At 46.9% G+C, this 55,115-nt stretch overlaps 1 protein-coding gene across 1 annotated transcript; it reads left to right on the top strand.

Moving 5' to 3' along the window:
* The first annotated feature begins 17,813 nt into the window (after positions 1-17,813).
* On the top strand, positions 17,814-44,106 carry TAB1 (TGF-beta activated kinase 1 (MAP3K7) binding protein 1). The gene is made up of 11 exons (XM_063074674.1): positions 17,814-17,865; positions 30,513-30,649; positions 30,927-31,080; positions 32,235-32,321; positions 32,812-32,950; positions 33,854-33,967; positions 34,535-34,646; positions 36,813-36,957; positions 38,548-38,770; positions 40,031-40,187; positions 42,207-44,106. The coding sequence occupies exons 1-11, from the start codon at positions 17,833-17,835 to the stop codon at positions 42,412-42,414; spliced, it is 1,509 nt and encodes a 502-aa protein (XP_062930744.1). The 5' UTR covers positions 17,814-17,832; the 3' UTR covers positions 42,415-44,106.
* The last annotated feature ends 11,009 nt before the right edge of the window (positions 44,107-55,115 follow it).

The following is a 55,115-nucleotide window of genomic DNA, read 5'->3' as shown; positions in this document are numbered from 1 at the left end:
CTGGGAGGCTCGACCCTGAGGTTGCTGCCTGCCAAGAGGGAAACAGACCCCTGCTCTACAGGAGGATCCCAGGTCCAACCCGGGGCTACCACGTGCTGGTCAAGCCACCCAACTGCTTGACCCTGGGGCCCCCACATGTAGCAGCCCTTCACCTGACAACCCCTTCTCTTCCTGAGTCTTCAAGGAGGTTAAATGGAATTGTGACCCACCAGACAGCAGGACACGTGTGCACAATTATTACTGCTCCTCAGTAGTCACACTGCCCTCCATTTGCACTTTATTTCATCATTATTATTCAGATATTGCTCCACTCTTTACAGTTAGCAAAGTGCTTGTCATATACATTACCTGCCAAAGGACTTTAAAAACTGAAACCAGCTTCCAAAGGACCTGGATCTGCAGCCTGTGGGGTGATTCAGAAGAATGAATCTCAGGTTGAGAAGATAGCTCCTGAACAAGGATCGTGGGGAGGGGAAATTGGGAAGTTTGGAACCACAGCGGAGCATGTCAGCCTTTCAAGGTGAGTAATTGTCCACATTGTGATGTGGTTTTTAAAAAGTTGTAGTGGGACGGCCATTCATAGGACTTGAGGGAAGTCATTAAAAGCTGGAACGGGTTTTAACTGAATCAGGACAATTTGGGAAAATATAAAAAAAAAAAAAAAAAAAAAAGCTTTTTTTTTTCTATAAAGATGACCGGTAAGGGGATCTTAACCCTTGGCTTGGTGTTGTCAGCACCACGCTCTCCCAAGTGAGCCATGGGCCGGCCCCAAAAAACCCTTTCAAAGAAATACTAGTTTTCAGAATAAGGACTCCTACATAATTTGTAGGGCCCAGTGCAAAATGAAAATGCAGGGCCTCTTTTTCAAAAAACAGTAAAAAATAGTGCAGATAAAGGTGCTAAAATATAAAGCTTTTTCTTCCAAATATTTTATTATTTATAAGATGTAGTAGGGGTAATAATAATACGTGAGTAACGTAATAAACTTAAAATTACAAAAAATAATGTTTTTGTGTCATGATTTTATGTAATACAATAGATATTTTTAACATGACGAGTCTTCAAAAAGTTTATGGAAATATTCATATTATCTTTTAATTCCATTTTTCCATGAACTTTTGAAGTACCTTCTTATGATAGCTTGACTGATCATAAGATTTTTCTGGATCATTTTTCTGCAAATTTGTTTATTAAGTCATCAAAATTTATAATTTAGAATTCACTTTCAATTGAATGCTACAAGAGTCACTCTTGGCAAATGCAAGATCACAAGTAATTTTTATAATTTTTAATACCAAGAAGGATCTTTCTGCTGATATAACTGTTACTGTAGCTGTTGCATTAGGAGAAGTTTCTGACAAATTATTTCAAATATAAATTTTAGTACATTTACAGCTGATTCTTGTGGAACAACTTTTCTTTTCTTTTCTTTTTTTTTTTTAAAAAGATGACCGGTAAGGGGATCTTAACCCTTGACTTGGTGTTGTCAGCACCACGCTCAGCCAGTTAGCGAACCGGACATCTCTATATAGGATCCGAACCCGGGGCCTTGGTGTTATCAGCACCGTACTCTCCCGAGTGAGCCACGGGCTGGCCCGTGGAACAACTTTTCTAAAAAGATTTAATTCTTCAAGCAAATTGGTTTTATACATCTGAATTTAATTTTATATGTAAACTTGTATGGTGATGTTCAATGTATCCTCTGACATTTTCTGTAACTTGTGGAGGTTGTACAATAAACTGAAAGTGACTTTGAGATTTGTATATAATTTTAATAACCTGTTTATGTAATTTGATTGCTGTACCTTCAATTATATGGAAAAATTAATTTTTTTTTTTAAAAGATGACCAGTAAGGGGATCTTAGCCTTTGGTGTTGTCAGCACCACGCTCTGCCAAGTGAGCCAACCAGCCATCCCTATATAGGGATCTGAACCCCGTGGCCTTGGTATTATAAGCACCACACCCTCCCAAGTGAGCCATGGGCCGGCCCCAGGAAAAACTAATTTTAAAATTGCCTTCCTTGTTAACAATGGAGCTTCCCATTAAAATATAATTATTTCCTGTAGAATGTGACAATCTTTCAATTTTTTTTTTTTTTTAAAGAGATGACCAGTAAGGGGATCTTAATCCTTTACTTGGTGTTGCCAGCACCACGCTCTACCAAGTGAGCCAACCGGCCATCCCTACATAGGGATCTGAACCTGCGGCCTCAGTGTTATCAGCACCGCACTCTCCCAAGTGAGCCACGGGCCGGCCCTACAATCTTTCAATTTAATTTCTATGTCTAAACCTGTGGACGTTTGCTTTGCAATGTTACAGCAGTTTTCAAAGCCAGAATTCTAAAGTCTTTGAAGGATTCTAACAACTCCCTGATATGCTTTCTTGCAAGTTCATCAGTATGCCTTTATTTTGTAATAATTTACTGACAAAGTTTAGTGCCTGGGTGCTGGCGGTACCTGTCCCAGTACTTAGGCTGGAGAGTTGTATTTGTGCAGATGCTACAGGGATAGGCTTTTCACGTGGAGTCCCTTCTCTTGCCATGGCCTTGGGGGACTGCCACCGCCACCACTATTTCTTCTGCTGTTGCTGCCAATCTGGGCACAGATCCTGGCCCATGCAGTACCCTTGCAGCCCCACAGTGTCCCAGACTGCCCAACCATGTGGGTGCACACCGGGTGGCCAGGCCAACTGCTAGGTTTCTGTGCTGCCCCCACCTGCCATCCTTGCTGATCCACGCTTGTTCACTGCCACCTGCTGTATCTTCTCTGCTCATGCTTATTCTTTACTGTGCCACTGAGCTCCCCTTAAAAATACAAGTTCAAAGATAAAATTGTTAAGAATTTCAAGACAGTGCCGGCCTGTGGCTCACTCGGGAGAGTGCGGTGCTGTTAACACCGAGGCCACGGGTTCGGATCCTGTATAATGATGGCCGGTTGGCTCACTGGCTGAGCGTGGTGCTGACAACACCAAGCCAAGGGTTGAGATCCCCTTACTGGTCATCTTTAAAAAAAAAAAAAAAAAAAAAAAGAATTTCAAGACAGTGAAGGCAGAGTATTAAACCAAATACTGGGCCTATGCCAGGAGCAGGGCTCTTTGTGACTGTGCGGGTCCCACGCCCATGAGTCCAGTCCCCTCTCCATTTCCCCTTTATTCTATTATGAATCTTTTTTTCTTATCCTTTTAGTCTTCTTGTCAATTAGATAGCTACACCTGGATGTGGATCAGAGCTATGCTGAGCACTTTGTAAAGCATTATCTAGTTCACGTCCTTCAAAACCTGAGACGGGGCACTAAGAAGATCCCGTTCTACAGCTGAGGAGTTGGGCCAGAGAGAAGAGCAACAGCCAGGGCCACACCGGGCAGAGCCTGATTCGAACCATGTTGGGCTTGTGTTGAGCCTTAAAACCCAGGCTCTTAGCCCTCTGGCTGCCTTTTGTTAAAGTATTTTTATATATTTTTGGTAACTCATATATCCTTAAAGCCTGTTTCTTATGTGAAAATCTGCCCTGTTCTGCATGTTTCTGGATCAGCACAGGCATTTGCTTTGGTTCCCTAACTGTCCTCCTCTGTGCCCACCCAGCTCTGGTGTCTTCCCAAGCCCTGTCCCAATTATGTGTCCTAGAAAGGCTACTTCATGCATTTGAGAGAACTTGGACAAAACCAAAAGCCCTTTTCCTCAAGGCTTTTCAAAAGTCGGCAGGCTTTCTGAAACTGAAAGTCACATCGGTTGGACAGTGGCATGGTGACCCCCAAGCCCATCCTTGTACCTCTTCTCTATCCACACTCACTTCCTCAGTAGCCCAGCTGGACTCATGGCTTTCAGTATCCGCTGTACACTGACCACTGTCAAGTGGAACCCCAGTGCGGGCCACTGGGACATCCAACTGCCTTTACGCTGAACTATCTAGTCGATATCTCTCTTTTAACGTGCTCAAAATCAGACTCCTGATGTTCCTCCCCAAAATTGCTCGTCCTCAGCCTCCCCAGCTCAGTGAATGACAACTCCATCTTCCATGTGCTCAGGGCAAAATCCTTGAAGCAATCTCTGGCTCCCCTTTAATTTTTCACATCTGATCCATCGGCAGACCCAGTCAGCTCTTTCTCTTCTGACCACTTCTGTCCACTCCTGCTGTGGCCACCCTAGTCCACGCCACTGCTATTGTTCTCCTGGACCATGACAGGAGCCACCCAACTGATGCCCCTGCTTCCACCCGGCTCCCTCCATCAGCAGCCATGATAATAATTAACATAATAAATTGCTCATCCTGATACAGTGCTCAGTACATGCCAGATACTGTTCTAACCTCTTTCCTTATATTAACCTCATTGCATTCTCACGATAACCATACAAAGTAAGTACTATTATTATCCCCATTTTGCAGATAATGAAACTGAGGCACAGAGAAATTAAATAACTTGTCCAAGATCAACCAGCTAGAAAGTGGTGGAATTGGGATCCAAAGACCAAGGAAGTCTTAACGACTAAGCTTTTAAAATACAAATCAGCTCATGGCCCTCCTCTGCTCAAAACTCTCCAGAAAGTTTTCTCCTTTCTCAGCATAAAAGCCAAAGTCTTTACAATGGCCTACAAGGCCTCACAGGATCTGCCTCTGCTACTTCTCCCATCCCACATCCTGCCACCCTCTCTCTTGCTGCAGCCACATTTGCTTCCTTGCTGGTCCCAGCACGTCCCTGCCTCAGGGCCTTCGCACTTGCTGTTTCCTTTGCCTGGAATGCTCCCCCCACCCAGGTCTATGCTCCGAAGACACCTTTTCAATGGGAGCATCCCTCACCATGGCTTTTAAAAATGTAGCCCCTGCCCCACTTTATTTTCCTCCGTAGCATTTGTCACCACCTGACATATATTTACTTGTTTATTTCTTTATTGTCTATCTCTCCCCACTGAAAATGTCTCATGAAAGCAGGGATTTTGTCACTGCTCTATCCCAAATGCAAAAGTACCTGGCCAAAAAAAAAAAAAAAGAAAAGAAAAATTTTTTTAAATACAAAAAAGAAAAAAGTATCCAGAATATAGTATGTGCTTAATTGAGGATTATGGAATGAATGAATGAATCTTCCACCAAACCTCCTCCTTCCCTGTGTTCACCATCTCAGTAAAAGGCACCATCATCCCCCATCACCCCGCTGGGTATTATTCTAGATTTGTCCCTCTCTTCAAAAATTCAAGCATCCTCCAGATCTTATTGATTCAATTTCCTAAATATTTTTCAAACCATCCTCTTCTTACCACCTTTCTGCCACTGCCTGGGTTCTCGCCTTCCACAGCAGATACCTGGAATGCATACAATAACTTGCTGTGTTTTACACATTTTGAACTTTCCAGTGTTCTCCCCACCTCCACCCTCTCCATCCACCCCCCCAGGCCTCCCCTGGCCTAGGCCCAACCTGCTCCTCCTCTGGTGCTCTGGTCTTAGTGAACCCTCCCCCGTCCACTCTGCTCTTGAGCTGGGAGCCTGGGAGTTATCCTCAACCCCTCTTTCTTCCACTCCCAATCCACAGCCAGAGTTTTTCTATTTGACCTATTTGGATATTTTTGAAAGCTGTCCATTTCCTTTCATCCTGGTGGCCACCACCCTAGTCCAGGCCACCACCCCTCTTATCTGGGTTATCTCAACAGCCTCATACGGTCTCCCTGCCTCCTCTGGCCCAGGGTAGTCTTCCTAAAACACCAATGTGATCATGTGACCCTCCCACTTACACAAATTCCTACCCTTACAAGATAAAGTCAGTTCCTTCTGGCACACACACCCCCCACCCCCCGACTCATCCCGAGCCTCCCACCACACTCGACTTCTGCCATCACCTGAAACCCACCCCCTACTTTGATCCCTTGGTCTAATCCCTTGGCCTGGGATGCCCTTTCTACCTTCTCTGCATGCCCAATTCCTCTCCCTTCCTAGACCCAGCTTGAAGGTCACCTTCCCATGAAGTCTTTCCCGCTCCCCCAGCAGAATTAATTGTTCCCCACCCCACACCCCCATTGTGCTTCTGGCTCCACTCAGCTCCTCCCAGCCCGGATGAGCAAGGTCACCTTGGCTGAAAAGCAGTTTGGAATCCTAATGATGGGGCTTCCACCCAATGAGCTAACCGGTCATCCCTATATGGGATCCAAATCCGTGGCCTTGGTGTTATCAGCACCACACTCTCCTGAGTGAACCACAGGCTAGCCCATGATGGGGCTTTCAAAAGCACCTTCTGTGTATCTGGAGCTGTTGCCAGCATCCCAAGGTCAAATGGTAGAAGCATATGGCATGAGGAGGGGAAAGGAAAGCGATCCCACATATTTGGAGCAGATCCTGGGCTCCTGCACTAAAGGCTTTGAAGATGTTAATTCATCTAATCTTCATAACATCCCTGGGAGGAAGGGATTTTTTAAAAAAGGACATTGATGTGTAAGATCTACAAAACCAACAAAAGTAGCACTTCAAAGCCGCAGGGGAAAGAAGAAATTATTCAGTAAAAAAATTTAATAAGAAATTGGCTATGTATTTGGAAACAATCAAGTTGGATCCCTCACATTGCATTAAAATTCCAAATGGAGTAAGACTATCATTTAAGTGAATATTTACGTGAATTTAGGGTAGGGAAGGTCTTTCTCAGCATAACACAGGAGGCAGAGATCATAAAGGAAATGCTGAGAGATTTGGCTATGTAAAATATAAGTGCTTTGTACATTAAGATAAATAAAGTGAAAATGAAAATGAAAAACTGAGATTTTATTAGTCAATGCGTTAATAAGAAGCACAGTTATTAATATAGACTTTTTGTGTGTGTGTGTTTTATAACAGACCTTTTTTTTTTTTGGCCACTGGCTGGTTCAGGAATCAAACCCGTGGCCTTGATGTTATCAGCACCACCCTCTGACCAACTGAGCTAACCGGCCAGCCCTAGACTTTATTTTTTAGAGCAGTTCGGGTTTACATAAAAACTGAGCAGGAAATAGACAGTTCCCAGATATTGTCTGTCTCCCTCCTCCCACCTGTTATTAACATCTTGCGTTAGTGTGGGATATTTGTTACTGCTGAAGAACAAGTACTAATACCTTATTATTAACTAAAGTTCCTAGTTTACATTAGAGTTCAGTCTTTATGCCATACAGGTCTATGAGTTTTGACAAATGCGAAGTGTCATGGATCCTCCATTACAGTAGCACATAGAATCGTTTCACTGCCCTAAAAATCCTCTGCTTCACCTGTGCGTCTTTCTTCTCTTTTCCTGCACCCCTGGAAACCATTGCTTTTTCCAGGATGATCGGAATCAGATGGTATGTGGCTTCTTTCACTTAGTAATGTGCATTTAAGGTTCCTCCATGTCTTTTCAAGGCCTGATGTCTCCTTTCTTTGTATCTCTGATAACATCCCATTGTATGAACATAGCACAGTTCTTTGTTCACCTACTGAAGTGCATCTTGGTTGCTTCGGTTTGGGCAATTATGAATAAAGCCACTACTCACGTTCGTGTGCAGATTTTTGTGTGGACATAATTATCAACTGATTTGGGGCCGGCCCGTGGCTCACTCGGGAGAGTGTGGTGCTGATAACACCAAGGCCACGGGTTCGGATCCTATATAGGGATGGCCGGTTTGCTCACTGGGTGAGCGTGGTGCTGACAACACCAAGTTAAGGGTTAAGATCCCCTTACCAGTCATCTTTTAAAAACAAAACAAAACAAAACAAAAAACTGGGTGAGCGTGGTGCTGACATCTTTTTAAAAATAATAATAATAATAATAATTATCAACTGATTTGGGTAAATACTCAGGAGTGTGACTGCTAGATCTTATGGTCAGAGTATGCTGAGTTTAGTAAGAAACTGCCAAGCGTTCTTCCAGAGTGGCTGTACCATTGTGCATTCCCACCAGCATGAATGGGAATTCTGTTGCTCCACGTCCTCACCAGCATTTGGTGCCGTCAGTGTTTTGGATTTTCGCCATTCTAATAGGTGTGTAGTGGGATCTTGTTATATTAATCATTTGCATTTCTCTGATGACATACAATCTTTTCATCTGTTTATTTGCCATTACTGCTCCAGTTTTAACTATCAGCTCAGAGGATGCTTTCTGCAGGAAAGCTACTCTCCCTTATTGTATCAGAGAGCCTTTGCTGTGTAACAAACCACTCCAGAACTCAGTAGCTAATAATAACAATATGCCTCTGTGGGTCTTGTGAGGAGCAGCTGCTCTAGACTGTTTTGGGCTGGGTGGCAGGGCTGAAGCTGCAGTGGCTCAAGCTGTTCTGTCCTTCACAGTGGGCTGACAGGTCTACCAGACTGGCCCTGATCCACACGGCTCACTTTCTTGGGACCACTGTTACCCAAATTTAAAATGTATTTTGATAAATGTGTTTCAGTATAATTGGTTTCCTTTGTCATCTTAGTATATTATCGTATGCATTTTAAAACGTTATTTTGAGAGAGGGCTTCTCCAGGCAGCTAGAGGGGTTATTGCACAGGGAAGGTTAAGAAGTCCTGGTTTACAGCTGGCTGGTGGCTCAATTGGTTAGAGCACAGTGTTATAACACCAAGGTCAAGGGTTCAGATCCCCATAGGGGCCCGCCACCAAAAAAAAAAAAAAAAAAAGTCCTGGTCTATGGGGATACACAATGTAGCCTTGAGTGTAATTCTGAGAAACTGGAAACCAGTGAGACATCACACAAGGGGAACTGTAATTAAGCTAAGTTGTACCTTTACAATGGGATATCATGTGGGAAATAAACTTTACTGTAGAAGAATAATGAGATAAAAATGTACAAATTATTCAGTACAAATATTCAGTAGAAAAAACAGGTTGTAAAATAATATGTAAAGTGATATCCAATTTTTGCAAAAGGAAAGTAGAGAATATACCTATATATTACACATATAATATATACAAGTATAAAGATATTTACCAAAAAAATAAAAATAAAAATAAAAATAGAAAGATACTTACCAAATTGTTAACAGTAGTTATATCTAGGTGGTGGTGGCATTATAGGTGATTCAGTAATTTTTTCTCTGCTCTTACTTGTCTTTATGTTTTCTGCATTAAACGCTTATTCTTTGTATAAGACATAAAACCACATTAAAAATTATTTTTTTAGTTTTTAATTCTTGAGGTAGAATTTACATACAATAAAATTCACCACTTTGAAGTGTACTAATTGATGGGTTTCGACAAACATATACATTTGTGTAACCACCACCATAATCAATCCATAGAAGTTCCCAGCCCCACAAAAAATTCCCTTGAGTCCCTTTGCCTCCTCCTACTCCTCCTACTGATCTGCTTTTGGTCACCATAGTTTTACCTAAAGATTACTTATTAAAGAAAATAAACAATTGACCAGATGCTTAGAGAAGTTTCCTAAATTGCCCAAGGCTGTCCCCTCCTCTAGGAAGCCTTCCTGGATTTCTCCCTCTTCATCCTCTCTACTCCCTCACCCCCACCCTATCCAATATGTCTGTCCTATGGCTGAACCCAAAGTGTGCTTCAGTAATGATTGATTCACATTCTTTTTCTCTCCCTGTTTGCTCTTCAAGGGCAGGGACTCCACCTTGCTTATCTTTCAACCTCCAGCACCTTCTATAGCAGCAATAAAGCCATTAATGGAGTATTCACTGGATGCGGGGTGGGTGCTAAACCCTTTACCTGTACCTAGGGTGGGTGCTAAACCCTTTACCTGTACCTACCCTATCTTCCCAGCAATTGGTAAAATTGTTTCCATTTAACTGATGAGGCAAAGGAAGCTCACAGTGGTTAAGCAACTCATCTAAGGTCACACAGTAAGTAAATGGCCAACCTGAGACCCAAAGCAGGTCTCTCTGAGTCCAAAGTCTGTACACTCGTCTCTCTTGCTTCTGCCTTTCTTGCAATGTGATACCCTGAATTGCTGAAGTCACCACCAAAGAAAGCCTTCACCAGATGTGTTCTCTGGACTTTGTACTTCTCAGCCTCCAAAACTTGATTATTTTTAGCCCTGTGATGAAAGTGGGCACCAACCAGAAATACAAGTGTTCCAGGTGAAGGTCCATGTTTCAAGAGCACTGCATAGCATGACATTAGTGTTAATTCTCACTGATTTCAATGGGAAAGCCACCATTTGAAAGAACTTAAGGACAAAAAAAAGAGAGAGAGTTTCCACCAAGAAGGCCCTCACCAGAGGCACTCCCTGAACCATGTACTTCCCTGCCTTGAAAACTGTAAAAAATAAATTTCATTTCTTTAAAAAAAAAACAAAAAAACAAAGTCTGTACGCTCAACTGCGTTGTATATACTGCCTCTGTATAATGTTCTGGTGCATAGCCGATGCTCCATAAATGTTTGCTGAATAAATGACTCAATGAAGAGCTAGTAGTCACCAAGCTGAGATTCCAACTCTGGTCTTTTTTTCCATAGCTCTCTGGAAAGGGGTCTGCAAAGACACCTTTTGTCCTCTTGTCTGTCAGTGCTCGACCATCTTCCAGCAAACTTCCTTTCCTTTGGGCTCTGAAGACTATGTTGGGCATGGGGATGCAGGGTGGCTGAGGAGAGGTCTGGAATGCTTGGAATGATAGGCCTTGTCTCTAGTTAAGGAAGCAGCCTACCTGGCAGATGGGCAGCTTCGTGGCACCAGGCTGGCCTTAGAAAATGACCAGTTTCGGGCCGGCCCGTGGCTCACTCGGGAGAGTGCGGTGCTGATAACACCAAGGCCACGGGTTCGGATACCATATAGGGATGGACGGTTGCTCACTGGGTGAGCGTGGTGCTGACAACACCAAGTCAAGGGTTGAGATCCCCTTACCGGTCATCTTTAAAAAAAAAAGAAAAAGAAAAAGAAAATGACCAGTTTCCTTGTGGACTGCATGGAAGCCAGGGGCCTCCACAAACTGAGCCAAGGGCCAGATGCAGGAGGGTGCCCACACCCGCGCCCTGCCCTGGGGATGGCTGGCCAGAGGAGTCATGCTGCAGGGTTATCCAACAGATGGTTGAACCAGGGGAGATGAGCTAGAATGGATTTTCGCAAGTCAGACCATTAGCCGGGAGCACAGCCGACCAAGGCCAGGAGCTGGAACCAAGCCTGGGAAGTGATCCCATCCTGTTCAAGCTGTTGAGCCGAGGCAGGGAGCATATTACAGCAGGAATACCTGCTGGAATCTGCTTCCTCTCATCTTCACACCCAAGTGTGAAGTCAGCACAGGAAGTCAGGTCCACCTGGGGCTTGAGTGGCCAGGGTTTAAATCATGGCTGTGCCACATTCTTGCTGGACACTTCAACTCCCTGAGCCTCAATTTCCCTCTCTGGAATTCTGTAATAATAACGCTATTATTTTTGCATACATTCCCCACGTGTATTATAAACTCCCTAACAACGCTGTGATGTAGGTGTTATGGTTCCACTTTAGAGAGGAGGGGTTCAGAAAGCCAGGAGAGGGTGGAACCCAGGCCAGAGCGAGGGCTGGTGCAGAGCTTTTCCTGCAAAGCCTATAGCTGCTTCTCACCCCAAGACCTCAGACGTCTTTACACACTTAACTGCTACTAAAGATTGTCACACCTATATTGGTTTCCTGGGGCTGCCGTAACCAAGTACCACAGACTGGGGGGCTTAAACAACAGAAATTTATTTTTTCACAGCTCTAGAGACTGGAAGTCCGAGATCAAGGTGTCAGCAGGCTTGGTTCCTTCTGAGGGTGTGGGGGAGGAACTTTCCTGTACCTCTCTCCCAGCTTCTGGTAATTTGCCGGCAATCTTTGGCAATCCTTGGTTTGTAGGCACATCACCCTGATCTCTGCCTTCATCTTCACATGGTGGACTGTGAGCTCTCTGAGGGCAATGACTCTGTTTACATTTCTATATTTAATTCCAAAAATATACAAAAGAGAGAGAATGGCACCAAGAAACCCCATACACCCACCATCCAGATTCCACAAAGTTCAAGGTTTCGTTCCTTTGGTTCCATCTCTCACCTTTTCTTTTCTTTTTTCCCTTCACTAAAGTATATAACAAATCATTTCCCCCACTTATATTTCACCGTGTTTATCTAAGAAATTCAATAAGTAGTTTCAGGATTTTTTTTAGTGGCTGGTCAGAGTGGGGATCTGAACCCTTGATCATAGTTGGCTTTAACCAGCTTAGCTAACCAGCCAGCCCCTAGGTTTTTTTTTGTTTGTTTTTTTTGTCAATTGCTTTTTTAGTTTCTTAATATTTTTTTTTACATTCTAGTATGTTGTTGCAGAGCAGTATGGAGGGAGGGGGAAAGGGAAAAGGGAAAGGAAATGTGATGGAAGAAGGAGGAAGGAAGAGGGGTGGGATTGAGGCCTGTGGCACCCCCTCATTCCCACAGGGGAGACCGGAGGGCCTCCAGCAGTGGCTTGGTCATTCCAGGCTGGGTGCAGATGTCAGGGGGGTGTGGCAAAAGCCCTCGCCCCCCACCACCCCAGCTTGAGAACCTGGGGCCCTTCTTGCTGTGGCTCAGTGGTCATTGCTGGGCTGGTTGCACGTGTTGGGGGAGTGTGGCCAAGGTCCTCGGCCCCCCACCACCCTGGCTCAGGAGAACCCGGGATACTTCCTGTGGCAGTTTGGTGGTCTCTACTGGGGCCAAACCCTAGTTTTTAAATGCATGAATGACTGTTCATTGCAGAGCTGTTTATAAAGACCCGCAACTGGAAACAAATTTACTAACTAACCATCCAAAAATGGTGGTGTATCCAGTCAAAGATTCCTGATGCATCCACTAAAATGATCAGTACAAAGACCACTCAGCCACATGGCAAAATCTTACGATTTTGTGATCAAAAAAGAAAAAAGAAAAGAAAGGCAAAGAGCCCTATCCAACGTGTCTCTGCCCTCTCATTTGGCAACCAGGCCAAGACAACTGCCTGGGTTCCTGGCCAGAACTGAAAGGGTGAAAAGGCAGTGAGGAGGAGGAGGATGGTGGGGTGATGGGCAACTGTCTTATTCTCCCTTCTCAATATTCTTCAGTGTCCTTATTTCATCTTTTCAAGCTGATATCTGCAAACAAGAGTTGCTGCAGTGGCTGTTTGTGAGGCAAACAAAGGATTGATTGGAATCTGCTGGCTCTGTGGGGAGCTGCTGGAGGCATAGAAAGCCTCATTGCAGATCTTATGAAAAGGTCTCAGTTCTCAGAAGGTGGCCCAACATGCTGCATGGCTATTCATTCTGGCTGGTGTCTGGGGGTTAGAAAGGTCACGGTGCACTTATCTGATGTTCCGGGCCAGGTGTACATTTCACGGTGCATCAGAGACCTTCGTCCACACCAAGTGGCTCAGCCATCTGGGCACCCCTGATAGGGTCCAGAGGCTGCTTAAACAGTTGTCAAGGCCAGTAGTTATGGCATCTTTGTTCCTCTGGCAGAAGCATGTCTTAAATTGATTGCAAACCTCAGTTTGACACATACAGTTGTCCTGGGGAAAACAGGATCCATTTTACAGCTTGCTTTCCAGGCTCTTTGTCCCTGAGAAGAAGGGGCCTGTCCACAGAAGACTTCTTTGTATCCATCCCCCAGCCTGGGAGCTCAGTGCCCTGCAAACAGGAGGTTCTGACTTAATGCTCGTTCTCCCAAGGATCACGTTGAGTCCAGCATCTTCTTCTTGCTCCTTGGAAAGCCAGATCTAAGGACTTTTGGAGGGAGAACCTGCCATGGTGCCTTGTTGCAGGGGTTAGGGATAGAAAGAGGTGTGAAGGGAGTCTGGAAGCCCCAAGCTGTAGTCCCAGCTCCCCTCTCAATCACTTGGGGACCTTGGGACTGCCTGTGCCTCAGTTTCCTCATTTACTGATGTGTGCATTGATCTGTCTTACTCTTTTTTTTTTTTTTTTTTTTTTTGTCGTTTTTTCGTGACCGGCACTCAGCCAGTGAGTGCACCGGTCAGTCCTATATAGGATCCGAACCCGCGGCGGGAGCGTCGCCGCGCTGCCAGCGCAGCACTCTACCAAGTGCGCCACGGGCTCGGCCCAATCTGTCTTACTCTTTAACCAATTCAATGTTGCAAACATTTGCTGAGCAGCTTCTCTGGAGCCTGTGAGGAAACTCAGAGCGGAATTGCAATAGTTCCTGCCCTTGGGAAGTTCGCTGCAAACAGTGTTCCAGGGCACTCTCAGCTCCTGGCTGAGGCTCCCCCAAATTGATACCAAACTCACAGGTCTGGCTGCCTGCCCCTAGACAAAAGCAAACCACTCAAATGTTGGTGAAAATGAAAGTTTTTATTCAGGAATATCGGTGACTGGAGGAGAGCTGTTGGGCTAACCCATCTCTCCAGTAAACCTGAGGAGAAAGGCCACTCTAAAGCCATCTCAAAGTCTCAGGTTTACTGAGGGATTTTTTTTTTTTTTTTTTTTTTTTTTTTATAAAAGATGACCGGTAAGGGGATCTCAACCCTTGGCTTGGTGTTGTCAGCACCACGCTCAGCCAGTGAGCAAACCGGCCATCCCTATATAGGATCCGAACCCACGGCCTTGGTGTTATCAGCACCGCACTCTCCCGAGTGAGCCACGGGCCGGCCTTACTGAGGGATTTTTAAAGAGGAGCTGAGGGAATGGAAGGTGGGAAACGAAAAACAGGAGGGAGGGGGATGTGCAAGGGGCCAGGTGCAATCTCTCCAGGACTCATCTGGTTGCTGCTCTGGTCCTTGTTGTTATCTCAGGGTCCAGCTGGAGAGCGGAATCAGCACAGCTTCATTGATGTCTTGGTTTCTCAGTGTCTAGATAGTACGTGCAAGTCTGCAGCTCCAGGCTGGCTGGAAAACAACTTTGCATTCATGCAAATAATGTCCTCTTGCCTCATAACCAAGGTTCAAAATATCAAATAACTATGGGAAAAGAGGGAACTCAGAGAAATACATGCCAAGAAAAAAACTGTCTGTTAAAAATCTTTTAGCCCATGTGGTTTTAGGTCCCAACGTGGCTTCAGTCCTGCTCACTCCAACATAACTATGGTTTTAAATGATCAAAAGTGACTGAGGGCATCATTCTTCAGATGAGAATCAAGAAAATTTCTGAGAAGAGATTTCATTAGATAAGAGACTTGAAAAGTGAGTAGAACTTCACTGGGTAGTCACCAGGAACATGGGAAAGGCATTCTGGGCAGAAGGAACAACATGTCCAAAGGTGGAAGCAGGAAACTACGTGGCTGTTTGGGAAATAACAAGTAGTGACATGGGGCTGAGCTGTGAAGGGTCCTGTAGAGTCTATCTCCCAGGGTTGCCAGGAAAGGCTTGGAGTTGGAAGACTCAGGTTCAAATCCCAACTCTATTTGTCAGGTGACTCACTGAATTGGGGATTCCTGCTTTCTAAAAGGATGATTGTAATACCTACCTCACAAGGCTGCAGTGAGAAACAGACAAATGTGTGGATGAAAAAGCATCCAGCAACTGCCCGATATACAGTAGATGATCCATGTGTATTTATTTATTTTATTATTTTTTTTTTTTAAAAGATGACCGGTAAGGGGATCTTAACCCTTGACTTGGTGTTGTGAGCACCACGCTCAGCCAGTGAGCGAACCGGCCATCCGTATATGGGATCCGAACCCGGGGCCTTGGTGTTCTCAGCACCGCACTCTCCCGAGTGAGCCACGGGCCGGCCCATGTGTATTTATTATCTTTAAAAAATCAACCTGTAATCTGAATGTTAACAAACATCAGTATCTACCACAGCTCAGGTCTTTCCATAACATCTGTTAATCCTTACAGCCATTCTGCTAAGTCACTTGTCACTCCCACTTTACAGAGGACACTGAGGCTCAGGGAGGGGAGGTGGCTTCTCTGAGGTCACACAGGAGACAGAATATGGAGTTGGGATTAGCATGGACGTGGGTTGGATTCCCAGCCCTGATTCTTTCCAGACTCTCCCTCAACAGACAAACCACCTGGCCCCTCCCACCCTGCTTCCTGGCAGAGACTGCTCACAGCCTCCTGGTGCGCATTTTCCAATCCTTCTTTAGCAACGAAACCTGTTTATGGTTGGACACTGTAGCTCAGTCCAAAGCCTACACTTCCAGATGACTCCTGCTGCTGGATGTGGCCATGGGCTAGGTTACAGGCAATGAGATGTAGGTAGAAGCGTCACGTGGAACCTGTGGAGGTCTCCTTAAAAGGGAAGGGAGAGTGCTGCAAATAAAAGTTTGCTTAATTTAAAAAGGGGGGGGGGTTGCCATCTTCCTACCCTCCTCTTTCCTGTTGGCTGAACTTGGACAAAATGGCTAGAGCCCAAGGAGTAATCCTGGGCCATGTGAAGCTATTGTTGGTAGGACAAGAAGATAGTGAGCACTAGACTGCCTCCTCCTTCCCCTTTGAATCCTCAGCTCGTCCCTAATAAACCTTCCCTTCAGCATTTACACAGGCTGAAGTTTCTCCCAACCTAAAAGAAAAAAACCTTTCTTAATCCCATATTCCCTTCTCTGTCTTCTTTTCACAGTCCATCAGCTGGGAAGAACTGCCTTTTCTCAAGGTCTCCATTTCCCAGCCATTCAACTCACTGCATTTGGGCTTCTGTCCTACAATTCTACCCAAATCATCTGGTCCAAGGGCCTTAGGACCTCTAAATCTAATAGGGTTTCTTCAGTTATCTTCCAGCTACTGTAGATACTGCAAAAGCACCTCACACCACCATCCCCACCTTCCTTCAACACTCCTCCCCTGAGGTTGTTATGCCTCGTGCTCGCCCTGCCTCTCCAGCCACTGTGCTCTGTCATCTTTATAGGCTCAGACTCTGCTCTAAGTTCTAGTCCTCTCTAACCACAGACTTGACTTCTCTTCTTGCATGTCTCAAAAACACCTAAAATTCAACATGTCCAAACTGATCATGGTCACTTCCTTCTCCCTCCCCCCAAACCCAGTTGTTCTTGCCAAAAATCTGGGAGAATCTTTGACACGTCTCTATCACCACCCACAACCAATCCATGATCAAGTCCTGACAATTTCATCTCCTAAATAAAACCCACCCACGGCCATCAGCCAGCTCAACCGCTGTCATCTCTTACCTAGAACGGTTGTTAACAGTCCCTTAATTGGTCTTCCTGTCTCCACTCCAATACCCCCAAAACCTATTTTGTTCACAGTAGTCAAAAAGATCTTCCTACCAATAGGACCACGTCAATCGCTTGCTAACAAGTCAACAACTTCCCTTTGTCCTCCAGATAATAGCCAAGCTCCTGCCTGGGGCGACGCCCCTTCACATCTCTCCTCTATCTCTGCTCCAGCCACAGCAGCCTTCTGTGACACGCATGCTTCTTGAACCCACACGATCCTTGTCCTTGGGACTTTTGCACTAGCTGTCCTCTCCACCTAGCCTGCTTTTCCCCGTTGCCAGGGAACGCCACACTCCCATGCCACCATCCGTGACTTCTCTTCCTAGAATTTAGAACTTCTTAGAATGTCTTATGTACATAAGCTTTGCCCTCCCCAAATAAAACGTTAGCTCTTTGAAGGCCTGTCTTGCTCAGTGGGGGACCCACTATAGAGCCAGCCACGGTCACTCGATGAGCATTGGTTGAGTGAATGAATAATTCACTTTCCCCGCCCCCACTGTGTTCATAAAGAACCCTAATCCGGGGCCTTAGGAGCCCTATCTGACAGGCGTCCTGGAGAAAATGCGCAAATAGAGAAGGGCGAGGAGAAGTCAGACACAGATCGTGAAGGTGCTCTGAACCCTCGCTCTCCGTGGGCCCAGGAGAGAAAAAGTGGAAGAGCGCGCCTGCGCACACGCTCCACTACCGCCCCATCCCTCTTCGGCCGCGGGCTGGCGCTGGGCGCATGCTCCCTGGCAGCGCGGTCCTCCTTGCCGCTCTAGCCGCCCTTCTCGCTGCTCTGCCGGGAGGCGGGCGCGGGGGGTCCCTCCAAGATGGCGGCGCAGAGGAGGAGCCTGCTGCAGAGTGTGAGGATCCGACCCGTTGTCCGGGCTCGGGGTTGGGAGCCCAGTGGGGCTGTCGGGTGCAGGAGCGGCACCCTCTCCGCCTTTGTACCGCCTCCCTCTCTGAGGCGGGGTGTGACCGCCGCCCTCCCCTGTCCCCGGGCTGACCCCCACATCCAGAGGCCCGGGGCGCGTGCCGCGCGCGAGACCTGCGGCGGGTTCGGCCCCGCGAGGCCCGCGCGTGCGCGCTGCCGGCCCGGCCGCCGGGGGTCAAGGGCGCCGGGCTCCCGGCTGCGGGCGGGCGCTCAGGCCGGGCGCGCGGGGTGGGAGCGTCCTCGAGCCGGAAGGGAACGTGGCGCGCGGCAGCCGAGCTAGCCCGGGTCCGGGTCCACTGCGGGGCCGAGCAGTCGTGCAAGAATAATGATAATAGTAATAGCCGCTTACCGTATCCCAGGCATTGTGTTAATTACTTTACATTGGTACATTTAATTTTCATAACAGCCCCATGAGATAGGTACGATAGTTATTCCTGTTTTACAGATGAGGAAACTGAGGCACAGAGAGGCGGTCATTTGCCCAAGGCCACACAGCTGGTAAGTGGCAGTGTGATTAAAATCAGGCAGTCTGATTCCAGAAACCCCTTTAACTTCTGGGCCATACTGAAGGAATGAGGAATGGTAGCTTTGTGGGCCCTGACTCTTAACTAAGGTGAGAGCAGAGAATGGAAGGATTGTCTTGAGACTGACTTCTACCCAGTTGGGACCCTCATGGGTTTGGCGCTGTCGTCCAGCCCCTGCATCCTCCTGACATACATGTGCACATAGATGCACACATGGTGGCACCGTGGCCCACTCTGGGTCCTCCCCATTTGTGGCACTCTGTTGGAATTGCCTGTGGACATGTCTGCCTCCTGTTCTAGAAAGTGAACTCTTTGAAGATGGACTTGTCATCTCTTGTTTACCGTTGTGTCTCAAGCACCTACCACCACCATGTGCTGAGCACTCAGTAAATACTTGTGAAGTAATGAGGAAAGCGTTTGTAGCCAGGTCCGGTGCTAGGCCTTGGCCTGCTCACAGTGGTGAGCAGACATTGGCTCTCCTGCTCTTGCAGGTCTTGAGGCATTGGAATCCGACAGTAAGGGATGATCTTCACTGCAGCATATTAATGCAGGCTTTGTGTAGACTCTCTGGAAGCAGAGTCTTGAAATGCTTTCCAAGGAGAGCAATTCCCATGTCACCCTGGTGGAGATTGCTCTCTCCCCCTCCACACCTATGGTTTCCTCTATTTTACTCCTGAGAAGGTCTGCCTTGGCATTGCGTGGTTAGATAGGCCTGGCCCTCTGCTTTGTAAGCTCCTGGAGGGCTGGGCCCCTGTGTAAATGTCCCTGTTGAAATAAGCATTCGGGAAACACTTGCTGGATTGTGGCATTGTGAGACAGTGGCTGGGAAGTGGTAAATGGTGCAGGCTGATTGGCTTGCTCAGCAAAGAGTGGTTGCCTGGGTCAGGCAGAGCAGGAGACTGCCAGCTTTCCTCCCTCCTGTGTGTGATGGAGCCCAAGGGACTTGGGTTAGATGGAAGGCGAGCTTTACTAGCCCCAGCGTGTGTTCTTCCAGGTGGCAGTGGCCTCTTTTAAAGAAAGAATAGTTAGCTTTAAACATGCAGCATCTTGATGCAAGGCTTGGGGATGGCAGGTATGTCCACACAAGGCCCCTCCCACCTTCATGATGATCAGGACATCCCTGTTCACAAGGTGTCTGAGTGTCCAGGTGAGGCGCGGGGCTTGCTGACCTGGCTTCCACTGTTCCAGGTCTGGTGAGAGCAGCTCAGACACCTGTGGCAGCTATGCCCAGGGTTGTGAAGATGCATGAGGCGTGGTGCGCACACTCGTGCTTGCAGTCCAGATTGGGAGAAGGGGCATATGCCACTAGGACAGTGTATAAGGCACTCTTGTGTCGGTGTGGACCTGTGTTGGGAACCCAGAGCAGGTAGCAGAGAACTTCAGAGGCTTTAAAGGATGTAGGAGTTTGCGAGGCAGTGAAGAGGACAGACATTCCAGGAGGACAGGTGTTTAAATACATGTGCATAAGGTGTGGAAAGCCCTTCATGAGTTATATACCATAAGTCTGTGTTAAGGGGTGGTGGAGCAGCCTGATTTGATCAGGCAGTCAGTTGGGGCTCATGGGAAGAGCCGGGGATTTGCTGCTTGCAAGAGTGGTGCTTGCAAGAAACTGCTGGGGCCAGTTGGCAGAGCACTTGATAGAATGTCATCCTGAAGAGTTTCACCTTTGCTCCCCAGGCAGTGTGGTACCGTAAAAGGTCTTTTTTGTTTTGTTTTGTTTTGTTTTAAAAGATGACTGGCAAGGGGATCTTAACTCTTGACTTGGTGTTGTCAGCACGACGCTCTCCCAAGTGAGCTAACTGGCCATCCCTCATAGAAGGTCTTTTAAGAAGAAAAGAGCTTTTGAAGCAAATTTGATGTGTTTAAAAGAACCCAGCCCTTTCAGCCTGATAAAACAGAGTATGAGTCCCATATGGTCTTGGGCAAGTCACTTAACATCCCTGAGCCTCAGTTTCCCCATCTGAGTTTCTGAGAAGACTCCTGGGAGTATCAGTATTAAATGAAGTCACACGTCACACTCCAGCCATGAACTTCCACCTTCAGTTCTGCCTTGAGTGAACATCTACATTCATTCTCTCAAATGTCACTGAGTGCTCACTATGTGGCAGGCACTGTGCAGGGGACATTGTTCTCATGAAGCTTGTTTTCTAGTAAGGGAGACAGACAGTATACCATGAACAAATACAAATTATATATGATTTAACAACATCTGTAATACAACATTAGATGATGCTGTGAGGAATAGTCTAGATTCTCAGTGGTGGAGGAGCCATCTTAGGGTGGTGGTGGGGGGGTCCTCTCCATATTTGATGAGATGAAGTAGGGGATGTGGGGACAGGAGCGGGGGGGTGCAAAGGCCTGCTTATTTCAGGAGCCTTAAGGAGGCCGGTGTGGCATGAGTGGAGTGCCTTGGGAGAGAGTGGCAGTAGCCAAGGTCCAGTGCTTTTTGGGTCCTGGCATTGACTTTGGATTCTATTCGAAGTGTGTTATGACGTGTCCAGGTGGTTTTGAGTAGGGGCACGATGTGATCTGATTTATGATTGGAGGAAGATCCCTACGTAGTAGTATCAAATTCTGGCCGTATTTGGGAGGGAGAGCTGATATGATTTGCTGATGCATTGGATGTGGGTACATGACAGAGGAAGACGAGTCAGGGAGGACTCTAGGGCTTTGGTTTGAACAACAGAGGTGCCATTTACTGAGTTCAGGTCCCTGGATGAGGAGCACCTTGGGGGCAGGGAGAATCAAGAATTTGATTCTGCCTATACCATTACTTAATAAAAAGAAAATCAACTTGAAATCAATTTTTTTAAAACTTATACATGTCCTGAGCAATTCTATCTGTGAAATCACAGGTGCTAGCTATGTATTTTTTCTAATGTACATTAAAATAAATATGTAGCACTAAAATGAATACACCCATCATACCACTACCTGTAGCCATTTCATATGCTGCCATCAGTAATGTGCTGCTGCTCTAGCACATAATAAGTGCTCCACAGTTATTAGTAGAGCCTGTAAGAATGTATTAGGAACTCTGTTTGTAGTGACAACATAGGGAACAGTTTATGAAAACCTTAGTGGGAGAGGTTGGGGCCAGGAGTGGAGCTGGTCTCAGAGAAGTGGGTCACTAGAAGGTTAAAGACGGTGGGAGGCGTTGAGGCCTCAGATTTATGGAAAGAAAGAACTGCTGTCACCCACCCCCAGGGGCATTCCTAGGGGCATTATTCTCTCTTTCTGAGCCTCCTTTTTGCCCCTAAGGAATTTAGGTGCTTTCACCACAAAAAGCGTTTGGCCTTTTCATACCATAATTTGATATTCAAGCTTTGGTCTGAACTTGGAACCATGCTTTGTCTACTTCTGCTGCCCCAGAGTTGGAGATGAGTCTGTGTGGGGACTTTTATGAACTATTTTTATATGACATGGACACACATGCATATGAGATTTATATACACAGAAGTCCTTAACAGGTTTAATACAATTGGATCACCATAGAAACTTTTCATACCAAAATAAGAATTCTGGAAACTCCCTCAGAAAATCAAGTCAAAATTAGGCCTTTTGAAACAGGCTTTTTTCTGACCATATTTTCTGTTAAATTTCTTGTGAGCAATTAATTTTTAACCCATGGAAGAGTTAAAGCCCCCCACATTCACTGTTGTGCGTGTGTCAATGGCTCTGCGGTGAGGCCACGCTGTGTGTGAGACGCCCCCTTCTCAGCTTCTCGCAGACGTGCGCTCCTGTGCGCCACTTGCTGTGAGCGCTGGTGGGCCTGGCATTTGGGGGTGTGGAGAAAGCATGCATCAGTGTGTGCAGGGTGGAGGCGTGGGTGGTTTGTGTGAGTAGAAAATACATGACCTTTCCAAAAATTGTTCAGAAATGTGGAGGAAGGAAGCAAGAGACTTGGCAGTCTGGTAGGTTTTAATAGCATCAGCAGTGGATGCTTTGTATGGATCGTCCCCACTGGAGATGGAGAGAGGTGGGATAATGCAATCGAAGCTCACTCAGCCACAGCAGAGTGAGAGTGATTTCAGTTCCACTGGTGAAATCAGGGAGGATCAAATATTCTTCCACTCCCACACTGGTAGAACCTCCTAGAATCCTCCCACCACTTGTCTGCGATGCTATGGGGACTACATTCCAGGCAGGGCCTTCCACTAAGGGAGCACCCAAGTTGTTTGAGAAACTGCCCATACCTCATTGGATCTAAGACATCATTTTTATAAGAAGGCATCAGTATTTTGTGTACTACTATGAAAGAAAATGCACTGCTCATTAACTTGTACCAATTCCAGAGATGTTAAAATGCTGAAAATAGAGGTCTTCCAGTCAGTGAAATAAGATAGCTAATTAACAATACCAGGTTACAGAGTGAGAGTTGCCCCAAGGCCATATGGTTATGGCCCATGAGTGGGGTGCCCTGTATGTAGGGTGAGGCCACTGGGATGGATTTCTCAGAGAAGGGACCCCATAGCCTTGGGCAGTATTTTCCCAGAATCTGGGACGCAGGTGAGGTGGTTTGGTGTGTGCCGGAGGACAGTAAATAAAACCAACTGGGGTTATTTGCTTTTCAGTTCTTTTTCAGATTTTCTGATGATAGTAAGAGGAAAACTTGGTTTGGTCCTCCTGTGTCCTTAACACTGGATACTTGCTACCCTTTTGTTTTTAACGTAGAATAGGGCTCCAGCTCAGACAGGCAGTAGATTCAGCTAGAATCGAATAAACCTGTTTTGTTTTCATTTCTTACTGTCTTCTAGATATGGCAAGTTATACTGGTTTTCCACTTATAATACTGGAAAAGTTTACATTCAAAATGAAATCATTTGGGTAAAAGAAAATGTGGCAATATAAAGATAAAATATGTAACACCAAGGTTAAGGGTTCGGAACTCCTTACCAGTCAGCCCCTCCTCCCCCTCCCCCAAAATAATAATAAACAAAGATAAAATATGAGGTGGATAATTTCTTGAAGAAGGTAAGTGGATGACTGAGGTTTGGGAAACATGGGCCTCTGGCACCAGTTGGATTTGAGCGTGGCCTTTGGGGGTGGACAGGACTTGGAAAGACAGAAAAGAGGAGGCCTCACCACGGATACTTCTTAATATGCTCTTTGGGGTATTTTTTTTTTTCTTTATTTTAATAGCAAGCCAAGACAAATTGGCTAGGAAGTTAATGTTTAAGAGTGCCAATCTAAAATAAATAGTTTGCTTAAGGAGGTTGGTTTGTTTTAAAGTGTATGCTTGTCCCTGTGACTACCTCTGGGGTCTGTAGTGTCTTCATTGGAGGCCTCCAATATACATTTTCAAGTAGGGCAAACGTGGTGGAAGTGTTACTTCCCTCCTGTGTTTGCTCTGAATACCTCCTGCCAGAAGTGGGTTAGCTTCCCACACTTTTTGTTCTGGTCACAGATTTTTAAGAAATCGTTTGAAACACTGTGTAGAAAGCCTTCTCTGTACAAAACGGATAGCTGAGTGAGATTGTTAATCTGTGAAAGGACGAGATTCAAAACCATGTCAACAGTCTGGAAGGCTGGGATGAAAGCATTAAGGTATAATCCGACCGATATAAATTTAGGATTTAAAAATCTTCTATAGGAGTTGGGTTGGGGGAGACTGATATGATAGAACCTCACAGAAAAAAAGACCTTATTATTTTGATTGACAGCAAGTAGGAGTTTTCACGGGAAGGCTAGATGCCCATCTTTTATTTAAGTATATGAAGGCTACTGATTTTCATGTATTGGTTGTTTATTTTGCCACCTGACTGATTTCTTTTATTGTTTGAGTTAGTTTTCTATTGGTTCTTTAGGGTTTCCAGGAATACTATCATATCAACTGCAAATAGAGATAGCTTTACTACTTTTCCAATTCATATGCCTTCACTCTTTTCTCCTGTCTGATTGTCTGGTACACTAGCCTGTTTTCTGTTGCTTGTAACAGAATACCTGAAACTGAATAACATATAAAGAAAAGAGGTTTACTTCTTACAGTTTGGGAGCCTGGGAAGTCCAAGATCCAGGGTGCACATCTGGTGAGGGCCTTCTTGGTGGGAAGTCTCTACAGAGTCCCATGGTCATGCAGGCAATCACGTCATGAGGGCTAGGGGAGAGCACTTTTCATGTGCTTATAAAGCCACCACTTCACACCCATGATAATCCATTAATGGATTAATCCATTCATGAGGGCAGGGCCCTCAAGATCCAATCACCTCCTAAAGGCCTCATCTTTCTGCACTGAACATTGGAGATCAGTCTTCCACGTGAGCTTTGGAGGGGCAAACCTTCAATCCATATCACGGGCTAACACCTCCAGTTTAATGTGAGGTAATGGGGGCAGCCTTGCTGTGTTCCTGAGCTTAGTGGGAATGTTTCTTCTCCGTGTTTCCCCACTAAGTAAGGTGCTGGCATTAGGACTGACTGAAGTATGCATATAGTAACATGTGCATAAGGTATCCATCAGTTTCTGTTTTCTTGAGTGTTTTTATCAAGAAGGGACAAAGACTGTCCTTAAATAAACAATAGCACTAGAATCTATACCCACAGACCCAAACACCATTTGCCAGTTAATAAAATAATAAATTTCCAAAATATTACTCACTTAACATTATGAAAATCAGATTTCAAAAATAAGTACTTAGCAGTGTGGAAGTGCCCAGACAGTAGTCCTAAGTACTTACTGAAGAACAAGGCATTTGCTAAGTAGGTTGACCACTGTCATACACATAGGTTTTCTAATTTGGGAAAGTTTGTTATTCCCACATCAGCCAAATAGGGCTGCAGCATACAGCAATCAGTCCAACTCCTGAGAGCAGCGTCCATGCTCTTATATGACTCATTCCTGTGCCGTAGCACACTGACTGACATGTTGAGTTCCTCAGTCACGATCTGAGTGTGTTTCCTTCTTTACTCGTGCAAGACAGTTTCACCAGCCTTTTTAATAGTGTACCTCTAATGTCGAGTGGGCCCATAAATTGCTTGAGTAATTTTATTTTTTGCTATAAAGTATGGATTTGTTGGAAAGATTCAAATCACTGTAAGCCTTTGTCTGTCCCTTGTGGGAGTTAGATAATGGCAGAGGAAGTCCTGTGATCACAGCATTGATGACAGGTTTCATGTCATGGGCGACACACTTATATGTTCGTCTCGTATTAGAGAATGAGTTCAGTCCATCTTAATCTCGTCTTTAATCTCAGACAGGACTCTAGCATATAATATAAAATGTCTTTTTCTCCCATGCTTTAAAACACCTGCAGTACTTTGGGGTGCTGAATATTGACTCCTTGGTCTGTCATTTCAGGAAGAGGGCACCAGATACTCCTGACTGGGGAGAAGCTTTTGTGCTTCTGCTTAATCTTGTGCTTGATTTCATTCCATCTAGAGGTGGAGATGGACCCTGGAACAGGAGTTTCCTTTGGAAGTGTTATGTGTCAGGTTATCTGAGACCTTTGTGGGCTCCTTGGGAATGGAGGCATACTAGTCAGATCTAAGACCTAGGGATAACTGGCAACAAAGCAGTTCCTTGGAAAATAATTAATTCCCTGGCAGTTACCTCCTTACCATGGCCCAAAAGGCCTTGCGCTGTCCTACCCACCTAGGCACATGAGTGCCGTCATATATGCAAACATGACATCAAGCCGCTTTCCCCTGCGCTCACTACAGAGGCCACACTGGTCTTCTTGTGCTTCCTTAAGCCTAGCACACTTGTTTGCACCTCAGGGTTTTTGCATGTGCTGTTCCCTCTGCCTGGAAGGCTCCGTCCCAACTTTGTAAAGAGGCCACTGCCCCAAAGTCATTCAGGTCTAGCTCCGAGATCACCTTCCCAGAGAAGTCTGCTCTCTGACCACCTCATCTAAAAGAGCCTTCCCCAACACTCTCTGTCCTGTTTCCCTGATGTTTTCCCCATAGCACATAGCCCTGTCTAAAACTGCCTTGTTTGTTTATTGTACTACATGTTTGATTTGAAATCTCTCCCTCTAGAAAGGAAGCTTCAAACAGGGAGCCTCTCTGTTGTTTTCTCTGCTGTGTCCCCAGTACCTAGAATAATGCCAGCCTGTTGTAGATGCTCAGCAAATATTGAATATATTGTAACCTATAGTATCGTATGTGGATTCCAAAGGCTTAAGTTCCCATTTATGTTAAGAGAGAAATTTATTTTGCTTTAAAATGAGACAGGTTAAGATTAGAACTAGAAACTATTTTGTGTTGCTGAGAGATAGTTTTCCTTTTGCTGTCACTTGACCTGAAAGTGTTAAATGTCTGGTGTCATCAGGGGCTAGGCAGAATTTCAGTTTTTTTGTTTTTTTTTTTAAAGATGACCAGTAAGGGGATCTTAACCCTTGACTTGGTGTTGTCAGCACCACACTCACCCAGTGAGCAAACTGGCCATCCCTATATGGGATCCGAACCCGTGGCCTTTGTGTTATCAGCACCGCACTCTCCCAAGTGAGCCACAGGCCGGCCCCCTTTTTTTTTTAGAATTTCAGATCTTATTGCCATTTTATTTCCATTACTAGGTTTTAGTCATATTTTCAGTTTTCAAAGGCTACTAGTAGACATTAGCAGCTTTTCAGACCTTGTAAATTTGTGTGTATAAAAAATAAATGAGTCTTCTAAAGACTAAATAATTAAAATTAAAAAAAGAGCTGGCTGCTAGTCAGTTGGTTAGAGTATGGTGTTGGTAACATGAAGGTCCAGGGTTCAATCCCTGTCACCAGCCACCCGCCAAAACTAAAAATAAGTTAAATTAAATTAAAACATCCTTTAAAGAAAATATAAGTAAGTACACAAATATGCTATGTTGATGGATTGGAAGACTCAACATAGTGAAGATGGCAGTTCTCCCCAAATTAGTCTGTAGATTTAAAACAGTTCCAATCAAAATCCCAATTAGACTTTTTTGTCAATACAGACAAGCTGATTCTAAAATTTATATAAAAAGCAAAGGAACTAGGATAGCAAAACTATTTTGAAAAAGAATAAAGTCCGAGATATTTCACTAGGCAATTATTTATTTTTTTTGCAACTGGCCAGTTCGGGGACACTAGCCAATTTTAAGATTTACTATAAAGCCAACGTAATCAAGCAGCTCACTTCATAATACTTTACTACTAAAGTAATCAAGAGTGTGGTCTTGGTAGAGGTATAGACACATAAATCAATGGAACACAATACAATGCAGGAGAAGACCCACACAATATGACCAGATAATCTTTGACCAAGGTGGAAAGGTAATTCAACTGAGAAAAGTTAGTCTTCAACAAATGGTGTTGAAGCAATTGGACATCCATATGCAAACAAAAAAGAAAAAATTGACCTAAACCTCCTATCTTATACAAAAATTAATTCAAAATACATCACAGATCTAAATGTAAAATGTAAAACTATAAAACTTTTAGAAGCAAATGTAGGAGTAGATCTTTGTGACCAGGGGCTGGGCAAAGAGTTCGTAGACATGACTTCAAAAGCATGACCCATGAAAGAAAAAAGTTGGTAAAATGGACATAATTAAATTAAAAACTTTTTTTTCCTGCAAAACACATTGTTAAAAAGTGAATAAAATGATAAGCTACAGACTGGGGAAAATATCTGCAAATCACATATCGAACAAAGGACTTTTATTCAAAATCTGTAAAGAACTCTGAGAACTCAATAGGTAAGAAAACAAACTACCCAATTTAAAAATGGTCATAAGACTTAGATACTTTGCCAAAGGGGGTGTGTGGATGGTAAATAAGCACATGAAAAGATGCTCAACATCATTAGCCATTAGGGAGGTGCAAATTTTTTTTTTTTTTTTTTTTTTTTTTGAAGATGACCAGTAAGGGGATCTTAACCCTTGACTTGGTGTTGTCAGCAGCAGGTTCTCCCAAGTGAGCCACAGGCTGGCCCCAGGAGGTGCAAATTAAAGCCAGATGAGACATCACTACACACCTTCAGAATGTCTAAATTGAAAATAATAATAATAATAATACAACAAGATGGTGAGGATGCAGAGCAACTAAAACTCCTGTGTGTTGCTGGTGGGAATGCAAGTGGTACAGTCACTCTGGGAAACAGTTGGACAGTTTAACTTACCATGTGACCCAGTGATCTCACTCCTAGGTATTTACCTTAGAGAAATGAAAAGTTATGTTCACGCAAAAACCTGTACATAAATGTTTAGAGCAGCTCACTTCATAACTGCTAAAAACCAGTGCTAGCTAGTTTGCTCAGTTGGTTAGAGCATGGTGCTAATAACACCAAGGTCCAAGGTTTGATCGCTGTACCTGCCGGGTGCCAAAAAGAGAACGAAATTCTGGATCCATAATTGCAAAAAACCAGAACTAGCCCAAATGTGCTTCAATGGATGAATGGGTTGACAAACTGTGCTGCACCCCTACATGGAATACTACTCTGCGATAAAGAGGAACAGACTATTGCTGCATGCAGGCAAAAGCCTGGATGAATCTCAAGGGCATAATACTAAGTGAAAGAAGCCAGGCTCAAAAGGTTATGTCCTGCATAATTTCATTTATGACTTTCTTGAAAAGATAAAACCATAGTAATGGAGAACAGGTCAGTGGCTGCCAGCAGTTAAGGGAGGGAATAACTCCAAAGGGGCAGCAGGAGAAAGTGTTTAGGGGTGATGGGACTGTTCTGTATCCTCAGTGTGGTGGTAGTTACATAGATCTTTACATGTGTTAATATTTATAGACCTGCACACCCAAACAAGTCAATTTTACTACATGTTAATTTAAAAATTAACTCCCACACCCTACAGAAGTTGCTCCAAGGTGCAAAGTACAGAACTAAAGTACTAAAATAGATAAAGGCAACATAAAAGCAATTAAAATGAAGAAAAAAGATCGTAATGTCAGTATGTAAATAAACAGAAGATGAAATTTGCCACGAAAGCTAACCACAAGCTTTTTACATATCTGATTGCAAAAGCCTGTTGAAGTGGTTTTCACATCCTTTTTTGAAGACTCTCTTAACTAACTTATAAGAAGTTGCATACAGTATTCATGTTTGTTTATTTTTATTTATTTATTCATTTATTTATTTTTAAGATGACCTGTAAGGGGATCTTAACCCTTGACTTGGTGTTGTCAGCACCGCACTCTCCCAAGTGAGCCACGGGCCGGCCCGCAGCTGGCTTTCAGTGAGAGGCAGGGGCTCACACCTGGGCCTTGTGTCAGTAGTTTCTGGGGCTTAAATACAGATGCTCAGGATGCACCCCAAGGAGATTTAAGGAAATTTAGAATCAGTGGGTTGGGGCCATGGCCCGGACAGCTGTGTGTTTATACACGCGTGTCTGTGCACGTGCCTATGTGTTTTTAAAGCTCTGCAGTGATTACGCTGAACAGCCTGGTTTGAGATCCCATGGGGTAGAACGGAGGGAAAGAGCAGGGTACGGACAGGGCTGCAAGTATTCGGTACTGGCAGAGAAGGAAGTGGCAAGGGGAGGTGGGAGAGGACACCAGGGCAGAGTGAGGAACAGGGGTCCCTGTGCCAGGGAAAGGGACTGAGACTAGCTTGTAAGTAGGAGTTTCTCCAGCCCGACTCCTAGGCCGCCTGTGCAAGAATCACCTGAGGGGAGCTGCCAACACTGCAGATACCCTGGGCCCCATGCCATCAGGCACTGTGAGGGTGGGGCATTCAGTCTGCAGTTTAACCCAGTGCCCAGGGGATTCCTTTGCCTTGTGCAGCCAGAACCACTGCAGTGAGATGTGGGGCCACCACTGAATTCCCTATTAAGAGTTTGCTTCATTTGTATGTGTGTTCCACTTGTGTTTCATAACACCTCACTCCTGGAAACCACTGCCGAGCCTTGCATTTGGGAGCTTTATAGTCTTTTTCAGATTTCCTGGGGAACCAGTTTGTGGACTAGCCATAAAAACAGCAAACCCTTCTGCAGGTTTCTGCTCGTACAAGTGTCATTGTTTTCCAGAAGGAAATGGAACGTTTTGTGTGGGGCTCCAGGCCTGCTAGGTCTTTGCTGGAGAAGAAAAAGGTAAGGTGGGGTCTGCCTTGGGGAAGAGGTGGCACCTCACGGTTTCCTGGTGTCCTTCCCCAGGAGCAGCAGCCAAGCTGGACGGACGACCTGCCACTCTGCCACCTCTCTGGGGTTGGCTCAGCTCCCAACCGCAGCTACTCTGCTGATGGCAAGGGCACCGAGAGCCATCCTCCAGAGGACAACTGGCTCAAGTTCAGGTATGGAACTTGCCAGTGAGATATGGCCTCTGTTACTGTCCCTTCCACATCCAGGCTTCAGACCAGTCAAGGGCCTGCTACAGTGAGGGAGGGTTCGGGAGGGTGGCATCCAGAAAGTCATAGCCAGAGTGAAATGATGGCCAAAATGGGGGGACCCAGGTAGGGACCTGAAGCTGCAGCTGCCGTATCTTTGGTCTCTCCCCCAGTTCGTTTCCTTCTCCCTCCTTTTCTGTGAGCCGCTAGTCTCAGGCCTCCTTTTGCCCTCTCCTTCTGCCAGGAGTGAGAACAACTGCTTCCTGTATGGGGTATTCAATGGCTACGATGGCAACCGGGTGACCAACTTCGTGGCCCAGCGGCTGTCTGCGGAGCTCCTGCTGGGCCAGCTCAATGCCGAGCACACTGAGGCCGATGTGCGGCGTGTGCTCCTGCAGGTAATGGTGCTTGGGCTGGTGACAGGGACTGGCTGAGTCATGTCCCCCACCCCCGCTGGGACTTGGACCCTGCCACTAAGAGATGTTGCTAAGGTTGGTCTGAAGACTCTGCCAGCTTCTTCACCCCTGCTGAGGATCAGCTCTGGGAGCAGCTCCCAGCAGCAGGAGCTCCCCCTCCCCGGGAGTCCAGGACTGGGCAACAAGCAGTGGTGCTTCCTGTCGCTGGTGGAGTTGTCTCTGGAGAAATGGGAATTTAGAGATGTGAGCTTGGACAAAGGCATGCAGGGGGAGCAAGGCAAAGCCTGGTAGAAACAAAGTCACTTAGAGTGACCATGTCTGTTTGATAGTGATTGGGTGCTCAGCCTCCAGGTGCCGAAGGCATCCCCCGGCATTCAGGAGGAGACCTTGCCTCCCCGCTTCCGATTGGCTGGTGCCAACATCGGCCAGTTTTGCCTGTCTGCCTGCTGTTGTTTGGGATTTTCCTCCTGGCAACTCCTTTGAGAAGCACATCTGGAGCACTTTGTTTTAGAGGAGGAGGATGGATTCCTGTTCCTCAGGAATAGTGTTCCCAGCCTTTCCCTGCCGTCCACAGCCTCAGGGCTACTGTGCTGATGATTCTCAGCAAATCCCACTCCAGGGGAAGGTGTCAGCGTCACCATTGTCCAAGGGCCAGTAAGATTTTGCAGAAGCCTCCCAGGAAGAAGTTGTCATAATCATACGAGCTGTCATTGATCTGTCATGTCCCCTGAGCCAGGTGCTGTGTTGAACGCTAAGGGCACGTTATCATAGGTCACCCTCAGAATAACACTTACCTCTATCCTGCAGATGAGGACTATGAGGTGGAGTTCATACCCAGGTGGTCTGATTCCAAGCCTGTGCTCTTAGCCTCTGTGATGTCTCCTACCTGGCTGATCCCTCTGCAGTACTGCCTGTGCAGTGCACCCATCCTCACAGGGCTGAAGGTCTTTGTCAAAGATGATCTGCAGGAGGCAACAGGTGGCTTGCAGTGCTGGGTGTGAGACAGCTGTGATGTGTGTCAAGCCCCCATGTCATGAGGACCTGCAGTGAATTCGTTGCTATTAATAGGGGGAGTTTTAGCATCAGGTGACAGTGGTATTTCAAACCAGCCTTTGTCCTGTCCTCTGTTCCTCCAGGCCTTCGATGTTGTGGAGAGGAGCTTCCTGGAGTCCATTGATGATGCCTTGGCTGAGAAGGCAAGCCTCCAGTCCCAGCTGCCAGAGGTAATCTCCCAGCCTGCACCCTGGGAGAAGCAAGTCAAGGCCCAGCTGTGCTAAGAGCAAGGACTCATCTGCCACGTCACTCGCAGGCCCTTGTCACAATGGGGCAAGAGCAGCCTGGATCAGTTGCTGATGAGGGATGCTGGCGGGTGGCGATGGACTTGCCCTTAACGGGCCTCCCTGGCCTCTCGTGGGCATCTTCACTCTGAGGCTCAGCATCAGGTGTGCAGGGACAGGTGTCAGGAAAGGCCTTTCCAGGTGCTACGCACTTGAGTCAGTCCACAGCCTTGTCACCCACTGCTCACGTTACCCACAAGCACCTTCAAAGCTGACCTCTGAGTTAGTAACCTCCACTTTCGCTGGAGAACCGTGCCCTGGAGTTGTGGCATAGGCTTCCATCACAGCCCAGATTCTTGCTCTGAAGGGAGGGAGATGGTTGGTAAGATGGTCCTGAGGACCTATCCTGCTCTGACCCCTCTGGTGATGGTTGTAGGGTGTCCCTCAGCACCAGTTGCCTTCTCAATATCAGAAGATCCTTGAGAGACTCAAGGCATTGGAGAGGGAGATTTCAGGAGGAGCCATGGCCGTCGTGGCGGTCCTTCTCAACAACAAGCTTTACGTCGCCAATGTTGGTGAGCCGCCTGCCGGTTCCGGGGTGGGGAGGTCTGAGGGGTGGGAGGTGCACCTTGGGGGTTGGTCCTGTTTTGGGCAATCTCCTTCTAGACATGTAAGACGCTGTAGATGCAGGGTCTCCCGAGGCTGTTTATTATGTTTTCTCTTCACTCTGCAGTAATGTCTTAGTCCCAGCTTAAAGAAGAACGGACAGGTTGGGAGGCAGGCGTCCTGGCTTTTAGTTCCTACTCTGTCCCTAACTGGCTTGTGGCTTTGGGCAAGTCCTGTCCCATATCTGAATGACCTCAGTGGCTGCTGCTTCTGGAAGAGAGGTTGCTTGGCTGTGGAAGACCCACTCAGCATCCCCAGAAATGGCTGAGATGGGGCTGGGAGACAGGGACATTTGGATTTGTGGGCAGGGCACAGATGACTATAGGTACTGTGCAAAGACACCACTGATGATGTCCCTCCCTCTCCTCCTTTCCTTAGGATCTCATTATGGAAAAATTTCCAAAATATAAAAAAATAGAGTGAGTAGTATTTAATGAACCCCTGTGCCCCATCACCCAGCCCCAACAATTGTCATCTTGTGGGGCTTGTTTCATCTTGGCCCACTATCCTTGTGTTGTTTTGATGCAAATCCCAGACATTGTGTCATGTTTTCTGTAAATATTTCAATATGTATCTCTAGAGAAGAGGTCTCTTTTATTAAAATCATGATCTTATGATTATACTGTAAAAGTTTAACCTAATTCCTTAATATCATCAGCTTTCCCTGGCTGGTGATTAACCCCAGCGGTCTGAGACTGACTTTCTTGCTCTTTTCAAGTATTTCCACGTGTGAGATGCCTGCATTTCTCTGTCTTTCCAATGTGTCCTATTCTATGCTTGGTCTTTGCTCAGCTGCTCAAAATATGCTTCAGGTACGAATCGTGCGCTTTTATGCAAGTCTACGGTGGATGGGTTGCAGGTGACACAGCTGAACATGGACCACACCACAGAGAACGAGGATGAGCTTTTCCGCCTGTCGCAGCTGGGTAAGGGAGACCGGCCCCTGTGGGCTCACCCTTGCCCTCCTCTTGTTGCCAGCTAGAGAGAGGCACATAGTGGAAGGGCTGCGACCTTGGCTCTGGGACCAGCCTGCCTGGGGTCAGATCCCAGCTCTGCCACTTATTAGTTGGTGATTGAAGCTTACTCAGGTTCTCTGTGCCTCAATTTCCTCATCTGTGTGACAAGGATAATATCAACACCTACCTCAGAGTGTTGTGAGAATTAAAAGAGTTAATAAGAGAGGCCAGAGAAGTCCTGAGATTTCAGCTGCCGTAGCCACTCCCTCCCTTCCATATAAGCTTCCCGCAGATGTAGGGGCAGACAGAGGCTGTGTTCAGTGGTGCTGGAGTGCTGTGGAGGAGGGGCCTGATGAGGGGGTGTTCTGATGGGGACCTGGACTGAGAACACGGGGTAGCTCTCCAAGGTGCCCCAGTGTTGCTCGTTCCTCTTCAGTGGTCCTCATTGCCTTGTTCCCATGGGTATGTCTCTAGCCCCTTCTTTTTGTCCTTCTTTATGAACAAGGAAGAGGACTGTTGCATTGTTCTCTCTGGTAGGCTTGGACGCAGGAAAGATCAAGCAAGTGGGGATCATCTGTGGGCAGGAAAGCACCAGGCGCATTGGGGACTACAAGGTCAAGTACGGCTACAGTGACATTGACCTACTCAGGTAGGTGGCAAGCCCAGCTGCCCCCGTTAGTTTGAAGAACGAGAGGGCCTGGAGCAGAAGCAGATTTTAGGTGCCACTGACAGGTACCGTTGAAGTTGTTCAGAGCCTAAGGAGACACTTTCTTCCTCCCAGAGATGTTGGTGTGGGGCAGGGTCTGGGCCCAGCAAGCCAGGAGTTAGGCTCCTATAGAGCTAGGCTAGCAAGTGGTCAAGTTGGGGAGCTGGGCCAAAGCCAAGGGCAGCAACCAGTGCCACAGAGTCTGGCAGGAGAAGCCAGAGTTGGCCTGATGTTCCTGGCATGGAAAGGGATGGACCAAAAGCCTGTAGGTCAGTGCTGCCCATGGCAGAGGTCTGAGACAATCGTACATTTCCCTCCAAGGACAGTTCCCTTCTGGGTGTCACGTAGGTGCCCACAGAAGCAAAATGAGCAGTAACAATAATTGGGAACCTTTGTTGTGCCAAGCCTGCGCAGAGTTCTCTACATAATTCCTTTAATCACTCCTTACTCTGGCCCTATGTGATAGGTACTATCATTACCCCAAAGACATTTTCATAAGAGGAAATAGGCATGGAGACATTAGGTAGCCTGTCCCGGTCATAGGGCTAGTGGTGGACTGAGGCAGGACTTGAACCCAGGCAGCCTGAAGTGGGGGCCTGAAGTTAACCACTGGTTACCCTGTATTTGAGGCATTTGTTGGGGAAGTATGCCTGTGCACTTGTGTGATGCTGATCACGTCAGTTAGTGTCACGGCCAAGCTGTGGCAGAATCATGTCAAAGACCTCATCAGCAGAGGCCAGGCCTCATGGCTTAGCACATGTTAAAACTCCTTACCCTCGCAGGATTTAGGCAATTGAGTTTAGAGCCTTTATCTTTAATTATGGGGTTCCATTTGCTTTATTGGGAACCATGTCTACGGTTTAAAACAGTTCAAACAGTGCTACGGGAATATCCAGTGAAAGTGAGTCTTCCTCCCACCCCAAGACAGGACTGCCTCCCCAGAGGCTGCTAGTTTCTTGTGTATCCTGCCCCCAAATTTCTGTGTACATGCACACTTACACACATGTGCTCTGTGAATATGTGTGTTTCATGGGGGCTGAGGAACAGGCATCCTTTTCAGAACCTGCATACATGGAGGCATGGCCTGCCTAGTGTTCTGTACCTCACTTTTCTTTTTATCTTTTTTTTTTTTTTTTTTTTTTAAAAAAAGATGACCGGTAAGGGGATCTCAACCCTTGGCTTGGTGTTGTCAGCACCACGCTCAGCCAGTGAGCAAACCGGCCATCCCTATATAGGATCCGAACCCGTGGCCTTGGTGTTATCAGCACCGCACTCTACCGAGTGAGCCACGGGCCGGCCTCTTTTCTTTTTATCTTAAACCAGTTTATTGAGGTACAGTTGGCATAGAGAAAGCTGTACACATTTAATATATACAACTTGATGAGTTTGGAGACAGGTTTACATGTACCTCACTGTGTTCATTAAAGATGCCCATTCCTGCATTTATGCACATCTGCATTTTAGGCCAATGTCATTCTCAGTAACATCCCCTAGGATTCCAGTGTGTGGCAGTATCAGCGCTCACTTGACCAGCCCCTAGTGATGGACCCTCAGATGCTTCCAGACTTGGCTCTTTTGAGTCTTGTGTCAGGAACGTCCTCGTGTACTTACCTCCATGTGCACATACATGCGTTGGAACTTTTTGACATTTGGTGACTCTGAGGCCACATCAGTTAATGATCTCTGTGCAGATTAGAAAGCTTATTTGGGATCTTAGTTGTCTTGGACATGTGCTTTGGAGGAGCCCAAACAGTAGCAAGGGGAGCGGGCTTTTAAAAGGTAATCCTTCCTCTTGCTGTCCCACCCTCCACCCTGCCCTGTTCAGGCTCTATGGACAGGAGGCGTAGAACAGGACCAGAATTGGACATTTGATCTTTGCCATCCTGACTTCAGCTGCCAGCCAGGTTTTCTGGCCCTTTGAGCTATAATTTAATATCTGCCCTCAGAAGACAGGTTGGTTTTCCTGATTTTCTCTTTCCTCTATTTCTTTTCTCTTGTCAAGTTTTGTGTTTTATTTTACCTTCTGGATGTAGATTCTTCCCCCCAGCATGATCAGCATCCACCTGGGACCGTCCAAGCAAAGCTCTCTCCTCCACTCTCTCCCCATAGTGCTGCCAAGTCCAAACCAATCATTGCAGAGCCAGAAATCCATGGTGCACAGCCACTGGATGGAGTGACCGGCTTCCTGGTGCTGATGTCTGAGGGGCTGTACAAGGCCCTGGAGGCAGCCCACGGGCCTGGGCAGGCCAACCAGGTGAGCTGGGCCTGGGCAGAGCAGACACTACGGAGCATGGCTGGTTGGCCCACAGCGGGCGGATGTGTGTCCCTGGTGGCTTGGAACTCTGGTTCTCAAGTGCAGTCACCGGACATCCCTTCTGGGTTCAAAGCTGGGGGGAGGAAAAGCCCAGAGCTCTAAAATACCCATCTCACCCAAGAGCTTTGTTCATTCTGGCTTGAAACAGTGTCAGTCCCCAGAGCCCAAGCAAGGCGTGAAGGGAAGAGGGTGAGGTGAAAGGGGATTCCCACGGACCACCCAGGAAGGGGCTGGGCCTGAAGGAGCGCCACGTCCTGCTCAGGGCCCTGGGGACAGATAGTTTACAGTTCGTTCCCCATCTCTACAGTGGGGATGGTAACATCTACCTTCTTGGGGCTGTGGGGTTAATTGTGGTAAATGTGGGTCCTCAGCCAGTGGGAGCTTCTTATTTTTCCTACACCTTGGCGCATATATGGCAAACAGTTGCCACTAAAGCATGACTTTGAGGCAGTCACCATAGGGGTGCTTTTAAAGGGGAGCTGTCTTTACCTGACCTTGGATTTCTGGGTCACTAAGGTAAGTTCAGGTTGTGTTCCTCCTTCTCTCTGTGATTCTTGTGGGAAGATAACCTTTTCTGCTTTGTCCTTTTTAATTAAAAATCATGAGGAAAAAGTCTTAAGTGCCTAACTGTGCCCTGATCCCTGGGTTCAGGGTTTTTACCTATTATATGTTATTCCTTCCAGCAGCCTGTTAACATAGAGGGGCCAGGGGCTTACTTCCATGTACAGTAGGGAACTGGGGGCCCACAGAGTTCAGGGTCTTGCCTGGGTGACATTGCTGGTTAGCGATGAAGCTGGTCCCCCACAGGCCCGGGTCCAGGTCATTTCCTGTCACCTGCCTCTGCCCTCTTATCTCCAGGAGACTATGGTCCCCATCATGCAGAGGATTTTGTGTTTGTGCTTTGATCTCTTAGTCAATTATTTTTTCTTTCCTTTTCTTTTTTTTTTTTTTAAATATATTTTTGGTTTTCATGATAGAATTATCCAGTGGCTTCTACAAGGTTTTATTTCATTTTGGGGTTATTTTGTTTGTTTTCTTCCTACTAGGTTTTAGAATATACTGGACAATGGACTTCTCTGAGGGCAGGGATCTTATCTTCATTCTATATCTCCAGTTCCTGACAAAATTCCTAGCATATTATATCCTATAATAAGTTTATTCCAGCATAGAATGCTTATTAATAATGACAATTTGTACTGGGCTCTTTAGTAGTTTGAAGAGTGCTCTCACAGCCATTATGTTATTTAATCCTCATAAAAACCCAGTGAGGTGGATATTATCCCCATTTGAGAGGTGTGGGAGTCAGTAGTCAGGGAGATCCCAAGGTCACACAACTCTTTTCTAATGAGAGAGTTCCAGGATTATCCTGAATACTTTGAAAAGCTCAGATTGCAAGCTTGGCTGGCAGGAACTTCCTTTATCTGCTGTACCAGTGACCCCTAAGTCTCCTGAGTGAGGGCCCTGGAGTTTGGTCCACAGTCCCTGGGCCACTCCTTGTTCCTCACCGGCTTCTCTCTCCCCTGCCCCCAGGAAATCGCTGCGATGATTGACACTGAGTTTGCCAAGCAGACATCCCTGGATGCAGTAGCCCAGGCCGTGGTGGACCGGGTGAAGCGTATCCACGGGGACACCTTCGCCAGCGGTGGGGAGCGTGCCAAGTTCTGCCCACGGCATGAGGACATGACCCTGCTGGTGAGGAACTTTGGCTACCCACTGGGAGAAATGAGCCAGCCCACCCAGACCCCAGCCCCAGGTATGTGTGCTGTGGGGACAAGCAGCACTTGAGAGTGCCATCTGGGGCTGGAGGGGGTGCAGAGCAGTTGAGGCCATGGCCTGGCTGCTTGGAACAGAGGTGTCGGTAGGCCTGGCATAGAGAGGCTCTAAGCCAGCCTGTGACTCGCAGTCTCTCTGAGCTGTGTGTTGTTGTTTTGCCTTTTGTCTCTAAAATGAGGATAATACCACCTGCCCTGGCTACTGCTTAGAGACCTGAGGATGCAAACAAGCAATTTGCAGAGCCACAAGGCCAATAATAGAGATCACTAGTTGAATGCCGACTATGTGCCAAGCACTTTACCTGCATTAATTCCTTTAGTCCTCACTGGCAACCCTGAAGACAGATGGTACCCCGTTTTACAGAGGGAGGAACAGGCTCAAGAATGAAGATGAGGTTAGGCATGTGGACAGATGCTCAAGCCCCAGAGCCTCGCTCTGTCCCTGGGCTGTGTTGGGGGAGAGGCATTTTATTTTCTACTTTTTTAATTTGTAAATCAAGATGTTTGGGAAAAGAGGTTGTTTTTTGTGCTCTCTCCTAGTGCTGCTTAGTGCTAAGACCTTCAGTTCCTGACGACTACATTTCTTTCTTTTTGTTAAACAAGCAAACCCTAGAGCTCACGCAGTCACAGATGATGTGTTCTCCCATGGACACCAGGGTTGCTGGAGTTTCTTTGGCTTGTTGTTATTGCAGCCATATTTTTTTTTTTTTTAAAAGATGACCGGTAAGGGGATCTTAACCCTTGATTTGGTGTTGTCAGCACGACGCTCACCCAGTGAGCTAACCGGCCATCCCTATATGGGATCCGAACCCACGGCCTTGATGTTATCAGCACCGCACTCTCCCGAGTGAGCCACGGGCCGGCCCCTTGCAACCATATTTTTATTGGGTCAGCCTCAACTAAGAGCAAACTTATCCTCTGCATTAAAGCATCTGTGGGAAGCTGGGCAATAACCCTTTCATTCAGGCAACTCTGTTCCTGCTTTGAGCACCAGTGGGCTTTACTGATGAAGGGAAGGAGGTCCTGGCCTAGCCTGGAAGAGTCTCTGCAAGGGACACTCCTCCTGAGCCACTCCAAAGGGCTGAGGGCCACACCGGGGCACCAGGCATGGCCACCACCTACACCCTCAGCCCTCAGACACCACCCCCTCAGGCCCCGGAGCAGTGTTACTCCCTCTCCCCCAGGTTTCCTTTCTCAGCAACTCCCTGTGGCCCACCGCTCTCTTCCTCCCAAAACTGCAGGGGGACGTGTGTACCCTGTGTCCGTGCCTTATTCGAGTGCCCAGAGCACCAGCAAGACCAGTGTGACCCTCTCCCTCGTCATGCCCTCCCAGGGCCAGATGGTCAACGGAGCCCACAGCGCTTCCACCCTGGACGAAGCTACCCCCACCCTCACCAAGTAAGCCCGTGCCCCAACCCTGCCACTTTCAGGCCTGCCTCCCCAGGGCACGTCCTAGGGACCTGGACAGAAATGGCCATGGGGCCAAGTCCTGTGTCTGAGAACTCTTAGATGAGATGCCCTGGGGTATCATACTTCTCAAATTCCCCAACTCCGTCCTGGGTGAGGGAGGTCTCCCTGGAAACTGAGGCAGGATGAGGCAGCATTGCTGGTTCTGACAGCTTGTTGATGCTGGATTTGAAATGGAGTGGAGTGGAGGGTGGGTGTGGAGGGCTGGAAGGGGACAGGGCAGGGTTTCCATTTGGGTAGCTGATGGTGACAGCCCACTCACTGGTTGTACTTTCTTGTGGGTCCCACATACTAGTTTCATTCAGTGGGAAGGTTCTTCTCTTGTTCTTTCCTCTCCTCCCAGTTTGGAGTGTGTGCTGTAGGGTGGCCTTCCCAATGGCATCCATGCTTGGGGGACATTGTTTGGCCTGTCCTGGCTTGTCAGAGTCAGTGCTGACTAAAATGTCCGGTTTTAGTTTTGAAGTCAGTTCTCTAGTTTATAGTGGGGGTGGGGGCGAGGCCAGCCTCCTCGGAGCTGCAGACCTGCCTGACAGGTCTGGTGTCGACCCCACCCCCTCCACTTCTGTGGAATGTGCACCCCCACCCCCACCCTACAATACCAAGGGACCAGGATCTGGTTTCCACATTCCAGCCCTGCATGGAATAATAGAGATGCCACACCCAGCCCACTCTGAGAATGGAGCGGGGCAGGATGTCACCAATTAGAAGGGCCAGGAAGGAGGGAGTGGCCCTGTTTGCCTCTGCCTCGCCAGGGGGCCTTTTGTGCCCCTTGCCCCTGTGTTGCTGCTACTGCTTTTGCAGCCACCACTGCGGGCTGGAAGGAACTTGCTATGGCCATCATGAGTGCACCCCTGCTGAGCTGCCCAGAGGAAGCCAGCAGCTGTGTCCACAAAGCAGAGCGTGATCACTGTGGTCCCAGACAAGGAAGGACAGCCAGACCTCTGCCTCTGCCTCTAACTCCCTGGGCCCCATCAGCCTCTTGCTCCCTCCAGCACCTGAGTGGTAGTTGGGTCCCCCATGGGTTAGTGCTGGGCGGTACTGGGAGTGTGGACAGTTAGCTAATAAAGTCATTTCCGTTCCACGCTCTGGGTATCTGTCCCCACCGGGCCAATGAGAGGGGAGCAGGGGCAGGGAAGCAAAGGAAGGCCTTCTATTTTTTTTTTTTTTTAAAGATGACCGGTAAGGGGATCTTAACCCTTGGCTTGGTGTTGTCAGCACCACGCTCAGCCAGTGAGCAAACCGGCCATCCCTATATGGGATCTGAACCCGAGGCCTTGGTGTTATCAGCACCGCACTCTCCCGAGTGAGCCAGGGGCCAGCCCCAAGGAAGGCCTTCTAAAAGAAGAAACCTCAGCTGCTGTGATAGTGGGGTTGGGTTAGGATGGGTTGGGAGGGACTGAAGTGGATGAACCGTAGCTCAGCACTACCCAGCAGAACCTTCTCTTGACAGTGGGAACGTTCTGTGTTGGTGCCGTTTCATACAGTAGCCACTAGCCACATGTGGCTATGAAGCACTTGAACTAGATATCCCATTTTATTTAACTTCAGTTAATTAATTAATTTACTTATTGATTTATTGGCAGCTGGCCAGTACGGGGATCCGAACCCTTGACCTTGGTGTTATAACACCACACAGTAGCCAACTGAGCTGACTGGCCAGCCCCTTGACTTTAGTTAATTTAAATAGCCGCGAGTAGCTAGTTCTTTAAAAATACATTTCAAAGGAGAAAAAAGAAAAATAAATTAAAAATTTAAAACTAAAAATACAGTTGACTTTTTATGTGTCCCTAAGAACAAAAGGTTAGGTCCTCTGTTATAGTCACCTTTGCCATAGAGGCCTGTGGCCCAAGGGGCTGGTAGAGGCAGGGTCTGCTCTGTCCCCACAGTGGAAGCCAAGGCCCTCTTGACCCAGCTGCCCCTGACTGACTGACTCCCCTCTCATCCCCACAGCCAGAGCCCAACCCTGACGCTGCAGTCCACCAGCACGCACACCCACAGCAGCAGCTCCAGCTCAGACGGGGGCCTCTTCCGCTCCCGGCCCGCACACTCGCTCCCACCCGGTGAGGACGGCCGCGTTGAGCCCTATGTGGACTTTGCTGAGTTTTACCGACTCTGGAGTGTGGACCATGGCGAGCAGAGCGTGATGACAGCTCCATAGCCCGTCCAGGGAGTGCAGCTCCAGCAGGGTCTTCGTGGGGACAAGGGGTCCAGTGCTGGGACAAGACAGGGTTTCAGCCTTTCCTGACATCAGCCTATGCCACAGGGCCAGTGGGTGCTCTGTCCTCAGCCTGCACCAGACTCTACCCACAGCTCTCAGGGCTGTAGGGAGGGTGAGTGCAGACTGGACCCATTGTCTGCACCTTGTCACTGCACAGGAGGATCATTGCCATTTCTCAGAACAAAGGGCCTAAGTGTGGAAGCTTTGTTGGCTTTCAGGCCACCCTGAGGGTTCCTTGACCCGTGTGCAGCAGAACGGGAAGAAGTCTCCTGTGAACCCCGAGTGTCACAGGCCCCACAGAAGCTGCTCTCTCAAGGCCACACTCCACCTGCCACCACCTCCCTGGACCAGCCTGCGGCCACTGCTCGTGTTCCCTACACCTCTGGATGGTGATTCCCCTTCTTCTGTGGCTTGTCAGCTCCATGCTCCTGAATCCAGCATGGAGCCCTGGTTGGTGCCTGCACTTGTCCCTGGGCCCATCCCCGTACGTGCCCTGGTAGCTGTTAGTCAGAAACATTCAGGAAGACCAGGGAGGCTTTGGGAGCCTAGGATAGCCCCAGTGGGGGCAGGTCAGGTAGAAAGGAACTAAGAGAAGCACTGGTCCTGGAGCCACCAGGAGAGAGGGGTGCAGCCGGGCTTCCCCAGAGGTGGGGGTGCGGGAGCAGTGAGGACGTGCCCAGTAGAGGTGGCAGGGCCTGCTCCTGTCTGTCCCTGTCAGGAGTGGGAGCCCCAGAGTCAGGGAGTTCTGCTTCCTGCCTCGCCTTTTCCTTATTGGTGCTGGGGACGTCCACAGATGGGGGAGCAACTGAGATTAACCGTCTTTACCACCAATGATGAGCCTCTTCTGGCTCCGGGGTAGCGAACAGGTTGTGAGTCAGACCATGGGCGCTCGTATGAAAGAGAGAAGTGTGGGACATAGTTCCGAGGGAAGAGGCTCTTTGGGACGAGTTGCTCTCGCAGACCAAGGGCTCTGGGGATGTGCACAGTTTTTACAGACCCGTAGAAGAAGCGTTAGGTCAGTCACGTTTCTGTGTTAGACTATTTCCCATGTGTTCTCTGCCTTCAGAGGGGAGGGGGTGCCGCCAGGCTGTCAGCTGGGATTGCCATTCCTATTTTCTGAGGAGGAAGCAGGCCCAGAGAGACTTGCACCTTGCCCAAGTCACACAGCCAGAGCTCAAACTGTGGCCTTGTGTCAGTGTCCAAGGCCCCCTCCCCAGTACCCAGCCTCCCTTCCCCACGATGCCCCAGATACAGGTCACCAGGGACTGGCACTGCGGGGCAGCCTCTGGTGTGCTTGGTCTCAAACATCAAAGGCCAGTTCCAGAGCCCCTGCTGGCTCTGTGCTCCAGGAATCCTCCTCTGTGGCAGAGCAGGGCCCAGCACAGGACCCAGGAAGGCTGGCTTTCCTAGGGAGGCCATGACCTAAGAGGAGAAACAGGTCTCAGCAGAGGGCCCCGGCTCCACCTCCACTGTGAAGCAGTCTCTGTTCTGCAGGTGAGCAGATTTAAAGTTGGTCACAAAGGCTTGGGAACAAAGGGAATTCTCTTCCAAGGATGTCTCTAGGATTCTGTTTGGTCTCTGGAAATAGAATCCCTTTTGTAATGCAGTAACGAAGAGTAAATGGAGGTATGACATGCTGCAAGTGTCAACAGTGCTGTTACCTGTGTCTCATGGAGCTCTGGCAGCAGCAGTGGGAGGCAGATGCCACCTCTTGTATGCTGCTGTTGAGGTTAAAGCACTAATCTCACCAGGCTCTAAGTGGCAGGGCTGGGATTTGAACCCAGGCCTCCTGACTGTATTCCACGCTATCGCCCTCACACCCTCGGGGAAAACATGGGCTATCTGGCCCCCCTCCAGGTCCCTGCTCACCCAGTCCCTACACATCTGGAGAGTGTGACAGTTTTCCCCACAGTGTGCTGGGTCCTCTGGGCCCGTGGTTGTTGGCAGAGGTGTTGCAGCGCCCCCCTTCTTCCTGAGTGTGAGCCCAGGGTCCTGGCATGTGCATGGTGGTGTGATCGCCCAGTGCTCAGGTCACCAGGACAGAGGCCTCGCCCTCTCACCCACCAGCTTGCTTTATTTGGTTTTGTTTTGGAGAAGGGTATTCTATAAATACTAGGGCATAGAGTACCTCTTCCTGCTTTCTGGGACTTAACTCATCCCTCCAAGATGAGAGTCTGCAACCAAAACCGAAACACTGTCAGCTTAGCAACAAATCCAAGCTCTGTCTGGTGCAGTCAGAGGGTCCCAGATGCACCCCTCCTCTCTCTGCTGGGCAGGGGCTCTAGTTTTATGATCTGTCCCCTTCTCAACTTCCCCAGCTGTGCCCTGACAACCCCCACGGCCCCTGAATGCTCCTGGAGCCATGGGGTCAGCCCAGCCACCCCAAGAGGGACATGTTGAGCATACTGTTTCTCATGAGTAACAGGTACAGACAGGTTCAGGCATGGTCCTGGTTACAAGTGACCACCTTCCAATCCCTTGGTCCCTGGACCTCTCCAGCACCTGCTCTGCCCTAGGTGGGTGGGGGGAGTGGCGGTTGTGTCGCCAGGCCCCCACCTTGATGTCATTTAGCTGTGCTTTAGCCTGTCTGCTGGGGGCAAATGGAGGTGAGAGGAGCACCATTGAAGCCCCCAGGTTCCCTGCAGTGGGGTTAGACATAAGGACTGTTGGAAACCGACCACCACAGCTAAGCAAAGCTGTGCAGTCACAGGTGAGTCACTGCTCCCGAGTCTGTCCCAGGTGGTGTCTCACATACAAGGTGGTCAGACTGCTGATGCTGGCCTGAGGTGGCCCCTTCAGCGTTGACCTCCTCACACAGTCTCAATGGGGAAATTGCCCAGCTTCCCTGAGGCTGCATTAGAAAGAACCAGAGAACCCCACCCAGCGCTTGCCACCCCTACCCATTTGTCCCTTGGAGATGTTCAGTCATTTGGTCACAGGCTTTACTGAGGCCCTGGCCTGCATCAGATCGGTGGTGCCAGGCCCTGGTGAGTCACTGCTTGTCCCAGGGCCGGGGGCAGGTGGGCAGGGAGGGAGGGCCTCTGCAGCACCCTTGGGCCATCATCTCTAGGGTTGGTTGGTGTTTGCATTCCTGGTCCTTGGCTGCAGAGCTAAGCTGTGGGAACTCCCCAAAATGCCCTTCTTTGTTGGCGGGGTCTTCCCACCAGTCCTAGTCGGGCAGTGAGACCTGTTTGGAATGACTCGGCCATTCTGACTTGATCATGCTCTTGGCATGGCTGGTTCCTTGTCACACATCTCAGCACAGATGATGCCTCCTGAGAGAGGCTTGCCCTGGCACTCAGCCACACCCTGCCCATCTCCCTGCTTAGTTTTCTTCCCAGAAACCCTCACTGTCTGACGTTTCTTGCGCCTGTATCTGTGTCAACTCTCACCCTCTAAGATATCCATTCCATGAAAGCAGAGATTTTGTCTGCCTCATTCCACTAGATCCCCTACCCCAAGGTCAGTGCCAGGCACATAGTAGCCCCTCACATAAGTGTTGCATGAATCAATAAGTGAATGAGTGAATAGCCGTGTGACCTTGGGCAGGTTTCTTGAGCCGAGCCTGGGTTTTTTCATGTACAAAATGAGGATGTGACCCACTTCTTAAGATTGTCTGACATGTCTGAGTCAGCGGTGAGAAGTAAGAACTGCCCTTGCCCTACTGATGTGGAGATTGGGACTGGGACAGTTACAAGAGCGTTAGCTGAGATTCCCACCCCTCCGCTGCATGCACACGCACACGCACACTGGTTCTAGCGCAAGGCAGGTGCCAGGTTGGTGCACCTGCAGCTCCATCCCGGAACCCAGACACTGGGCGATGGGTATGGTTCTTGCCTCTTCTCAGCCAAAGCCCTGACAGAGGCCACTGACCAGGCTCCCAAACATTTCCTCTGACAATGGCCTCTTTCATGATTTTTCCTTCTGGGCTCCCTGTTTTGAAACCAGTCAAGGATACATCACTACCAATCCCGACAGGCTCGGCATGAGCACACGCTTTGTTCCCACGCTGAGTTGATGTCAGCCCAGAGCAGAGACAGGCAATTGATGATTCCAGGAGCCTGGGCGGCCTGGTTGAGGACATCCTCTGGTAGCCGGCTTTGAGAAGTACTGACACCAGTTCACGGACTCCGTCGCTGCCTTCAGAGACCCCCAGATGGGTCGGAGGACCCCAGGCTATGTGGGCCTGTTGTCTAATCCAGCCCCTCTTGCCCTGGTTCTCCTGAGTCACAAAGGGGGCCAGGCCAAGAGCCAGGGTGGGCCATGCATGCTGCGATTAAGCTTCTGCATTATCACTTCAGCAAAGCCATCTTTTGGGCTAGATGATACTGACCTCCAGAACCTTCCATGGCTCTAGCCTCCTACCTGCTGTGTGCTCAGTCTTACCCCCACACCCCTAGCTCTGGACTGTCTCCTCCAGTCATCTCAATAGCCCTGGGCCAGCCTTGGGAAGTGTTTAAGAAATGTCAGGAGAACGTGAACAGACACATAGATGAACTGCCCAGAGCAGATCTTCTGGAACTTTGTTATAGGGAATATCTTTATGCTATGGAAAACTATCCCCACCCCAGAACCCACAGAGTTTTGGGGGTTTATAAGAAATTAGATGTTTCATCATTTATTTCGAATAGGTGTACTTTGCAGTCAAATCCATAATATTCCTGAGTTCGTTTTACTATAAAATTTGTCTGAAGGCTTGCTGGATCTTATTGCTAGCCCCATTTTACAGCTGAGGAAAGAAAGAAAGCACAAGGTTAAGGAACATGGGCAAAGTGATCAGGAGATACAGTTCTCCATATCAGAAAGGACTTTCTAACAGTGTGAGCTGTTAGGCATCGGAAGGGGCTGCCCGTGGGAGGTGGGGAGCCTCCCGCCATGGCTGCGTGAGCAGCAGCTGCACACCTGCCATCAGACAGGGTGGGGAGGATCGTGCTGCAGGCCGCAGCCTGGCTGCACAGCAGAGTACTTCGGAAATGAAGAGGGGGTGGCTGTTAAAAATACAGATTCCTCCCCTTACTGGCCAGCCACAAAAAAAAGAAAAAGCCATGTGCTACTGCAGATTCTTGTCTGGAGGAAGGGCTGACAGGATTCTGTAAGTCTCACCTTTGGGTGCTCCTGGGTGGCCTTAGAGAGGACCCATTAACCTCTCTGATCTCTATCTCATCTCCAAATGGAGGTTTACAGCTTAACCTTTCATAAAAACAAAAACAACTACCACTGAATGAGTTCTATGTTCCAGCATGTAGCTGACATGTAATTTCTCATTTAACAGTTAACATCTTGGCAAGGAGTAGGTATCATTGACGCCACTACAGAGATGAGGAAACCAAGACTCCGAGAGGTTAAGCAAGTTGCCCAAGATCACACAGAAGCAGGGGTTTGAACTCTGGACTTTTCCCTACGTACCATGAAGTTTCCTCCTAATTTTCAAGGGCCCTTCCAGGCCCGAGAGATGAAAACAAGGTGCTCTTGAGTGCTGGGGCCCCTTCCCTGCTCCCAGCAGGCAGCCAGGCCTTCACCCTCCAGGCAGGATTCTGTGGGGTCCTCCCTGAAGAATCTGATTCTCCCAAGAACAAAGGCTTGAAAGTGCTAACATGGGGTTCCCTGTCAAGTGCATCCCCACACCTCCCTCAGTGAAATCAAGTCTCTGTCCTAACACAGGAGCCAGTTGATTCTGGCAATGTGCATCTAGAACTTTTGATAAGCAAAAAGAATGTTAAAAAGGCAGAAGGAACCAGCCATTACCATATGAGTCAGCAGTTTCACTCCTAGAAAATGAAAACATATCCAAACGGAAATTGTACACAAATGCTCACAGCAGCATTACTCACAATAGCCAAAAGGTGGAAACAGCCCAAACACCCACCCATCAATAGATGCATGATAAACAATTGTGTTACATCCATACAATGGAATATTACTCAGCCATAAAAAGGAATGAAACACTGACACATGCTACAACATGAGTGAACCTCAAAATCATCATGCTAAGTGAGAGAAACCAGTCACTAAGGGTTACATGTTTGATTCCTTTTAAATGTAATGTCTGGAATAGGCAAATCCATAGAGACAGAAAGCAGAGAAGTGGTTGCAGGAGCTGGGGGAGGAAGGAGTGGGGAGTGGCTGCTAATGGATGTGGATTGTCCAGGGAGACAAGAAAGTTTGACACTAGAGAGAGGTGGTGGTTGCACAATTGTGTATTATGTGAATTTTGCCTCAATCAGAAGCACCAGCCAAGGCTTCCTTCTCTTAGGCTGAAGGGCTCTAAATGGCTCTTCCAGGGTGGAAGAGCACCTGGACTAACCCTCTAGGGTTAACAGTCCAATATAGAGACAATTCAGGACCCATATGCCATTTTTTTTTTTTTTTTTTTTAAAGATGACCGGTAAGGGGATCTCAACCCTTGGCTTGGTGTTGTCAGCACCACGCTCAGCCAGTGAGCCAACCGGCCATCCCTATATAGGATCCGAACCCGTGGCCTTGGTGTTATCAGCACTGCACTCTGCCGAGTGAGCCACAGGCTGGCCCCCCATATGCCGTTTGAGATGTTCTAGTAGTCACATTTCAAAAAGCAAAAAGAAGCAAGTGAAATTAAATTAATTGCTACACCTTCTTTAATCAATATAGCCCAAGTATTAACATTTCAACAAGTAATTTGAAAATTACTAATGAGATATTTTACCTTCTCTTTCATACTAAGCCTTTGAAATCCGCACATTTTGCCTGCACAGAGCATCTCCACACAGGCTGGCTGACATCAAGGCTTCATAGCCATGTAGCTCGAGGTCACCCCACTGCTGGGTGCAGCTCTAGACTGTCTCAGACTGGAGTCTCTGGGCATAATCTGAAGGAAAAAAAGGTTTTAAAATGTAGTGGGTTTTGAGTCTATGAATTAAAAACAGTTGGTTGTAATCCTACTTAGGACAACCACCTTAAAAATAAGTCCTAGGCTGGCCGGTTGCTCAGCTGGTTAGAGTGTGGTGTTATAACACCAAGGGTTCAGAACCCCGTACCAGCCACCTGCCAAACATAAATAAAAAGTCCTAAATAAAATATAGAATTACCATATGACCCATCAATTCCACTTCTGGGTATACACCCAAACGACTTGAAATGAGGGACTCAAACAGATGCTTGTACATCAATGTTCATAGAAGTATTATTCACAATAGCCAAAAGGTGAGACAATGCATGGATGGATGAAATGTCCATGGACAGATGAATGGATAAACAAAATGCAGCATATACATACAAGGGAATATTACTCAGCCTTTAAAAGGAAGGGAATTTTTTAAAAAATTTATCAATATACAGGGACTTTTGGTCCCTAGCGTCACTCCCACAAATCAACTGATTTAAACTATAAAAACATAACAAGTGCATATGGAACAGGGAGATGTCCAGCGGGGGAGGCAGAAGCTCCACGGAGACCACATGCCCTGTGGGGCCACCGTAACAAGATCGGCAGATAGGCTTCACCGCCGCCACCGGGCTCCATTCCCAGCCCAGCCCAGTGCACACAGAGTGGGGAGACGTCTGGCAAGGGAGGCGGAGGCTCGGCAGAAACCACACACTCTGTGGGGCTGCCACTGCGTGATCCAGCAGCCCAGCCCAGTGCGCACAGAGTGGGGAGACATCCGGCAGGGGAGGCAGAGGCTCGGCAGAAAAAACACACCCTGTGGGGCTGCCACTGCCTGATCCAGCAGCCCGGCCTAGTGCACTCAGAGAAGGGAGACGTCCGGCAGGGGAGGCAGGAACTCCAGAGGGACCACACTGCTGCCGCGAGATCCAGCAGCCCGGCCCAATGTGTACAGAGCACAAAGATATACAGCAAGGGAGATAGAAGCTCCGTAGAGTCCACACACCCTGCAGGGGGGCCGCCGCCACGCGATCCAGCAGCAGGTAGGCTTCACTGCCGCCACCCGGCTCCATCCCAAGCCTGGCCTAGCGTGCACAGAGCAGGGAGACATCCTGCAGGGGAAGGGGAAGCTCTGCAGAGACCACACGCTCTGTGGTACCGCCCCGTGACCCAGCAGCCCGGCAGAGTCCACGCTGACCAGAGAGGTGGCTCCCCAGAGAGGCCCAAGACCTGAGGCAACCACACACACAAGGCACTAGTGGCCAAGTGAGCAGTCACAGAGGTAGCCATACCAAATTGGCAACCACAGCAACATCTTAGTTAGTCAATAGGGTCAAACCTGTGGACTGTGAAACCCCCTGACACAATGAATAAACATAAAAAAAAAAGATACCAGAAATACGAAAAATCAAGAAAGTACACCACCAAAAGATAATAAATCTCAAGCTCTAGATCCTATAGAACAAGAAGCCCTTGAAATGACTGACAAGGAATTTCGAGTGATAATTCTAAGAAAACTGAATGAGATACAAGAAAACTCAGCTAGACATCATGATGAAACGAGGAAAACTATACAGGACCTGAAAGAGGAAATGTACAAGGAACTCAATCTCCTGAAAAAAAATGTAGCAGAACTTGCCGAACTGAAGAAGTTATTCAGCGAAATAAAAAGCACAATGGAGAGTTTAACCAGCAGGCTTGCAGAAGTTGAAGAGAGGGCCTCTGAACTTGAAGATGGGCTGTTTGAAATAACATAAGCAGACAAAAAAAAAAGAAAAAAGAATCAAAGGCATTGAAGAAAATCTGAGAGAGATATCAGACAACCTTAAGCGCTCAAATATCCAAATCATGGGTATTCCAGAAGGGGAGGAAAAACGAGACTGATTTGAAAACATATTCAACAAAATAGTGGCAGAAAACTTCCCAGGTATAGGAAAAATCACAGATTTTCAGATCCAGGAAGCTCAACGATCTCCAAACGTATTCAACCCAAAAAGGTCTTCTCCAAGACATGTTATAGTCAAATTGGCAAAACTCAAAGACAAAGAGAGAATCTTAAAAGCTGCAAGAGAGAAGCATCAAATCACCTATAAGGGAGCCCCAATCAGGCTAACATTAGACTTTTCATCACGAACCCTAAAAGCCAGAAAGGAATGGGATGATATATTCAAAATACTAAAAGACAGAGATTGCCAGCCAAAAAGACTCTACCTTGCAAGGCTATCCTTCCGAAATGAAGGGCAAATAGTATATTTCTCAGACAAACAAAAACTGCGGGTGTTCACTACCACATGACCACCCTTACAAGAAATCCTCAACGGAGTACTGGGTTTGGTTCCTGAAAAATAGCTACCACTGCCATAAAAACCCAAGAAAAATCAAAACCCACTAGTATAATAAAAATGGCATTCATGAAGAGAAAACAAACAAACAAAAACGCTATCTACAAACTAAGGAAACAACAAACACAGAAAACAAACAGTAAGTCAGAAAGCAAGGAACAAAAGACACCTAAGACAACCAAACAATCAATAAAATGCTAGAATAAATCAACACTTTTCAATAACAACTCTTAATGTAAAAGGCTTAAATTCCCCCAATCAAAAGACACAGACTGGCTGACTGGATTAAAAAGGAGGACCCAACTATATGCTGCCTTCAAGAGACCCACCTCACCCATAAAGACTCACATAGAGTGAAAGGATGGAAAAAGATTTACCATGCAAACAGAAAAGAAAAACGAGCTGGAGTAGCTATTCTTATATCTGACAAAATAGAGTTTAAACTAAAAACCATAAAAAGAGACAATGAGGGACACTACGTAATGATAAAAGGACTGATCCATCAAGAAGACATAGCAATCATAGATATGTACGCACCCAATGTTGGAGCAGCCAGATTTATAAAACAAACTCTATTAGACCTAAAGAAGGAAATAGACACTAATACCATAATAGCAGGGGACCTGAACACCCCACTGTCAATATTGGACAGATCGTCTAGGCAAAGAATCAGCAGAGAAACACAAGATCTAAACAATACTCTAGACCAATTGGACTTGGCAGATAGCTACAGAACATTCCATCCAACAACCTCAGAATATTCATTCTTCTCATCAGCACATGGATCATTCTCCAGGATAGATCACATATTAGGTCACAAATCAAGTCTCAATAAATTCAAAAAAATTGGAATTATCCCATGTATTTTATCAGACCACAATGGATTAAAACTAGAAATTAATAACAAACGAAATTCTGGAAACTATACAAACACTTGGAAATTAAACAGCAGTCTACTTAATGACTTATGGGTCCAAGAAGAAATCAAGCAGGAAATCAAAAAATTTATTGAAACTAATGAAAATAATGATACATCATACCAAAACCTGTGGGATACTGCAAAAGCAGTATTAAGGGGGAAATTTATTGCATTAAATGCTCACCTCAGAAGAATGGAAAGATGGCAAGTGAACAACCTAACACTTCACCTTAAAGAACTAGAAAAACAAGAACAATCCAAACCTAAAGTTAGCAGACGGAAAGAAATCATTAAGATCAGAGAAGAACATAATGAAATTGAAACCAAAAAAACAATTCAAAAGATCAATGAATCAAAAAGTTGGTTTTTTGAAAAGATAAATAAAATTGACAAACCATTAGCATGGCTAACAAAAAAAAGAAGAGAGAAGACTCAAATAACAAAAATTAGAAATGAAAAAGGCGATATTACAACTGATTCATCTGAAATACAAGGAATCATTCGAGACTACTATAAACAACTATATGCCAACAAATTTGAAATTCTGGAGGAAATGGATAAATTTCTGGACACACACAAGCTCCCAAAACTGAACTATGAAGACGTAGAAAATTTGAACAGACCAATAACAATAAAGGAGATTAAAGCTGTTATCAGAAGGCTCCCAACAAAGAAAAGCCCAGGACCAGATGGATTCACAGCAGAATTTTACCAAACATTCAAAGAGGAATTGACACCGATTCTTTACAAACTATTCCAAAAGATTGAAACAGACGCAAATCTCCCAAACTCATTCTATGAAGCAAACATCATCCTGATACCAAAACCAGGTAAAGATATAACCAAAAAAGAAAACTACAGGCCAATATCCTTGATGAATATAGATGCAGAAATCCTCACTAAAATACTAGCAAACAGAATACAGCAACACATACGTAAAATTATTCACCACGATCAAGTGGGATTCATCCTAGGGATGCAAGGTTGGTTCAACATACGCAAATCAATAAATGTGATACACCATATTAATAAAGTCAAACACAAAGACCATATGATCATCTCTATAGATGCTGAAAAAGCATTTGATAAAATTCAGCACTCATTCATGACAAAGACCCTCTATAAGTTAGGTATAGAGGGAAAGTGTCTCAACATAATTAAAGCCATATACGATAAACCCACTGCCAATATCATCCTGAATGGGGAAAAGCTGAAAGCTTTTCCTTTAAGAACAGGAACTAGACAAGGATGCCCACTCTCACCACTCCTATTCAACATAGTGTTGGAAGTACTAGCCAGAGCAATCAGAGAAGAGAAGGAAATAAAGGGCATCCAGATTGGAAAAGATGAAGTCAAACTGTCCCTGTTTGCGGATGACATGATCCTATATATCAAACAGCCTAAAACCTCTACAAAAAAACTGTTGGAATTGATAAATGATTTCAGCACAGTAGCAGGATACAAAATCAACACACAAAAATCAGTAGCATTTCTTTTCTCCAATAGTGAACATGCAGAACGAGAAATCAGGAAAGCCTGCCCATTTACAATAGCCACGAAAAAAATAAAATACTTAGGAATTGAGTTAACCAAGGAGGTGAAAAATCTCTATAATGAGAGCTACAAACCACTGCTGAGAGAAATTAGAGAGGATACAAGAAGATGGAAAGATATCCCATGCTCTTGGTTTGGAAGAATCAACATAGGGAAAATGTCCATACTACCCAAAGTGATATACAAATTCAATGCAATCCCCATCAAAATTCCAATGACATTTTTCTCAGAAATGGAAAGAACTATCCAGACATTTATATGGAATAATAAAAGACCACGCATAGCCAAAGCAACGCTGAGCAAAAAAAAATAAAGCTGGAGGCATAACACTACCTGACTTTAAACTATACTACAAAGCTATAATAACCACAACAGTATGGTACTGGCATAAAAACAGACACACTGATCAATGGAATAGAATAGAGAATCCAGAAATCAACCCACACACTTACTGCCATCTGATCTTTGACAAAGGCACCAAGCCTATACACTGGGGAAGAGACAGCCTCTTCAGCAAATGGTGCTGGGAGAACTGGATATCCGTATGCAGTAGAATGAAAGTAGACCCATACCTCTCACCATATACTAAAATCAACTCAAAATAGATTAAGGACTTAAATATACACCCTGAAACAATAAAACTTCTTAAATAAAACATGGGAGAAACACTTCAGGAAATAGGACTGGACACAGACTTCATGAATACGACCCCAAAAGCACGGGCAACCAAAGGAAAAATAAGCAAATGGGATTATATCAAACTAAAGAGCTTCTGCACAGCAAAAGAAACCAATTAACAGTTAAAAGACAACCAACAGAGTGGGAGAAAATAGTTGCAAAATATACATCTGACAAAGGATTAATATCCAGAATATACAAGGAACTCAAACAACTTTACAAGAAAAAAACAAGCAACCCAATTAAAAAATGGGCAAAAGAGCTAAGAAGGCATTTCTCTAAGGAAGAT

The sequence above is a fragment of the Cynocephalus volans genome, chromosome 12 (genome assembly GCF_027409185.1).
Source record: "Cynocephalus volans isolate mCynVol1 chromosome 12, mCynVol1.pri, whole genome shotgun sequence".
NCBI lineage: Eukaryota > Metazoa > Chordata > Mammalia > Dermoptera > Cynocephalidae > Cynocephalus > Cynocephalus volans.
The sequence above is the reverse complement of the archived record's forward strand: the minus strand, read 5'-3'. Positions and strand labels throughout refer to the sequence as shown.

Coding starts and splice junctions, on each gene's coding strand:
- TAB1 (XM_063074674.1), top strand. CDS start 17,833: ATGGCGGCGCAGAGGAGGAGCCTGCTGCAGAGT. Junction 30,650..30,926: donor GACAACTGGCTCAAGTTCAG/GTATGGAACTTG, acceptor TCCTTCTGCCAG/GAGTGAGAACAACTGCTTCC. Junction 38,771..40,030: donor CACCCAGACCCCAGCCCCAG/GTATGTGTGCTG, acceptor CCAAAACTGCAG/GGGGACGTGTGTACCCTGTG.